The sequence below is a fragment of the Fringilla coelebs genome (assembly GCF_963513975.1).
Source record: "Fringilla coelebs genome assembly, chromosome: 1".
NCBI classification, from domain to species: domain Eukaryota; kingdom Metazoa; phylum Chordata; class Aves; order Passeriformes; family Fringillidae; genus Fringilla; species Fringilla coelebs.
The window spans coordinates 59,193,622-59,262,759 of NC_140028.1; the positions used below are offsets into that span (position 1 = coordinate 59,193,622).

Below are 69,138 nucleotides of genomic sequence, written 5' to 3' on the forward strand. Positions count from 1 at the left end.
ATCACCCTCTAAAAATCCTACAGTTCTGTCTGTTGCAGAGTACTTAAACATACGCATTGAGAAGTTGGTAGGGGCTGCTCTATTTTTAACTGGATGAGCTGGTACCTGAAATGCACAAATACACGTAAAATCTTTAACTTACAAGTGTTTATACTTCTTCTCACAGAAACTGTCTTACAACTTGTATAAAGCATAAAATTACAACAAACACATTGTTCTGTCTTCAGCATGTAACACAAAATTATTAAAAACAGCTGCAAGAAAAATCTTGAGGCATTAAAGGAAAAATGTGCTGTAAGGCTTATTGTCACAACCAGTTGTGACATGATGAGATTTCAACTGGTGCCTCCATCTTTCCTGTTTGTTCTAATAATTGTCTTTTATACAACAAGAATCTTTTACTGTAGAATGGTACATGCAACTCACTCTACCACCGTTTGCACCAGGTATATAAAAGGGGTCTAAGAAGACGATTTTATCAACGCATCAGTTTTTGGAACAGATGCATTCTTTCATTAAATGGGCTGGTGCAGTTTACCTAATGTAATCCCTTTCCTTCCTGGAAGCTCAGTCTATGTCCTTACTTATATAAAGAAAAGAAGATGCAAGTTGAAGAAATGGAAGCTTGAGTTACAGCATATGAAACTTACCAGGTTTGATCATACAGCTGGTAGCTACTGAATTTACTTCTGTTGCGCAAGTTAAAAGCGACTGTCGGCTGAAATCAAAGGAATGGCATAAACACAAAATCAAATTTAGGTCCATCTGAGGCCTGCTTCAGGACACATCCTTCACATCTTCAGAAAGAACACAATTATAGCCAGTGAAGATACAGGAGAAGAGCTCTGCAACACTTTCTAAGATCTTGGAACAGTTTGCTTGGGTTTGCTGAATACACACACAGGTTTATGCACAGCAGAAGTAAGCCAGCAATAACCTGACAAAACTGCTCTGCCTTGTATCAGCTTTTAGGTTGACAGTGCTGCTAAAGATTTACTCTCATCCTAATCAATTCAGTTAGTAAACTTTCAGGCTACTAGATTAGCTTGTCAGGGTAGGGACAGTATATTCTCTTGTTCCACTTCCAACAGTGATGCCAGCATTTTCTATAAAACATTCAATTGTATAAAATAATCAAATAAAATAAATGTATAAAATAATCAAATTTAAATTTCAAAATTGAAATTGCTTATAAAAGGAAGTATTTTACTTTTATTAAAAAACACTAAACCCAGAAATATTGGAAATACAATAAAAATTCAGCTGGAATGAACAGTGACAGACCTTTCACCATTTGATGGCTGCTGGGTGCCCATTGTCTTTGGTAGCTTCACAGCAGGAAAGAGAACATACTCAGAGATTTCAGAGGAACAATGTATCCAGAATAATTCTACATTTTTGTTTACAAACTTAGCAGTAAGGCCAATGACTAAGAAAGCTTTGGGACTGAGCTTCTATTTCCTTGCTAAAGCTGGTATCTCAAAGACTAAATTTAGGCAAAACAAAAAATTTAGACTGGCCATTTGTCTGCACAGATCACTTTCAGTGTCTGTCATTCTGGCATTCATCACACCCACTCCACATGTTAAAACCTTTGTATCACTTCAAGGGATCCCTGTCCCCAACAGCAGTCAGTGAGAAAGAAGACAAAAATGCAGCTGATCACTCTTGTTAGTCTGGCTAATGACCAAATGCAGAAACATTTCTGCTGCTTCTTTAGGTAAGGTTAACAAGGTGAACTAGAACTGTATCAGCCTCAGCTTATTGTCTTCAAAAGTTAAATTAAGAAGCAAGTCTCTGGCTGTGATATCTATCTACCTCTGTAGCATAGAAGACAAGTGCTTGTATATGAACATTGTTTGCACAAACCAATTAATGTATATAAACAAACAAGTGATAATTTATTTTTAAGGAAATCACTACCATAACAAAGAGCAGTCAACAATATAATCGTCCTTGCTAGGTAATGACACTGGACTCAAAATACCATGTAATTTTAATTTATTTCTTTTTTTAATACAGGAAGTAGAAAATTTGATTCTAAAGTTACTCCATGGAACTGGAAAGACCAGGCACATATATTCAATTTTTACATGGATTCATATTGTTAGATAAACAGTATCAGATATGCACTGTTTCCAAAACAACTGAATGTTACATGCATTCAATAAGAATAGATATCAGCTCAGGTTGGCTGATAATTGGGACACTTATTCATAGGCCAATATGTGAGGCAAGTATCTAGTCTCAATCAGACAAGGTTAGAACATGGGAAAACAGAACAAACAGGAATTTAAAGAAACATCATAAACAGATTTTACACTACTTTCTTAACAAATGCCTTGACTGACACATTTTTCAGATCTGACTTCCCATCTAGCCTTTCAATCTTTTATTAAAATATATTTCAGTGAAGTTTTTCTGGAAAAAGTGCTTAAAATGTGTTTAACAAAACTTTTCATTTACCAATTACACTCCAACAAACCTAGAGGGAACAGCACACATGCTGTTTTATTACTAAGCATAAAAGTCAATGTTCTCAAAACCAGTGTAGCTTATCTAAGGTAAGGCATCTTCACAGCATGGCTCTCAAAAGAAGCAATTCCTTAACCATAGTAACATGTGTCTATAAAGAAAAATCTTTCTAAAAATAATTTCAATATAGCCAGTGAGAAACAGACTAACCATATAATGTTCAACAGAGAAGAAAACCTCTCACTTATATCAATAGGTCTCTTCGATTCCTCAATTGCCTATTAAAAAAATTTAGGCAATTGCACTTGTTACTGGAAAACTTGCAGGAACAGTCTTGCTTGTTGGTGTCAATCTTAAGCATCAATGCTTTACTGTGGTTTTTGTTGTAGCAGGGTTGTTTGTTTGGTTCTTAAAGCAAGGAAATTAGTAACCTAATTAAGTCAGTAGTTTGTTCCATACCAGCTATTTACCTTTTTGGTGCTTACATAAAGCACCAAACTGACTATAATATATTCCTTGGTTTCTTCCAGCCATACAAACTCAACACAGACTTTACCCTCTGAATCTGCATAGTCTGCAGTATAGATATGACCCATGTAGTCATAAAGGCCAGATGACTTGGTAGACAATTCCATGCGGACTGGAGCACTAAAACACCAGAAGGGCTTTCCAGTTTCATCCAAGAGAGTCAGATCCATCACAAAGCAGTCCTACAAACACAAGCAGAAGAGATTATTTCCCTATGTCATGGCACAGTAAGTAGATCTGTCCCTGATTTTAGAAGACATATCAGTGGTTCAGAGAGTTTTGTACAAAGGCTAAAACCTCAAAATAAACTTGATAGTGCTTCACTGACCTACTGCAACAAATACTTACTTGGAGGTTTCCTACAGAAATCAAAACTGCAACCTAAATACATCAAACGCTGTGCTACAGAAGGTACCTGCCAAACCAAATCAGACATTACTTCTTGAACCTTTTTAAGCCTTTAACATCTGTTTCTCTCAACTATTACTTACTTTACCATTCAAATAATGATGGTCCCTTCAGTATGAGAAAGCAACCTAAGTCTAAAGTCAGCTGCTAAACCTGTGTGAATGCAGCAATGTTTGCAAAGATACTCAGGGACCACCCAAGGCAGTGCACACACAATTACCCTTCCAAGCCAGCTGTATACAGTACTCTTTAAAAGGCTCACAGCTTCAGTTCCCAAAAAGGTAATATTAATAATCGCGATGTAATTCCTCCTCTTACAAATTCTTGAAAATAGTTCTTTATGAGATTACACAACTAGATAATTTAAAAATGTTAATGCAAATTCCTTGGGTCTTGGCAAACTGATAGTTTGACATAACCCTTGGAAGCATAGGAGTAATGTGTCATTGTTAGCATCAGCTGTTCCTTATTCTCATGAGTTCTGAATCATTAAATGAATCAAATTATCTTAATTATGTTGTATCTGTGCTCCAAAAGCATAAACAAACCAACACCACATATTCCATGCCAAAAAAAATCATTTGGAATGTTTTATTTCTCTGTACTACATAGCTGGGCTTCTGTTGCTCTAACATTGCTTTCACTATTACTTTACTTCAATCAAACAACACAAGGGCAGATGGCACAAACATGAGGCAATATGATGCACACAGTTTCCCTAAGCTTTTTACTGTAGACTATGCTGAAAATACAAAATTCAAACCGAACCTGATGATAGTGTAATAAACTTACATGAGCTACAGAATCACTGGAAACAAGAAAGAATCACTATTTTCTGGTCTGACAATTTGCACATATAAGGCCAATTATGAAAAGTAAAGTGGGGTGGTACTGGGTGGTGGGATGGTGGGGTCTTCCCATGCATTTCTGTCCTGGTTCTGGTCAGGATCAGGTTAATTTTTGCAGTAGCCAGGGAGGGAGCAGGGCTAAGACAGGGAGGTTGTTCTATACCACCTCACCTCATTTCCAGGGGCAAGGAAAGGGCTTTCTTCTCCTTGGGGGTATTGTGCCATGGTCAGGTTGTGCTCCATGGTGAGCATTTGCACGTGAATCACTCCCCTCTCTTGTACGTTCTTGTTATTAATATTGTCACTGCTCTCCATTTTCTTATCTCATTGCTGCTTCCAGTAAACTTCTCTTATCTCAACCTTGATCTTTACCTTTTGTGCCTCCAGCTCACCTCTCCAGCCCAACACAGGGGAGAAGAAGGGGAAAGCAAGCCAGTGGAGTGTGATTTGGAGTGGTTACAGTGAGAATACTAAACTGGACATACCATTCCTAAGCCATGACCGTTTCCAACTATCTGTGTATCAGCAATTAATTTTTTATTAAAAAACCCAGAAGTGCCAAGAAAGTTTTTGGGTTTTTTGGTTTTCCTTAGAGTATTAACCAAAATTCAAATAAATTCAAAGTAATGGAATGTCCTACTTCCGTGGCTGATGTTATCTGGCCTTGACATGCTTTAAGAATTTTAGAGACTTACGGTAAAAACCACACCGAATTCAACCCACAGCTATATGCTGACATGTTCCATCTGTCATTACAAAATGAGGTTTAAAAAAAATACTGTATTCTTTATTTTGTCCTAGAAACAAATATTAAATATAATTTGTGCTGTAAGCACATAGGAGAATGATTAAAACTGAAAAAAGTAAAGATTACAGCCATAGCTGTTTCCTCTGACAGATAACTTCCTAAATTCTTATGTACTACTCAGGATTTTTTTCATTAAAAAAAAAAAAAAAAAAAGATTCTACCAAGCAGCTGTTAATCCTATAGAATCATAGAATGATTTGGGTTAGAAGGGACCTTTATAAGTCACCTAAATCCAACTCCCCTGCCTCACCATGCTAAGCATGGAGAAAGAATTTTTTAGCTTTTTTTTCCCCCCAATGTCCAGTTTAAATCTACCCTCTTTCAGTTTAAAAACAATGTCCCTTGTTTTGCCACTACATACCTTGGTAAAAAAATTCTCATCTTATCAAAGAGTATTCCACTCCACATTTATACAGGATTGGCAGAAACAGTTTTATTAATTCTGAGGGGCTTTTTTCAAAAGAAGCACCAAAACTGAAATCAAATGTTGATCTAGATTATTTTTCAGTAGTGCTTAAATTATATTCATCAGAATCTTCATGACTTCATGCTGATAAAGTACATTTAAAAACATGCGCCTTCACCACTATTGCAAAAGCTACAGAACTACTCTGAAACTTTGTTTGAAATAATTCTTTTAGGAATTTTATCCAACAGAATGTGTGAGCATTCCTCTAAAAAATAGTTAATCCAGCTGAGTGATGCACCTGACTGGAGCTAGGTGCTGACTGCGTGGATGTGGACTGTAATTTCCTGAGTCCATTGGCATTTTAATATTTCCCAGCAGTTCCTAACTTTCACTGTACATACAGCACAGAACTGCAGAGTATTTCTCCAGAGGTTCAAGGCTTATTGCTCACAAAAAACCCCCAATCAACCAACCAAAAAACCAAACTAAAAGAAACAAAAAACACAAAACAAAAAAAAACTCTCTCACACCAAATTAAAACAAAAATCCTCACAAAAAGTACATATGCAGTACATTTTTTTGTCCAGCATCCCCAAGTGGGCTGGTCAGTCACAGCATCTTTGCTGAGAGGAAAGCACTGGAGTAATTACACACAGATAATGGGTCTATCATGCAAACCAGATTCCATGAGAGAAAGGAGAAAAAACTCTTTTCCTCAAAATTCACTTGTTTTTTTTGAATATTGGAGCAGAGGTTTTGTCTAGTTACAAACAGCTTCTACAAATCAAAAGTGTGTTTAAAAATTAGCCTATTTAGGATGCACAAATATAATTCTGTTTTGAGGTAAGCATTTCCAGAAACAGAGAATATTTCTGACCTTTACATTGCCTTTAAACACATCTGTTTCCCAGCATATGCCAAGTGTCCCAATAATAGGCAAGTGCTTTCTATTATCCTTTAAGTTTACAACTCTGAGCCTCAGGTATCCATTTTCAATGTCACCTGAAAATATAAACCATATACAATATTACAGCAGTATAAAGCAAATTGAGCTCAAGTACATTGTAAATGTTCTCTTATCTTCTTTCCACATCTTTATCTTTCCACTCACCAATAAGAAACCCTGGCATACACCAACAGCTAAATATCAAGCACTATAAAGAGGAATTAAGCTGCAGTTTGGAGCTTTGATTCTGAGATCCACAGTAGAAACTGCAGATAAAAAATTATTTCATATTTTTTAGTATAAAAATAGGAATGCCACCCAAAGAACTTACACAAGGATGCAAGAAGCAAATTTCACATTCAGCGTTTCAATTTCATGCCACCAGTGTCTCCATCACTTCCCATTCCCCAGAAACCAAGCTCAACACTAACACACAAAATAAAACTATGAGATACCTCCCCAACCTTTTTTTTATCAAGTTATTTAAATCTCTCAGCTCTGACTGGAAACTCCAATAACCCAATACAAAGGGTATACAGATAACTATTCCTCCTTAGAAAGGATAATGCATCATTTAAATTGACATGCAGTATGATTTGATTTGAAGTTTTTAAATTATGGATTTTTTCATTTTTTAAATAACTTTCCAAGGCCTCTGGGGTTTTTTTGGCAGAATTACTATGATTTGTGATTTTTTTTTATTACTACATGGAACCATATTTCTTTGGAATCTCTTCCTCTCTTCTCAAAAGAGACTGGCATTTTAAAATTTTTTTTTCCTTTGCTATCAGAGAAGGAAAGTTAACCAGGGAATCCAACAGTCTAATTATAACTTGGGATACATCACAGTGAACATGATCTGACTACCAAGAAAAGTGAAAATAAAAGCATCACATCACGATACAAGCAGATTTCTTGGTAGGACGTCCCTTAAACAAGTCTCCTTGAACAAGAGATACTCTCTCAAAAGAGCAGAACAAAAGCACTAGAGACCTCAGTGCAAAAAAGAAAGTATCTAGCACTCGCAGGAGACAGATACAAAGGGAGAGAAGGATTCCCAGAAATATAATGCTTGTCAGGATCCAGGAGCAGGTCCTGATTGGTAAGGTAATGAGTGAAGGGGCTTGCAGGAATTTAAGATGCAAGTGACAGAAGTGAAAAAAGGCAGAAGTGTTTTGCCTGTGATTCTCCTTCAATCAAGCCCAAGTAGCAGCATGAGGCTACAGACCGAAGAAGCAACATTATAAAGGCTGGCTGTGAGTTCAATGGCTGCATCCAGCATGCAGCAGCAGCAAAACCTCTGCTTGGTGGCTTCTTGAAGCAGATAGTTGGAGGCAACGATGGAGAAAGCAAGCCCACACTTTAACACAGAGGCCAAAAACTTCTCTGAATTGGTACTGTAGAGCCAAGCAACTCCCAATATACAGCTGGCCACAGACCAATGCTGGAAAGGCATCACTCACCAGTGGAGAGTCCAAAGAATACTTATTCCAGAAAGGAAGCAGCCCAGCACATGACAGAGAACAACAGCTGCAGGTTTTTCAGTACAGACACTGTTTGGAATAGGAGTGTGAATACAGTGAAAGCAACATGACTACGCCTAGGAAATATTTTGTAGCAAATGCTTTGTATAGTTGAAGGAAAATGCAATCCTCCAAGCTGTGATACCCACTGTCCTTGCAGTGAAGTGCCAAAGAAATCCATGAGGAAAATGTAAGCAGAATTCATTTCCAGGATCCAGCTCAAAGTAGAAAAAGGCCATAAGTTGACGCCTGTCCAAATGGTTCAGTTTCAAAACCTCAGTAAATCAAATTCAATGACAAAATTTCATTCAAGGCAAAAATATATAATTGAAATAGTTTACTGACTAACCACTGAAAGTCCACATTTAAAGATGAGCTTTTATACAAGAGCCTTGAAAACATCAGTCAAAAGCACTTTTTTCAAAAGGACTACTTTGTTATACAGAATTCCAATATGAATGGAAATGGCTATTTCTCTAACTCATTCAAATCAAATGAAGTTTGAATGGAATAAAAATGGATTGAAAAAAGCATTTTTCTGCTAATAAATTAATGAAACCCAGGACATCACTACTATTGCATGGCATTAATACACTATTGCTAGATCATCTGGCTATGATATGTTGCAGTTATTTCTTAACTTTAGTCAGAATGGAAATAGGCAACAGATCAAGAATCTGAAGGCTAATTATTAATGGGTTGGTTAATCCAGACTTGATATATGGGTTTTTTTAACATAAAAGCTCCATTTCAGCACTCACATTCAGGAGGAAGGAAAAGCCTGCCTAGAAACAAGCAAGAAATTGAAGGCTAAGTACTGAAATCTCCCCTTCCTCACCCCAGACAGATGAGAAAATGAAATTAAAGGGCAGGACAAGCTATGTTAAACATACGAAGAGAAACACAGAAGAAGCAAATTGGACAGGGCCTTCTTCAGGCTGAACCAGACTTTGTTTCATTATCCCCTTATAACATCTCTAGTCCTTGATTCATGCAAGACACACATAGCAACTGCAAGCAAAGCAGCAGAGTAAGTTATAGGGAACAAATACTTTCAAATAAAGGTAATACTAACAAAGAGAACATATACCATGTAGACAAACCTCAGAGGAAAGAAACAAATAGGCTGATAGTTCCAAAGTAGTTATTTTAGCTAAAAGCCGAGGAAGATTGTTTTGCTAACCAAGCCTTTGTTGCATGTTGTCATTTGATGGGTATTTTCAGAGGAAAAGCTGCGTTTAACAATAATTTGGGTGACAACAACCAGCCTTATCATTTTTTAAATTTGCAAATCAATCTTCAAGGTCAAGCAAAACATTTCAAATGTCTGATTTGAAATTTTACACACAAAGCTTAAAAGTTCTCTAAATACACAAAAATCAACCCTTACATTTTGCAAGCACAACACATCAGTTTACACCAACAAGAAATGACTTTGAAAAGCCAAAGCTTAAACTACCACATGGCTACAAAGCTGTGCTTAAAAAGTTGAAAACCTAGGTAAATACATTTCAAAAATATTTATTAAGAACCTGGATTCATAGCTTCTGGGAGTCATATGAAAAGCCTGTCATAACTTCCGGAAAACAAGGAAAGTTTTGTAAATATTTTCAATTCAGTTGCAAAGTATTTAACATATTCACCTACAGTACCTGTCAATGAGACCGTATTACAAATTCTGTTTACATGAAACGGAGCATAAAACAAAGCGCTAAACGCCAACCAAGACAGTGGCTAAACAGCTAGTAACTGCAATGCAAGTGTAATAACAGAAAAAAAAAATCTGTAGCCATATACATTCCATCTGCTTGGTCCAATGAAGTGTGACATAACCTTTTTTGATTTAATATTAAGAATTCCGCAAAACGAATTTAAAATGGAGTAGCAAAATGAAGCACAATATTAATACATACTAACAAAAAGCAGACAAAAATTAATCTTGAACAAATAAATCAGTTATTCTGCAAAATACAAATGAGCGTTCTCACGGTAACCTAAGAATGCCTAAAGCTTCCTAGTGAAAACTAATAAATAAGTAAAACAACAGAACTAGCTGACAACTGGTATGTGCCTCAAGTTGTGGAAATTGCCATGGGTATGTTGCATCTATAATTTAAAATAAAACTGGACTGGGTAGAGAATTTTCAGAAATAGCAAGACTTCTCAGTATGTTGCAGGACTTCCATGCCTCAGAGTCCTCCCAGAGGATGGTCCATTATTAGAATGGACCTTAAAAACAAAACACAAACCATCAAACACAAGCAATTTGGATAAACCTGGCCACATTCAGCAACACCATGTTCAAAAGAATGAGAAAAATTAATAACAAATCACAATGAAAAATGTGACAGCAGACAGCCACATGCTGCCTCACTACACCTTTCTGGAGGAAGTCAAGCATTTTCCAAAAGGAATTATTGTGCAAGCGCATGGAAGGGATTAGATGACAAATGAGCTTATTGTCTGCAGAACCACGGCTTCAGCTGATGTCCTTTGAGACCAGAATCTAGTGGCTGTCACACTGTTGAAGGTCACAAAACCAATGCAATTCAGAAAACACTTGTGAACATAAAACAGATTCTGTAACTTGCAAAGTGAGATAGCATCACAACTGTAGCTCATGGACATTTGCTTCAATTTGCATAAACATCAGCTTAATCTTTTGTGGAAGCAGCTTATAAGCAGCAAGAAAGTGATACCAAGAAAGGAAGTATGCCACATAATCCTTTTTCTTGTGCAACTATATTGCTAGAAGCATAACATTTTCATTTAAGAAAACAAAACATGATATTCAGCTAAACAAGAAAAAACAACACAATCCCAAAAACCCAACCTTCTGGCCAATTTTCAGAAGATTTTTTTTTGGAGAACATAAAGAGGACTCCTGTACTACACAACACTTCAGGTAAGATTTCTTGCTACATGCATAGACTTTTCACTGAAGTTTTATCCTCAGAAGTATTCCTTTAATTCAAGCTTGGCACTTTTCTAGAATCTGAAAACATGTATGTTTCAGGTTCAAGGACTACAACGCTCCACACTGCATAAGGCTGCAGTCTAAATCACAGTTCTTGGGATCACCAAATAAAAATGAGAAAAACCAAACCAAATCACGGGGAAATTCTGCAGCCCTGTAAAAGAACTCACGCCTGACAACAGCGCCCTCTACTGACAGAAAAACATTATGTTCTGAAATCCACACCGCTCAGGAGTGCTGGTATGAAAAAAACTACTGGGCAGCAATAATTAATTCACAGTACTTAATTCTAAATTAAATTAATGGCAGTGTTTCATTTTAAAATTTTAATCTGTCTCTGCTTACAGAAAGACAGCTGTGTAGCTTAGGAAGTTATGCTGAAGTTAAGTCAAAAGAGAGATCATCCATGTATTTTTCAAAACCCCAGCACAATTATGAATCTGGGCTGTATGAGAACAACGGGGATGGCCAATTATGTCTCACAGAAAGAAGTGCTGAGAACAGAATGAAGCAGCAGAAGAAGACTGAAATTGTTTTCCACATAATGAAAGGATGTCAAAACAGGCAACCTTAAACTCACCGAAATAAAAACTAAATCTTAAAGTTCACAGTAACTTCTACAAATGTATCTATATATTTAATCTGCCTGTGTACTTGAGGAGATTTCAACAGAAACAAGATTCCAACATGTATCCATCTCTCCTTCATAAAATACACGTGAAAGAAACATCAACATGCACCAAGAACTGTGTATTATTAATGTCACACAGAACTAAAAGAAAAGACCCTGAAAATCTGCACAATTGTGTGCCAGGCCTGACAGTGTCAATGTAACAGCAGGCAGACTTCTTACAGAGCAAGCTTAGGAAACCACACAAAACACCATGCAGATATAAAGAAACCACACCACAAACAGAAAGATAGCTTACTCTTAAAATTACATTTCCATTTCACCCCTTAAAACAGAGAAACTGGATATAAGAAGGAAAGATGTAACAACAGGGATAATTTTTAAAACAGACATTATTGTTCCATCAACTTTACGTTTTCTGCAGAAGAGGCACTTGAAGGATCCACACAGGTACATGCAGTTTCTGCCATGTAGATCAAGATGCAGGCTGTAGTCATGCAGTCCATATTCTGAGTCAATATCATCCAGTAAAGGTTTATTAGGTGGAGGAGAATATTGACTTGAAAAAAAAAAAAGATAGAATTTAGCAAGGGGGTATGACTTTGTAAAGTTATAACACATAGGCCTATACTGAGACTGTCATCTTAAGTCAGTTTCCAAATCAATCATCTCTAGTTCATCATGCTTCTTTTAAGATAATACAGTGTCTAATACTGCTGATCAGCTGTTCAGCCTAGCCAAAGGCAGAAAATACTGCAGTCAACTTTAAAAGGTACATCTCTTAAACTTCAAAACATGGACTTGTCTATGAAAAAGAAAAAAGCATCAGTTTAATTACAAATCTAAAAATCCACTAGCTCTAGAGACTTTTCTGAAATATCAAATATTGAAATAATTTTGTCTGTGCCTAACAAAATAAGTACTGCACATAAGTGACCTAATGAGACCACATGCCAAAGGCAACTAAGCAACTTCTACATGGGATTCAATTTGGTATCAAGGGAGATGGTGTTAAGTCTTACATTCTGTGGGAAGAGCCACACTAAGTTATAGTGGGCATTTAAGACTATTGGTAGATACAACAGTATCTGACCAGAAAGCTGAGCAGGAAATAAATTCCCCAAATACCATTCTAAAGCTAAAAAAATAATATTTTCAAGCAGTTTATAATATATAAACAGGCATTATATTATACACTGCAATATACACATATAGAAACACTTCATAGGAAACTCAGCTACTTTCTCAAAAGGATTAAAAGATTAATACAGGCAGTTTACCAGAGTTTTCCCCCCTCTTACACAGCCAAAGAATACTTCCCTACTTCCTGAAATGTCTCTCTCTTTTCTTTCTGTTTCAGATAGAAAAAGGAAATAAGAAGATTGCTTGTGGAAAGGGAGAAAGTGTGTGCAGTGTATTTCTAAATTTCTCAATAAGGCAAGTACCAGTACACTTGTATAACTAAATTATCTCCTTCAGAGCATAAGAATGGTCATATTTTAGTATGAAAATGCTTCTACAGTTTTTAATTTAGTTACTGTAACTGTTGTTTATGCTAAACAAGAATAGTTAATACTGCCTAAATATAAACCTCTTACCAGCAGCCAATTTTAACTGTAAAACTCAAAACTTTATTCAAAAGGTTATCTTTATTACCCACAAAGCAAAACCAAACTTACACAGTAGCAGAACCCAAAATGCTTCTCTCAAGAAGTTGATTATAATGAAGATTCGCCATAACAAAAGCGATTTCATTTTTCCCCTGAAAAGTTAATTAAAGTAGATGTATTTTCATCTGGAAATTCTTTTTTTCACAAGGTCTTTCTGAGCATTAAAATTCATAGATAAATGCTGCTGCCTATTACTCTGTCAATTACTATAATAACATTACTAATGGCTTGCTTTAACACTTGGACTCCTAAAACCTTTACTGTTCTTTTCACAAGAGTACAGAATATATTTAAAAGATTGCAGCATTTTTGTATTATAGGGAAAGAGAGAGAAGCTAGCAAAAATTATGAGAGCAATCCAAGAATTGTACTTCCCTAGCTTCTACTTACCACTTTAAAAAAGATACCTAAACAGAATCAAACAGCACTTACTCCCAACTACTGAAGCATCAAGTTTATTTTCACGTGTAAAGAACTATTTCCAAAGAGGGCTAACATCAGTGAGGAATATAGAATTATTCAATAGAAATTGTGAATTTCTAAGTAAAAATCGTGTCTTCACCAGATTATTTACTCATGGGAAAACATTAAAAACATAACCTTCTATAGTCAAAGAAAACATCTATGTGAAAACTAAATAGAGACAGAGGTATGTATTTACTTCAAAAACACAGAATGCTAGGATATCAGGGTTTTTTTCTTTATGTGCATTCTTTAAATTCTACATTTACAAACACCTAAGTCAACAGGAAAATTATTCACTGCCAAAAGTCTACTACTCTCCTGAAATATGGGCAACTACTGTTTTCATCTCTCTGGGTTACCAGAAAATTACATCCTCTATTCAAACTTTTGGCTTTTTAACTACTCCTGTATTTTCATAGTGCAAAATTACTGCTATAAAGGATTTAACAAGGGAGATCTATCAATCACATAATTTCTCAGTCTTTCTCTATCCAAATACCAGGAGGCCCACGTAACCTGCCCTTGGTTTCTGTTATGCAGCTATGTGCAAAAAAACAAGATGTGTGGCATTTACAATTATTACACCCACTGACACTTAACTACCTCATATTGCTCTGCCTACACAGAGAATAAGAACTGCTGTTCAGAAAAGCAAGCAGGGACAATATACTAGAGTGAGGCACTCGATTCTTAACAACTATGTGGAACTTGGTTATGACTGATCCATTTCCAGGTGCTGAAAGAGTTCTTTTTCCAAGCATGGACAGGGCCAATGCATAAGCAAGACCACAGAGCCAACAATACAGGGACACCAGTCTACAAAACTTCTGAAGATATGAGAGAAATCGCTGTTCTTTTAGCAGAGCTTTTCACAGACTGAAACAACCTGTAACAGATTTATGCTGGTCAGGCAGTCTCAAGTTTTCTAGGAAATGGACTTTCACTCTTATCTTTGAGTAAGTGAAAGAAATAGTCCTTCTGCAGTTTCAAACATTGCCTCTGGTGATCGTGCACACTTGAGGCAGCATGTTTGCAGCTGGAAATTGGACACAACTTCGAGGAACTGCTCACAGCCTCCCCAAGGAAAGCTCCTTGCCAGTGCCAAATAACCTAAGTCAACATCAATAGCGTGACTGAGGGGAGGAAAAAAGAGCTGCCACTTCTGAATTCAGATCAAGAGCAGAACACCTGAGATAGGCTTCCATAGCACCCAGCCCTGCTGGGTAGCAACAGGCAGACACAGAGGTCCCAGTGCATTCCATGCAAAGATGCAGACTCCTTCTGTGTAGAAGTCTACTTCAAATGTTCTGCACTGCCCTCTAAAGACATTAATCTCTACACCCACCCTACAGAGGCTAACTGCTTAACTTATACTCTTAATACCAAGAATTTAATACCCCCAAAAGGGCATGATTTACAGCATTCCTGCTGCTGGAGCAGGATACAGCTACCTGGTGATGTAGATTAAAGCTAAGTTGCTATGTAGGAACTCATCACTTTCAGTGATATGGACAGGTAATGGCATGAATCACAGGAAGAAGCACTTCTCAATCCATTCTATTGAAAATTACCCTAGGATATCTAACTTGGGCATGTGAAGACTGCAAAATAAGTAAAACTGAACACAGTATCTAGTATAGAATGATACATAACTGATCTTTTAATTAGAAATGGATTTTTTTATGTATATATACTCCTGCGACAGCTCTTTAGGATACAATAAATCATCCACTTACTGTCCCCACACGTGTTTTGTGGTTACTAGTTTAGACCTTTCAAAATAAAAAGGGAAAAAAAAAAAAAAAAAGAAAGATTTAAAAAAAACCTCTCCCCAAATCCAAGTTACAAGCCAAAAAAAATCTTTTCCTTCAAATAATAATAAAATACTGAAACCAAATGTTTTCTTACCTTCCAAATTCCTACTAACAGTCCTGGACTCAGACTGAAGAGCTGGACAAGCTCATCAGCACCAACCACTACACTATTTTCAGTCAGGTTAGCAAGATGGTATTCAGCAATCAAGGAAAATCGACGAGGTCTTTGAAAAGAACACACAGAATATAGCAAAAAGGTTATGTCTCCTCATTCATGCAAAAGTTCAGCCTAATTACATTTTTACCTCTGAAGTCTGACCAGCAGCACATGATGAAAACGGTTTTGAAAGCATTTGGCATGCCGAGTCATAAACTATACATTTGAACAACTACAGTGTACTAGCAGGATCTGAACCCCTAACAAGATAAAAAACATAAACACTATATGATCTTCTAAAACACTCTTTAAAAAAGAACTTATGTGCTTGCCCAACTTTTCAAAATAGAGAATTCCTTTACAATTTGTTTTTAATACTTCATTGATACTAGATGGAATCACTAAATATTTATCACTGCGAAGCAAAATTCAAAGGAAAGGATCAAACTGTATATATAATGAATTAAAAGTTTGTGTTAAGGGAAGCTTTCCTTTTTTAGATTTTTTTTCTATGTTTTACCTATAATTAAAGCCCTTTAGCTCAAAAACACTATTAAATATAAGTTCATGGGCACTCTTATTAACTAATGACACAGTAAAAAAAAGAGCAGAAAGTAGAGTTTCCATTACCTATTCAGAATGAAGAAAGAAGTCTTTCTAAAATCCTTTTCAGACTTAGGCTCTTATTATATCCAGAACAGTTCCTGGATTTCCACTGGTATCACTGTAGTATCACCTACAACTATACACTGAACACTGCTGGGGATGGGGCATCCACAATCTTACGGGACAACCTGTTCCAGTGTCCCACCACCCTCACAATAAAAAAATTCATCCTAATCAACATCAACCCTTTTCATCTTTAAGTCAGTCAGGCCTGTCCCTGCACTTGCAGTTTTAACAATGACAAACTGAAATTGGTGAATGCACTGCCTTCATCTATAGTCACAATTTGTAAAAAACTGTAACTGTGAAATAAGTACATCAACTGCCTGCAAGCTTTCTTTTTCATTTTCTACATATGAATCATCATCTTGGTAAAACAACTACATTTCCTACATAATTTGACTGCAAGACTTCAGCTAACTTCAGTTCAGCTAATTTTAAACAAAAGCTTCTCTTGATTTGTTTTTTAAGCAAATACTTTTCTTCTGGTTGAGGAACCCAGTGTTTTTTAGGTGAAAAATCCTCCCTTTTTTCAGAGCTCTATGGCTAGGGGCTTTGTGTAAGAAGCACGTAGCTGACACTGCACCTACTATACACATAGACCCAGATGTGTGCTAAACTCCTTGACAGCAAAAAAACACCTCAAATAGACATTTTTCATTTAAATATATTTTTAGACTATAATGACAAAAACCATTGTACCCATTTAAGTTAAAAAATAAGGGACGTGCTGTGGACTGCGTGACTCTATATGCACATACTGAAGATTGCATGCATAGTTAAACACCAAGTTCTCTAAATTCACATACACACCTACCAGACAGAAAATAAATTTTAGCAACATAGATTACCTGATTGTAGTCACATAAATAGGGATGAACTTTTCCAAGCTAAATTTCTCACAATAAATTCTCCTAGATTTACATTTTCCTTTCATGCTCATTTGTGTCTATACCTTAGATTCAGCTTTCCAAGTCAGGACATATGCATATCACATGCCAATAGCTACATTAACCTATGAATTAATATCATAGCTTGTTGGATTATACTATCTCTTGCTAAAAATCTCTACCAAAGAAGAGAAGAACATAGAAAAAATACTGCAGGGAGGCCTGCTAATGAAGACTTAACATATTGGGTCAAACAAATGTCAGATAGGTTGTACAGACACATTATCAAGCAGTTGCACCCGAAAAATCCTCAAAAATCCTATGTGAAAACTCACCCATTCTTGTTGGAAGGTCTGTTTTGGTCAGGAAGCAACGGTGTAACTCCAAACAGTTTTAGGGTTGACAGGATGTCTAAGCATGGCCAGTCTGTACCATGCCAAAGTACAGTAACAGATGTGTCCTTAAATGATAGGTTTGGCTTCTCTACCACATGTTCTTTTCCATTTTTGTCCTTTAGGACAATTATCCAACTCAACCCAGAGACTCTGTTATTTAGGAATTGAGAGGGGAGAGGGGTGTTTAAAAACAAATTCCCAAAGTGATAAAACTTAAACTATGCTTTCAGCAGAATTTTATAATTTCTACTAGCTGCTACTTACGTTCCTCAGTTTCAGTCATTTATAATTATCATTGTATCTTCCCATTATGATATACATTTTTTAGCTCTAATTCTATACCCCCCAAGTCATAAATATTTTGTACATTGTTCTCAAGTAAATCTTTGTGACAAGGCATTGCTTACTTCATAGCTTCTTTGTTTTTACATGGAAGACCTGTATAAGGATCTAGAAATTTAACAAGCCGCATTACTCTAGTTTTGAAGGCAGATGTTTGTTTGAAGATGTACTCTTTTTTCCAGTACCCAGGCTTTTTATCATGTAAAGCAGCACAGCCCAAAGAAACAGTTTCTGTTTGTTTAGACTTCATTTTCCAAATTGTCCATTTTGGGTGCAAAGAGCTGGAATAGAGTTTCAGCCAAATTCCACTGAAAATAAAAACAGAATAAAGAGGAATAAATTTCAAGAATAGTCACTTCATTTTTTATATGCACATCTCAGCTACCACTGAGCATAGTGTTAGCACAAAAACCGCCTTGTCTGTCTTCCCAAAGATATGGGAGCCAGGATGAAGCTCTGCTGACTATGACTGTGCTATCACAAAGTAAGTGAAAACTGATAAAGGTTAAGCAGAAAATCTTGAAAATTCCATCCCAAAACTATGATTCATCTTCCTCATAGAAAATCAGCTAGTGGAAAAAGTGGTTTAATACCTCCTATTCAACAAAGACACTTCAGGTTTCTCGGATCCAGCTGAAAGTGGTGTGGAGGAGGACAATTTAGAATCATCTTTGTTTGGTGGTATCAATGTCATGTCAATCCCTTCAGCACTCTCTTTGGAAAAGCCCAGAGAAGACATGACTTTCTGAAGTCAAAGAAATATGTGACTGTAATGATGGGTTCATCTCTTTCATGCCAGGATAACTATGACATAACATTTCAGCCTCTCACACCTCAGTGTCTCTAGGGCAGTTCACAGAATATTGAGCACAGGAACCTCCAAGAATTCAAGCAATAACCTATGAATACAGGTTGCCAGTAAGTTTTCTCACTCTGAAGTGCTAGACACACAGTGTACATAACTGCACTAAAAAATGAATAGCAAGGGCAACAAATTCTTAAGAGACATTTTCTACCACTTATCAGCAAGATTACCTTTACCAGTTCTCACTTATCCTCAGGCAAACTTACACTAGTGAGTATTGTATGGCATCTTCCCCTCTCCTCAAAGCATTCAAGGACTAGATCCATCCCACACTGCCTCCTACCCATCAAAACTATTCTCAATTCATCAGCCACTGAGAATAAGCCCCCACATGCTGAGAGCCAGGCTCTGGTTATTGATGCAAGCCTATTCAGGAATTTTGCAAAAACCTTCCAGCTCACTGCTCTGCAGATATATACAGAATTGCCCACTGCCATTTTTTGAGACAGAAGTGTCTAAAACACACAGACCAATAAAGCTACTGTGGCTAGTAAAGGTGGGCTCACAGTCAATACGAGTTTTCAACCTTCCTTTCACCAAAAGCAGAGTGGGAAGGATAACATAAAGGACAATCCCATAACTGAAACAAAGTTTTAAGATACTTCTATTTTAAGACTGTAAAAGGCAGCCAAGTTACCAGATAATATATGATGGAGAAGGGAAATTCTTTTTTAACTACAAAGCTGTTTAGAATTGTCCAGTGATGAAAAAAAGGAGAGACGTCCTTAACACAACATCACCAGGGGAATTTGAGCTGTGTATCTTCCAACAGATCTTCATCAACCTAAATAGTCCAGTAAAATAACCTCCTAAAAAACTCTCCGGTTAACTAGAAACCCCTTCCTAAGAGAGACATCCTTTGATGGAAGGAGATACTCTGCATCTTACTGTATGCTGAAAAGACAGGGCTTAGTAGTAGGCATTTCCTGCAGTTTGAAGTTGCAGACTCAAGCAATTTAGTTGACTGAAAACAGACTAATGACAAATACATACCATCCTCATCCTCGCTCTCAGTAACATACTGCTTCTTCCTTTCCCAAAACAGTGTTGTGCAAGCAAAGAAATTAGTTCAAGAAACTCAAAAATTCAGCTAGGGCAGGGAGACAGAGAAGAAGATTAAGGAGGACTTGGAATAACAAGTGTTTAGGAAGGTATCACTGCCCCTTTATCCTCAACTTCTGAAGAATTCAGGACAGATAAATCAAAAAGGCATCCAACAGGGAAGCACAAGTTTGCCTCTTTCACAACAGAATATATGCCCTTTTTGCCTCAAATTGTTAATACTCATCTCAAGGCCTCTTAGTGAACATTACTACAATAAGCCTTTAACTCAAATGCCAGGATCAGGCACATCATCATCAGCCATCACTTGACCACAATGCCAAAAAAGACCCTGTGCTCTCACTTCCTCTCACACAAGCATGTTCTGCTGGTGATCAGACCATATCTGTGAACTTCCCACACTGCATGACAGGAAGCCAGGAATACTCCATGCTGGGGTATGGAGGGTGCAGAAAGGGGGGAGGGTCATAAACATCTCCTTGTCTTCAACAGTTATACTGGAGACATCAGTGCCAAGAACTGCTCAAGCACACTCATTATATGAAAAGCCAAAAGACAAATCACTGCATTAGGCAGCACAGACATACCACAATGAAAGACTGATGGTCCTGTTGCATCAAGGACAGCACCCTGTACATCAAGGACAGCAGAAATATCCTAAAAAAGATACTCAGTCTAAAAACCAAGGTCAGATTTGTCACAGAAATATGCAGGGATTTCAATTAAAACTTCTATTCATACATTGCAAGACTCAGGGTCTTAAGAAGGTCCATTAAAATCCATTGGGAAGAAATTACCTGGTCCCATTGAACCAGTCAGGCTCCTAGATAAGGGAAAGTAAGTCTCCCCCAAGTCCCATTTGTGCACATACACTAATCTCTGTTGAGATTAGAAATGGAAACAGAGATCATCGAGATGGAGACAGATGAATCATCTTCCCCTGGACAGCCACAGTGATTTTATCCTGCCTTAGCACCCTGAAGTGGAAAACACATGCCAAGACTGGTAATTTGTGTCAACTATGCAATTTTTATCTACCCTTACCTGCTGACAGCCTCAAAACCTAAATCTGGATTACAGATCTTTCCTTTAAATTCATCAGTTCCAAAGGTATCAATGCCAAGGTAAACCAACTGATCCCCATACAAGTTTTAGTAAGTCATGGAGAAATAGATTCATACCAAGTACAGCAACTTCCTATAGAGGAAGACATTTTCTCATTCAAACAACACTAATGCAGTAGAATCCTAGAAAGAAAAGGATGCCCAGATCCTAGTTATCACATACCAACCCAGGTCTCTCCTCTTTACCCTTTGACAAAATTATCATCATATTGGTAGGAGCAATTTATGAACTCAGTATAAGCAATCCTTATTAAAAAAATGTGTCAGTATTTATCTCCATCTCATTTGCTCTCATTTAGAAATCACCAAAACTTCACCAACAGAGCAACAGATAAAACCACTAGTGGATTACTTAATTGAATCAATTCCTCTGCAAAAACCTGATGAAAGAATTCAGTAAGTATTCAAAATTCAAAATTGTGAAAGCTTTGACAATTTCGTAAAACTGCTGGAGACACACCATTAAGGATCATCTGAACTGAGAAATTTGTGCAGGTCCATGTGAAAACAAACAGAAATTTTAAAACGAAAAATAAGTGATAGCAGCAACATTTCAAAGCACTGGATTTAGTTTTTGCCTCATAACTCCCATTAAACAGCAGGCCCTACACAGCTAGAATTCCATGCAACACATGCTGTGGGCCTATTCAGGGCAATTTTAGCAGAGTAACTGCCCACAGGTACATGCATCAGTGCTCTGGCATCAGAGAGACTAAATTAGAAGGACTCATAATTCAGGCAAACACATCCACTGCACAACTGAGACCTTTCCTCTTCCTTACTTATCATTGGCCAGCTCATGGAAGCGCTTATTCACACAGCCAACAGCCAACAAGGACACAGCATCCAAATAGGAAAATATCTTCAGCAGCATTTCTGATGGCATGCTGGAAAAGAAAAGAAAAATGAATACTGTTAGACATGCCTGGAAACTCCAGAAATGACAATGGCAGAGAATTTTAATTTCAAACCAGACAAAAACAGAAGACGTGAAAACCAGCAGGTTGTAAACAGATGAATCAAAAATCACCTGAAGAGTTAAACTGTGGAGTTTGGGTTCTGATTTCACTCTCTGGTATGTGGCATTTACCTGAAATAATTCATCACAACTTATTCAAGTGGCATAGCACAATTACCTGAAAAGTTATGGGTTTGCACTTCATTAAACTTTGTTAACTTTAACTATGTTTGACATGAAACTACCTAGTTTTGCTTCAGTTTCTTACTGCTTGTACCATGATTTTAACATTTAGTCCATAACCACCAGCATTTGCAAAACTGCAGATATATTTACTATCCCTTTTGACTGTGGTGTCAGGAAGCACCAGGACAGAAATGTCCTAGTCTAACAGCAAGATCATGCTCTACCTCTTCATAATCTTCAAACTGTACATGCTCATGGGTCTTAGGCTGCCTGAAATGTAGGTGCCAGTCGCAGCATGGCAAGGAGAACATACCCTGGAGATGAGCCAATGTGATTTCTGCATTAACAGACAGGAGCCTTCCATTTGAGCAGTACCTCATAACTCCAGAGAGTTTAAAATACGTGCATTTTGTACTCTAATTTCCTTAAGCATTGAGTATGGTCACATCAAAATCACCACTGAAAATAAAAGGTGCTTTGAAAGTCAGTACCCCAGCTGTGCCTCTTGTCCTTTTACTACTGGGTTATTTGCTACACTTGTTGATTTATAACACTATTTCAGAAGCAGAGCCTTTAAAGGGTAGCATGATAATGCCAATACCTCAGTGTTGGTATCAAACTCAGAATCTTAGTTGCATTGACATAGAAGCAACATGCCAAAACTGGCACTGTTATTATGTGAAATAACTCATACACTGGAAGCCCAAAGCAGTTAGCGCACTCATTCCACAGATAATTTAGAAGTGATACCTTAAAAAGCTGCAGATTAGCTAAAATAATACATTTGATCCAGAATTTTCAACTGATTGCTTTTTCCTTTGAAGGAAGCTGAAAGGATTTTTTTTTCTTTTTTCTCTCACCATTACACCCGTCTGACAGCACTGAGGTACTAAATTGGCCATCCAATGCAAAACAGAGAAATCAATACACAGGAAGCTATCAAATGTATAAAACAAGGAAACCTAATTACTTTTTCAGGTAACATATTCTTAGATTTTTTTTTGTGTGAAAATGTAACTAATTTTCAAAAAGAAAACAACTCACAATTATATTGAAAGCGCCTTTTCACCATCAAACAGGAAGAGAAACATTTACCTTGTAGCAAATACGAAGCAGCCACTTATTCCTCCCCTCACATCCAATCCACCATTCTCAGCCCCTCTATACACTAAGATCCACTTGATGGCAACCAATAACCAAGAGAAACAGAAGTTTAATTCCAAAGCAGATTTCATTGAAGGAATAAAATAACAATTTTTATTCTCAAGGAACAACATTGCCCATGACTTGCAAAGGAGCTGCTGAAGGCTTCACATGGCTTGGAAAAGGTACATATTCCTTATGAACTTAGAAAAGAACACAAAGGAGAACCATGCCAGAAAACATTAGAAGGTAAACACAGGATCCTAAAGTAGGCCAGGAAAGCAAATCTTTTCAACTCAGAGTATCTTACCTAGAAATCTCCAAGACATGAATATAATTACTGCAAGGAGTCAAAAGACAGTTTACAGGGGGATTTCCACTCTTACTCCTGACATAAAGACATACTCACCTCTCAAAGCGCACATTTGGTTTTGGTTTTGGTTTTATGGGAGGTGTCAAGTACAGACTTTTAATTCCAGCATTTACAGTTTCAGAACATTCCCCAGGCCTGGCAGCAAAGGTCCTTAACCTACTTGTAAGAAGGAAAAGGAGTTAAGAGTCACAAATTCACAAAATGAAGAAATACACATACTGTACACACCTAGACACAACATTTCAAACAATGCAGGATGCAGGGAATACATCACACGGCAAACATTATTACTTGAACAGTTACACCCAAGTTAAAATACCTGGCATCAGGAAGATTCAGATTTAAACCCACATCTGTCAATCCTGTGATAGATCTCTCATAGCAGGGAGAATAACAGTGTTCCCCCAAATCAGTTTGAATCCAGTAGAGATCTATTATCCTTAGACGGCAGCACCACTGCTTGGCCACCACAACCAAGCTCCACTGAGGCCCCTGCAGCAAGTCAAACTCACTGATTAATCTGCTGTCTCACAACATTAATCCAGAGACATTTCTGAGCCACCTAACTCTACTAAGTTATTAAGAGATACCAGATAAAAACAATACCTTGAAACTTCCTCAGAAACTGTTGTGGTTAAAAAGAATTTGTATACTTTCATACTACACTATGCTGTCTACCTATATGGACAGCAAGAAAGGAGATTTAATCCATGAAACAGAGGGCAGCCAACAAGCTCTAAGAGATGTCCAGATGTTAGACAGAGAAATTACTTGTTGGTAAAATTGCTTTGTTAAGGTTTAGGGCTTAACATGCTTCACTGATTTCAGACCTAGGGGGAGGTTAACAAAGCTTGGGAAGAAGGATGGCCACTGCTAGTGGACACAAAGAATGCAGAATTTACAGACCACAAGGATACCTGGAACAACTCCCAAGATAAGGAAAAATTATTAAAGCCTACTCAGCAATTGTGCTGAAATCAGCTCCAGCTTCCAGAAATATGAGATCACGATCACTGACCCAAAAAACTCACTGACTCAGAAAAGATAAAGACTGAACATACAAAGTAATTAGCATAAGAAGCAAGAGAATCATTATCCAATAGAAGATAGAAAACTAATTAATAAGAGAATGATGTACCTTGTAGCCAATGGAAACTAATTCCTTCCTTAGCTAAAATGTATAAAATAGTAAAACATTTTAATGGTTGGTGTGCTGGCTTTGTAGATTTGCCACCCAGCATCCCCTTTTGTGCAGAACTGTAAATATATCAAATACCTTAACCCTGTGTCTGGATTGGCCTCTTGCACCTCACAGTTAAAGAACCTATTTTGGCAACACTTCCACATCACAATTTGGATAGAAAAGAAAGGAACTTTGCATATTTCTAACACAAATTCTTACAATCCAACCACTTATACATTTTTCCAAGTTTTCTGATAGGAAGGACTTCGTAAGCTGTAATTGCAAACAAATACTATCATTAATCCACAGAGAAATATGGAGACAGAGTTTCAATCTTAAACCAAATCCTTACACTTCATACCCACAGATGCCACCAAGCAGGCAGAGCTTCCCATTCACTGCATTACTGATGTTTTAAATTGCCAGCAGATTTCCAACACCTGGCCAAACCAGCTCTGAGTTTCTAGGTAGGCAACCAATTAACGGGCGGGGGCGGGGGGGCGGATAGCTAATTTTAAACTATATGGGTACCATATACATTTAATGCCTACTGGTTTTGATTTAAGATTGATTTATGCTCAAAGAAAAATAAAATCAAAAGAAATTAACAACTCTGGTCTACATTGCCAAGTGGGCTATGTAAAAGAAAAAAAAAAGGCAATCTACGATATTTTACTGAGAATTGTTATAAGCTTAACAAAAAGATATGCACATTTCAGCTTGGGTGCCAATCACCGATAGACCAACAAAATTAACAACTACAAAAAAGTAGTCTTACAACCTGGAGATCAAACAAGCGTTTTACTCATATATCATTATCAAGAACTCCTAGATGATGAGGCACTAACAAACAGCCATTAAAGGGATGGAGACACAAGTTGAGTTCAACAGCAGCAGAGCTATCGCTTCTGTACGTTTCAGGGCAGCACATGCCAGGCTATTCTGCCCTAAGTCCATGCTGAAAGCAGAGAGTTTGGGCACATTCTATAGGGACACAACTCCAGCCACAGGACTAATTCAGATAAGAACCTGGATTCTGGATTTTAAAACACACTACCTGGGACAAGCATAACCTGCATAGCCTGTATTCAGTCCTTTCACTCATTTAAACCACCCCCCCCCCCTTTCTTCACCTCAGGGAGAAATATCTGAGGAAAGAAACATTTTGCCCACACATGCCTTGAAAACTTTAATGTAATTAATAGCTATTGTTTTTGTAAGCTTCAATTAAAAAAAACTGCAGAACTTTTGCAACTTCCAAAACAAAAATATTCTCAAGGTGTGAAGAAACAAACAGCGAACCCAATCCATAAATTACTTTTCAAGTACTGTGTGTGCTAAGATTTTAAATTAGCATTAACAGAATGCTTTTACATTGCATTGACACAGCTTGGGCAGATAAGCCTAAGATAAAAATCAATGACAGCTGTTACACCCCCTCTTTAGAAACTTCTAGAACCACTAAGATGATCTTATGTAAGAAGTACAACAACTTCAACTGCTTTTTCATTAGCTTTCAACCTATGTGGCTCAGTTTTGTACCAGTATTTTCACTTTCACACCCGATAATACTTGCAATGTGCCGTGGTTTTTTGATGGTCAGCAAACGATTGTCTTTCAGTAACATTTCAAATAACATAAACAAAGTTTTAAGTAGTGATAACACCTGTCTCCTCCACCTGTTAAAGTGTATCTGGGGATAAACAAAAATAACAATAATGTTTTGACACGGGTTGTTTGGGTTGTGTTCCCTCAGCGAACAATTTCAGTCTTTTTAAAAGATGGGTATTACCCCAATCCATCTGCAGGTTAAAACCAAACAAACAAACAAATAAACAAAAAAAAAAAAAAACCAAAAAAAAAAAAAACTGCCCTGAAACCCAAAGTTGAAGAAATAGGTTAGCAGAAAATTCTGCTTTCTCAACTTTGCCTCTCGGACGGATGCTTTTGAAAATTTTGAAAGCTAAACCAGTTAGGGTAATCCCACCTTCCACAGTGAAACACTCATATTTATTACAAAGGCCTAACCACCCCGAACACACATAAAGTAGCCATTAAACTGACTTTGTGTATTCTCATAATAACACCTCCTCCAAGGTGAAGGACATACCGAAGCTCCCCACCCCAGGCAGAAAAAGAAGTGTTAAACCCAGGCCTCCGTGCACCTGCAACACCAGCGTTTTCCCGCTGCAAGGTGTCCATAGGGCATGGGGAAGGGAGAGGAGAGCACTACGGCCACAGCCCTCGCCGTGAAGAGTCACGAGCTAGAAACCAGAGCCGTGGAGCAGGCGATCTAAGCTTCCCAGAGGAGCAACGGGAGCTGAGGGAAAACAGCAAACCACCCTCCCCGGAGAAGGTGAAGGCCGAGCAGGCAGCCCCGGGCCGGCAGAGCCCCGCTCGGCGCGCCCGCAGTTACCTGCCACGGCCCGTCGCCATGGCCGCTGGGCCGCGGGACGGCGGCGGCCTCGCACCCCCAGCGGGGAGGGCAGGGGAGGAACAAGCGCTGCCACCTCCCGTGGGGCGGGGAGGGACGGCGGCAGCCCGAGGAGGCGGTGCCCGGGGGCGTGGGATCGGGAAGGCGGGGCGGGAGCACGGCCGTGCGCGGCGCTCGGGAAGCGTTAACGGCCCGGGAGCGGCAGTGCTGCCGCCATGAGCGTCCTGGCGTCATCCCCGCCCCACAGGGAGCTCGGAGCTCTCGGGCACTGTGTTCTCGCGTCTCAGAATCACAGAACTAATTAAACTGAAAAGTACCTCTGAGATTACTTAGTCCAACCTGTGACCGAACACCAGCATGTCAATTAGACCACAGCACTAAGCGCCAATTCCAATCTTTCCTTAAAAATCTCCAGGGTCGGTGGCTCCACCACCTCCCTGAGCAGTCCATTCCAATGTCTAATCATCTTTTCTGTTAACAAATTCTTCTTAATGTCCAAACTAAACCTCCCCTGGAAAAACTTGAGGCCATTTTCTCTTGTCGTAGAAGAGGCCGACTCCCACCTGGCCACAGCCTGCTTTTAGGGACTCGTACTGACTGATAAAGTCTCCCTGAGCCTCCTTTTCACCAAGCTAAACATCCCCAGCTCCCTCAGCCACTCCTCATAGGACTTGTGCTCCAGCTTCACTAGTTCCATTGCCCTTCTCTGGGCCTGCTTCAGCAGCTCAATGTCCTTAAATCGAGGGCTTCAAAACTCAACACAGTACTCAAGGTGTGGCCTCAACAGTGCCAAGTGCAGTGGGACAATCTCCTCCCTAGTCCTGCTCACAACCCTGGTTTTGATACAGGCCAGGAGGCCATTGCCTTTGGCCACCTGGGCACACACTGGCTCACGTTCAGCAGCCGTCAATCGGCCCCCGCAGGTCTTTTCCACCAGCACCTTTCCAGCCACTTTGTCCCCAGCGCTGCCTGGGGTTGTTGCGAGCAGGACCCGACACTTGGCCTTGTTGAACGTCATGCCGTCGATCTCAGCCCATCGATTTAGCCTGTCCAAATCCCTCTAGCCACGGAAACCTTAACTCCATCGCTTTAACACATATACGTGAAAAACACCGAGAAAAACATGTATGAAAACACTTCTTTAAAACGGCGACCGGCACCGCATGCGCGGCGAGCAGCCCCCCGCCTTCCCACCCCCTGACTCGAGCCGGGGGTCCCGCCCGCGGAGGGCGGGCTGTGGCGGTGGCGGTGGCGGCGCTGGGCATGGCGGGCGCTGTAGTGACCTCGCTGGGAGCCGCTCCCGGCGGCGGGCGGGAGAGGGAGCCCGCTCAAACTACCGCTCCCAGGGCCCGCCGCCGCCGCTCGCTGCTCCGCCGTCCCAAACATTTCCGCCGGGGCAGCGGCCAGCGGCGGCCGCCGGCGGCAAAGGTTCAGGTGGGCTCCCGACCTGGAGCAGCGGCCATCGGGGCGTGAGGCTGCCCGGGCACTTCCCCGAGGGCTCCCCGGGAGAGCGGTGCCGAGCGGCACAAACTCTCCGTTCGGCTGGCCTGCCCCGGCCGTGCCTCGGAGAGTGGCGGGGGCCATGCCCGGCGTGCTGCCCCGGACACTGCCCGCCTCCCTCGGGCGGGGCTGCCTGGGCCGCTGGCTGCTCGCCGCTCGCGGGTGGGCGCTCCTGGGGGCCGGCACCCGCTCCTGCTCCTGCCTGGGGTGGCGGCACCCGCCCCCGCTGCTGCTCGGGGCCGCCCGTCAGAGCTTCGGGACGCAGGCGGGAGGGCTGAAAGCTGCAAAACCTGGCGGTAATAGCAAAGATGTGTCCGTGCAAAGGGCGCTGAACGAGGAAACGCTGGTGTCGGCGGCTCAGAAAGGTAAGGTGGAGGATGTTGTGTGCTGCTCCGAAGAGCTGGAGACGGGTCCTCCTGCAGCTAAAGTTTTGTAGTTCCGAACATCAAGTATCTAGAAAAAATACAATCTCAGCACACCAAGCTGGTTTCTTTTCCCGTTGTATTGTTTGGAGCAGATGTTACATTTCTGTGTATGCATTGCACAATCAGAATAAATTGTATGACTTCTAAACAGCCTGTTGATCTAAGTAATTATCAGGCACAAGATGTAATAGCCTCTCATTTTCCTTTTCAGAAGGAAAACCTATCACATGCGGCCTGTCTGTACGGCTGTTGAAACACCTCCAACAAAATTGTCAAAGCTCTACATGTGATGGTAGTTTCTTTATGGACTGCCTTCACTTTAGTTGGTCTCGTTCACTTCAGTGAAAAGTGGTTACTACATAATTAGCCTCAGAAAATTTGGGTACTTTGAAATTACTTACGAAAAACACCTTCAACTGATTAGAAGACTGCAGGAGAAATAGTTATTAATGTTTCCTCCATAACTTTTATTCCGCTGAAGTACACTTTATCACAAAAAGATAGTCTCTTTCCAAGTACTCCAATATTTTGAAACAGAGAAACTCCTATGACTTATTTTGCATTATATACTGAAACTTGTATTTTAGATCAAAATTGAAAGATAAAAACTAATCAGACAAACAGCAGTTAATTATGTTAAATTATTTTGGTCTAATATTCCCCTTTTTATTGTTCTGTTGATTGCAAATTCATAAAATCAGTTATTTTCAGTGTGTGCAACTTATAAGCTTTTACTTTTTTATTTCTACTTTTCTTTGCATAAGGATTTCAGTGGTTGTGGGTTTAGGTGGTAACATGAATATTGCAGTGCTAAATACCTCATTAGTTCCTGAAAAATCTAGCTCTCATGCACCCAAAAAGTAGCAGTAATTGCTACTTTGGGTCTTGAAAACATCTGGCAAACAAAGTTATAAGGCTTGACAGAGATATAAAGATGGCCTGTACAATATAAGAGATGTTCCATGGTCTCTTTTACATCAATGATGCATTATGGAAACCATTACTGGAATTTTTCCTTCTGCTAAAATGTCATTTGAGCTACAGACTAACAGAAGAGCATTCATGTAAGAAGGTCATACAAGTGGTTTTTTCCAAGGTTGTAATTTATGTGTTGTTTTCTGTTTAATTTCAGTGAAAGAAGCTGGAAGAGACTTTACCTATTTTATTGTGGTGCTTGTTGGAATTGGTGTTACAGGTTATTTTTTTTAAATTACATTCTTTATCAGAAGACACTTTTCATTAATTCCATCTGGTTTGATAAGTTTTCATTGCATCTGATGTTGTTTCTGTTACAGGTGGTTTGTTCTATGTGATTTTTAAAGAGCTATTCTCTTCTTCTAGTCCAAATAAGATCTATGGAGATGCCTTGGAGAAATGCAGATCTCACCCTGAGGTTGGTTTTTGAACTTTAGTCCTAAGTTTGTTATTCTCAGTAGTTACTGGCTCTCTTCAAGTCAAAACTTTGTGGAAGGAATCTCACAAGCTACATGAAGACCCAAGTGGTGCTTTAGCAGTTCTGCCAGTGCTTTTAGCTGGCATGGGGACATTAGGACAAGTCAGTGCAAGCATTGAGCTTGTGTGAACTAGCCTGCTAGAAGCCAAGTCAGTGTGCCACAGCACAACAACTGATTGAAGTACAGTCTGCCCTTCAGAGCCTGTGTTTGTGTCACCAGAAAGTCTTGGGGACTTTTCTGAGTGCCTCCTAAATGTAGCACTTGAATTCTGCGGGTCAGAGAGGCAACTGGTCCCACTAAGTTCTGTAGATCTTACCTGCTGCCTTTTCTCACCACACTTACTCTGTTGTGACACTTCACTATGGTTCTGTCATTCTGTGAGGCACTGCACTGATACCAGGAATTTAAATTTTTCATTTGGAGCACAATTAGCATTCTTTTGGCTAACAGGAAAACAGGTGGAGAACAGTCATGGGATCACACAGTTGTCATAGCTAGGTGTAAACAAAAATCAAAATGAAACTAGATTTTTAAAAAAAAAAACAACTACTTCACACAAAACATCCTTCAAACAAGGTTGCCACAGATGCCTTTGAGGATAACCTAGAAATTAAGTGACAAGTTGTTGCTCAAATCAAAATGAAGACTACTTTGGAAAGAGTTTGTAGAATTAAAACTTCTTTCCAGTACTTGCAGAGTAAAATTTAAACCTCCCCTTCTAACCAGATTTAAAGTAAGTTTAAGACTAAGTTGATCTACTCTGACTCTATAGATCTGAAAAAAGATTACTAAATTTCTTATCCAGTAGTGGTGTTTAGATAATATGAAGGGGAGTGCATTTGCATTTTAAACTTCAAAAGATATTCTCTTGGAGGAGACGTGAGCAAATATTTTGCGTTTTTTTTTCTTTTTACACAAAATGTCAGTATACATGTCTTCATGTCAGAGAACAGTACAAATGGAGGATATCAATAGGATTTACTTTAGACATTTAATACAGGACTGTAAAGAATAAAAAGGACTGGAATACAGAGGAGTTTTCCTTAAACTGTTTTCTTTCATAAACACTTCTGTTCTTGACACATTAAATTCTCCAGGGGCATTTTGTTAAAAGAAGATGCATTCACAGCAGAGGCAGGAGCTGATACTGGAATACCTGCTTGTATGTGATCCTTTCTGACAGCTCAAACCTCTTTTCTCTTGTAGATAATTGGTGTTTTTGGTGACTCTATCAAAGGTTATGGAGAGGCAACAAGAAGAGGAAGACGACAGCATGTCAGGTACCCCTTAGTGTTTGCCCCATAAAGACATATTTTTGGATCACAAGTTAGTTCTAGAGTGATTAACTGGTGTGACATATCCTGTCACTTTTGATTGAACGTAGAAGTTTTTTGCAGTACCTCTTGTGTGCCATACACCACTAAGTACAGTGTACATAGAATATAAAATGCCAATTCTGAGTGCCTCAAAACAAGCAATGGTCATCATGGTAGACATAGAGCTCTCCAAAAAATAGGATGAGTCTGAAAAGAGTAGTACAGAGGCCTAGGCTTGCATGGGGGGAGCAGTAATCTGACATAAGTTTACAGTCTGAAACTTTACTGAGCTTATTCACAGAATGCTTTTTGGTACTTGAGGCAACACCTCTACTGTGTATTTAACAGAACGTCTATCACCTAAACCTTTCAGGAGTGTGTCTATTACTTTCCTTTTGAAAGAAACAACAGAATTATTTCTTACAAAACATAAGTCCTTCCTGCTTTATTGGGTTATTTGGCAGGAATATATTCAATGAGGTTTCATATCGGATGAAACACATAAGCCCGAACACAGGTTGAAGCATGAAATTGAGATGTTTTATTTTGTCTGAGGAAAGTGACTTTTACTGGTTGAAGCTTTATCTCTTCACCAGACTCTGTAAAATAATGTTTAAAGTGAAGCTGCTAAATGAAATTGATGTGCACAAACATTCTGAGCATGTGTCTGTAAATAAGTAAATTTACTATGAATCAGCTTTCCTAGTATCTAGTTTCCATAATTTTAACTAAATTTTTGAGCTGAGAACTAGGTAAGATTGTAGAGTTTGCATCTGCAGTATAAGAATGATTTTAAATATTTGTCTCAAAAATCTACAGGGTTTTTTGTGTATGAACGCCTTGAATGTAAATTTATTGCAGTAAGGCTCTTTGTTCGTATTTGTCTCTATCGCATCATTTTACTTTAAACTGTAGTGGAAGTTTATTTCACAGTGTGTACCAAGGCATGCCTTATAGAAATAAAGATTGGTGCTAAACAGCAGTTTTCAGTAGGAAACATAAACTGGCACTAGAACTCTCATGGGATCATTAGTTCCCCAAAGTGGTCACTTTGAAAGTGATGTGCTATTTATTTAATACTTGACCATAACCCAACTCCAGTCTAAATACCAGCATTTAGGTTGGAGATCTCAAACAGTGCCAAAGTTACACAATTTCAGCAGAACATAATTACTGCCAAAGTAAGTAAAGCCCATAGTAAACTGTTTGTTTTGATGTGGTTTAACCAACCTGATAAATAATTTGGAAAAACATGTTCCGTATGTTTTTGGTTTGATGACTTAGTTTAAGTGCCTAAAAAAACTCTGGAAGTCTTGGCGATGTGGGGTCCCTTTCTAGATGTCGGGCTCCAAATATCCAAGTCGGGGTTTTTTTAGAATAAATACAATGAATTTCCATAGTCTTCAGCAGTGGATTGCTTTTCAGCTTTGAGGGGAGGACTGGGGTGAGGACATTTAAGCATTTAATCTCTTAATGCTCTGCAGCTAATTAGCTCTTCTAACTCCACTAGTCCTTAGGCACTCACAGTAAAGCTTGAGAGGAGCAGTAGAGAAGGAACCCAAGGTAGCATAAGGACACCACCGGAATACACTTTCTTACAAAATAAGTAAGCAACTCCTCTAAGTAAGTTTAAATTTGAAGTCTTAACTAGCATATAATCTGTATTCTTGCTGGGTGGTTGGGTTTTTTGTTTTGTGTTGCTGTTTTTAGTCACATTGAATACGTAAAGGATGGACTGAAACACATGCGTTTGAAGTTCTATATTGAGGGCACTGAATCAGGGAAACAGGGAACAGTCCATGTGGAAGTCAAAGAGGTATGTAAAATCACTCCTGACAAGCTTAGTCTTGAATTTAAACTACCAAAGAGAAAAAAACACTCTGACTTTTTTTTCTTTCCAGAATCTTGAAACAGGAAGATTCGAGGTTCGCTACATATTTGTGGATGTTGAGACCTATCCAAGAAGAACCATTGTCATAGAGGACAACAGATAGCCAAGGATCAAAGCTGCTGCCTTAGCTCACATTGGAAAATGTTGTAGACAGCCTACATATGGATTGTGTGGTGTTGCCAATTGTGTCTCGCAGCTTCAGGGCTGTGTTAAGGGAAGTAGCCTCTCAGGGCCTCCACAAAGGACTTTTGATAATAACAGATATGTGATTTAAAATTAAACCAATGAAATATACCCAAACTATCATGGTAGATATTCTTGACATAGGAAAATAATGCCTCCTAATAAACAGTTGAATGCTGGATAATACTTCTACACACCCAAAACCCGAGTTTTCCAAGGTTTCAGGTTTGGATGGGGGTTTTTTTGTCTTCCTTGGCTTAGATTTCTGACTACCACTGCAATAAAGAAAGGGGTGGTTTAACTGTAGACAGAATTCTACTGTTTTCATTTTGGATACCTTCGTAGGTAAGAATGTAAAATGTTGGTGATGCAAAAGAGATCTGTAAGGGTAGGAATGGTGGAGGCACACACCCATAACAAACAACTGAAGATAAAGACTTCAATATTGGTGTCTTCTAAATAAATTTCTGGAAAGCAGAACATCACTACCATCTGCCCTTTCCAGTGTTTGCCATTCTGCTCTGCATCATTGTAGCAATATGGGGGTTGGCTATTTCTCCAAGCAGGTAGTGACAGGACAAGAGGACATGGCCTTGAGCTGTATCAGAGGCATTTGAATTGGACATTACCTTCAAAATATTTTGAAAACCACAATATTCCATTTCAACTTTGCTCTTTCCCACGTTGTCTGTTTATCAGGGCACATATTTTGTCCATAAAGTGTTCCACATTATTTTCTTTTACTGCCTGCATCACCTTTCTAGCTAAGATTTACTAGGATGCTTCTGTGTATTTCATGAAAGGGGGATACAGCTGCGAAGGACATCACTTCTCCTGTGTTGTGAAGTAGCTGAGAATATGCTTGATAAAATGAAGACAAAAAGTAGCAGAAGAAATCCACCTTTATCTGACCTTAGATGTATTAGTGTTCTTAATTTGAACAAATGATAAATACAAGGCTCAAATGCTTCCCAATCTCAGTGGAGGAAGGCTTTTTGGAATTGTTTTTCTAGGAACATCTCATCAGTGAAGAAAAAAAAAGAACTTCATAGCTTGATTTATCAAATTTGTACTAGCTAGATATCTATCACCACCAAGATTATTTAAGCTCCTTGAAACTTCTGGAGTATTAAAGCTTTGGGAACTGATAACTTCTTTCCATATTCCTCCGGAGGCTGAAGTTCTCCTGGTCTTTATGGACACAGCTGGCACCCATGCTTAAAAAATTTTCTTAAATTCTGTTTTATGTAAACACATACAGAGTTACCTTAATCAAAATTAGGTGAAGATTAGTTGAACAAGACATCTGGAATAGAGAACATTGATCTCTTGTGCAGGATCACCTTTCCTGGTGGCAGTTTGCACTGGAGGGGAACAGCTGCATTCACTGAGTTAAACATATTTTAGAACACCCTCTTGGTAATTCTGAAGTGTGTTAGCCTCAGTTTTCCTTATGAAGCTGCCCCTGCTTCACTGGATCACTGCAGTAGCTGTAAGTCATGCAGGGATCCTTCTCCATGGCAGGGAGCTCAGTGTTCCATCTTCTCACTGGAGGATGTTAGGCTGGGGAGACAGCAAAATAACTGAAAGGTTCACCTTCAGTTGTTGGTAAACACAAGCAGTAACCATTTCACTGTTAGTTCTTTAAAGCCCTTGATTCATTTTCACTTGGGAAAACACAAAATTTACGGCATGTGCCAGCTACTTTCTCAAGTAAAAGTGTCATGTTAATAAAATGTTGGGAAAGAAATCACTGCTAGGAAGTCAGAGCCAAAGGAATGACTTTTCATAGAAATGAAATTTCATAGAAATGAATTTTCATAGAAATGAAACACATTTTCCAGAGTTCAGTTTTGATTGTTGCAGAATAAACAAAAGTAGATGTTCTCAAAACCCCCTCTCTCCTTTAGGAAATTAAAATATGTCACTCACCAGTGAAAGGTTGTTTTTCCAGAAACACTGTGTGGCAGACTATTCAAAACATGTTTTGGGTAGGTGTAGAACGTGGTCTTAACTTTCCCATGTCTACATTAATTTTTGTGGATGCCAAAACCTGTGTGTGCAGCATAGGTAGCCAATATCCTTAGAGGTGGTTTGTGGGAATAGTTACTGTGTCATGTCCTGTGTTTGATTCTAGGTCCTGTGTATACTTGCTGTGACAAAAAGAAATATCCTTCCAGGAAATGAACTCAGTGGAAACTTAAAAATATTAAAAAAAAAAAAAAAAAAAAGAAATCATTACTCTTTCAATAAGCTTCAATAAACAGAAGCTCTTGCAAAGAAAAAGTAGTTGTAGACAAGGAAGCAAAGGTGTTGTGCATGACTGAGTTTACAAATAACCTCGATACCTAAATATTTTCTGCACGGAATTCAAGTTTCAACGACTGATTTAGGCAATAGGGTCATGATCTTAGAAATGGTTGCAAATAAATGCATGTCTGGTACAAGAAACTTCAACAAACTCACTTAACAAGCAGAGAAGACAGGAATGTGGGTAAGACAATTACTGTTTTACATGCTAGCTGCAGAGATAAAAAAGCCAAAGAAACCATGCTGGGAGTTTCCACAAGTAATTTCAATTCACTTTGCTCTCAGTCTCATTCACTGACAGGTGCTATCCACCCTACTACTTGTGGGATTATTCCATTACATATATTGTCAGCAACCTAAAGTGTTGCAGATTATGCCCAAAAAACATTGAGGACACATTTTGAGTCCAAGCCTGCTTTTAGGGTTCACTGCAGCTTATAAGCCAAGAGAAGTATGTAAGGTAAGCACAGAGACTGGGGAGAAAATTTCAGGGGAAAAAAGTTTGAAGGAGCAAGCAAGCTTAAAGGTGACAGTAAGGGCTCATAACTGGTCTCTGTATGTGGGGTTGTGAAGTCTGCTTGAAGATCTGGAAGTTGGCACTGGAAAAAACAAAAATTTGAAAGCAAAAAAATCTTTCCCTCCTTTTTTTGAGAGGGGAAATTTGCTTAGTCCCTAGAGAGATGTTCACTTGCTCTGAGTAGGGAATAATAGAACTCCGGTAGAAATTTTCCTTAGGCATCTAGGAATGTTTATCATCATGATATGCAGTGATTCCAAACAGTGCTATAAATAATAGAACAGCAGAAGTATTTGATAGTTTTTCTTAGTAAATTCTCAGGGTTTTTTTATTCTGTACGTGTTATGTAAAATAATGTGTAAGAATTATAGAAAAATGTGAATTAATACCTGTATTCAAATTCAGTACATTTATATTTTTAATGATATATAGTTAAAAGTTGGAAATATAGCAAAAATGTTTTGCAATTTAAAGGAAACATAAACAAAATAGCTATTTGGACTTCTTCTGGTTGTCCTGGGAGGAATGTGCTGTATTTGATTCCCTTCATCTCATATAGGTTATTGTGAAACCTTGGTAACTCAACAAATAAAAATATTAAGCACAGATACCCATTTCAGTAAAACAGATCACTGTGGAAAGCCTCTGTTTGTCTGTCAGGGTTCAGTATCAAAGTGCTGCACTTCATTTTAATATCTGTGTAAATAAATTCTATTCTGAAAAAAACATCGTGTGGGAGGGATGCCCTCACCTGCTCCAGCCCACAGCCATCCTGCAGCAGATCAACCTTGGCCAGCACCCAGAGCTGCTCCCCCCACAGCAGGATGGGGGTGGAAGGGGGCACCAGCAGAAATGAGAAGAGCAAGACAGGAAGATCACTTGCCAGTTGGTGTTGCAGGTGAGCTAAACTTCAAAATGAGCTCAATTTATTGCCTTTTGCTGGCCAGAGCAGCAGCGTGGGCAGCGTGCTGCAGTGGTGAGCACCCAGCAAGGCTGGCAGCAGCGGTGTCTCTACTTCCAGATCACGTACAGGCGTCTGCCTCCACATCTTAAAACCTCCTGCTACTGTGCTGGGAAACCTTTTCAGGATAATCATGTTTATCCAACCTCTATTTAATTACAATTTCCCTTTATCAGAATCACAATTACCTCCTCTAGCATGAGTTGCTGTCTCATATTACTCCCCACAATTAACTCTATTAACCTTTTATCCAAGCGCATTTTTACCTTTTATGGGAACTGGGTTGTTTTTCAATTTCAATCCAAATTCTTCTTTTTTACATAAAAACATAACAATCTGAGCCATAACAACATTTTATTACAGTTATATACGCACTAAATCAGGGCTATATTCCCTGAGATGCGATTTGCTTCATTAGTGCTACAACTTTCATGGAGGAGCTGGAAGTGAATTGTTACTTTGTCTGGGGCCATGCATTATCTATCCCATGTTTTAATAAAATGGAGACAAATCCCACTGTTGCAGTGAAGGTTTGCAAAATGCCACCAGTTGCTTTTTGGCGTGATAACTGGTGAGGTACAGATGCCCTCCGCTCCTCTGTGTGGCTGCAAAAACACCACATTCAAGGGTCTGACACTGTTGTATGGATAATAGTGGTGGAAAGAAATAACTGAGACATCTCAAGATTTAAAACAGCAGCTTTCTATCAACTGCCTTGAGCATAAAAGCCTCATAAAAAGCCACAACTATTTTTCCCTGAAAACATCAATGAAAAATGTCCTGCTGTGCTAATTTTTTTTTCATCTTGTTTTCCTTGAATTTCTCTTTTAACACCTTTTTTGTCAGGAGTCCTGCCTGCCTTCGTATATATTTCTCTTATCCTTCAAAATACTATGCTTAGCTTCTGTGTCTGCATGTCTTTTCTTTACCTATACTTAATTTAGCAGAATAAAAGCTAATCTCCCTCAACTTCTCATCATAAGACATTTTCTAGACCCTTCAGCAGCTTCATTGCCCTTATACATATATAGCCCTATGCTATAGAATATATATTATGTAGACAAAATAATGTCCATCTACATATATGTATATATTTGTGTTCTTGACTTCATCTTGAAAGCTTTTCAGGTAACATCAAAATAAACCAGCTTCTAGGGCCATTCCAGAACAGACACCTCCCATTACTGTCCAAGTCATGCTGCAGAGCTGGTCTCCAGGGATGTTCCTAGAACACTGTGATCCTTGTAAGCCACATGGAACAAACAAGTCTTGTATTCTGGGTGGTGGGTCTGATTGACACCTTCATTTTTAACTGATATCCAGCACCCCAACCAAACCTTTGCTGACTGACAGGTACAAAATCTCCAGACATCTCTCAGTGGCAAATACTTCAAGGTGAATTATGAAGAAATCAGATAAGCAAAAGGATGTGACTTGAGCCAAGATTAGAGCCAGTCAATTCTAATCTCTTCTGTACTGAGTGAATCATGATGGCAGTTCCTTCTTGATAAGCCATCCTGCATTACAGTGGTAAAGTACAATAGTCCTGCTTTGCTGCTGGTTGTCAGCCTTTGGGATGGAATTAGAAGTGGAAGTATGTGAGCAAGGCTTTTGTGCTTTTGTAACAACATGCGTTTTTCACGTGGGAAATATTAGTCCTAAAGCAACCCTCAATGCCACAGTCAGCCCCATCTACCCACTAGGCCTGTAGCCATCATGCTGTACTGCTCACACAAGGGATGTGACATAGAGACTTCCTTTCCACGGGGGACAAGCTCCGTGCTTCCTAAACAAAGTGTTCCTGCATAATGTCTCCAAAATAGCTATCCACCACAGCATAAATATCAATGCATACACAAAATCAAGGGAAAACTAACACTCCAAAAAATGAAGCATCAAGAAAACGGTATGTATTCCGTGGACTAAAATCAATGTTTTCAGATTTAGCACACTTCTATGAACAGTACCAGGTAAAGCTGTAACCAGTGAGCAGTCTTGCTGTGTGAGAGCATTAATTACACTGCTGTGTGCCCATTTGGATGTGGTTACATTGCTGTCCCTTGCCACAGAGTTCAGGAGCAGCCAGCAGGTACATATCCTTGTTGAGGTCATTGTGATGACTTTTATAAAGGGTTCTGCTGCTGTGCCAGCTGCTGTCCTGCTCGTGGGAGTCTCCAGCTTTCAAATGGCAGACATCTGATGGCTTTCTAAAAATACAGTCTTCTCAGTTTTGGAGCCCTGGGGATGGTTCTTGTCTCTAATTCATCTCTTCTCAGGGAATAGGAGGCCTTTTGCTGGAGGACAACTGCAGGCTGGTCTTTTAGACCTCTGCATACCACACATGTCCCTCAGGCCATGCTTTCTCAGCAACTCCGTGCAGATCTCCCTAGGATTTTAAAGTCAAGAAATAACAGGTATTTTTGGAACTGTACATTACGTTACCACTGCTTCATACAGGGTTATGTGCAAATCACACTTTCGCACTATAATTTACTTAGTAGAAATAATTTACTTAGTAGAAAGAAGGACATGTTAGCAATGGTATATTTTTTTTCATCACAAAAATAGGTAATGAGCACAGAGCTGGCACTCAGAAAATACTGATTCTATGACAGATTCTATCACCCTCCTTTCCTGGACCAGGAGTGAGTATTTTTGTCTTTCTCTTTGCTATAATAATTACCTGTTACAAATGTCGTGAGAATCAGGTAAGGAACTGAAACTACAGACAGTCTGGGCAGGTGAGCAGGAGCGCTCAGAACAAAACAAAGAGTTTGAGGAATCTATTTTCACAAATCCTTCATATTTAAACACATTTCAAGTCAGTACTTGAAACCATTTTTCCAGGAGGATCTCATCACTTTTGCCTGTTAAAGTGATGAGTAAAGAAATTGTTTGATAATATGTCACAACACTAAGGAAACAAACACTCTTAACCTTTCTCTCAGGCCATTCCTCAAAAAATACGTTATCATATAGGAAGTTTCATAGGAAACTGATAATTATTAGCACTGATAATAAAAAGTCAAAGCATCCAGTAGCCCAAGCCTGGACATCCCACATGTCTGCACTGCAATTAATCTCTGGGTTTAGTGAAAAAGTCTTCAGATTTGAAAAAGAACATGACCAGAAGCAGAAGCTCACTTTTAAACTCAGGCTAAAAAACAGCAAACCAAAGAATTTTATGCATAGCAGAACAAAGCCGATCACTTGAGGACAGTATAAAATTCTTTATGCATATGAAGAATAAAATATATTTCTCTGAGCTGGATGCATGTTTCTTATGAGGCAAACACTGTCTGTTTTGGGTGGGAGCACATACATCAGTCTACAATATAACTGGCCTAAAAGCCACAAAGCTGAGAGCAGATCTTGATTCTCCCGTGACAAAAGTAAGAGATGCTACAGAAAGGATTGAGCTTCCCTAACACTGAACTGGGAACTCCATCAGGAGATGATAAATAATAGTATCCTAAGCCTATTCACCCTTTTGTTTACTTCCTACAGCTTTTCTTCTACAGTCTTTCTGGATTTTGAGAAACGGCAACAACCATCAGTAAGTCCTTTAGCTGCAGGGCGGCGTGCGGCTCCAGCAGCTTTTTCCATAATTTGTAGTTTAGCACCACCTTCCTAGACACCAGAGAATGGCAGCTTTGCACTGCCAGAACATTTGGCTTGAAAGCCTTAGAACAAAATGGAAAGTGCAAAGAAAGGTGGTTATTTCCCTATCTGTTTTAATTACTAGACATTTTTTAACAAGATAGCTCTGTCCTCAGCAATTTTTGCAGCTCATCGGTTATCAGAAACCATCCCACAGACTAATGCCCCTGTAGCTCTTCATTTATGGCCCTATAGCTGTGGCTCTGTGCTGACACAATTTCAGGGCCCATCGCTTTTGTTTCCAAGTCATGAAAACTGAAGTTTCTATTGTAAACTGTATTTTCTGCTCAATATAATGTATTTTAATGTTTAAAAATGAGCTTGTGAATGCTTGATATAAACATGGTACTTTCACTCAACATTCAAAGGCAACAAATTCCAACCTCTTTTCTGCACTTCATGATAAATAGCTGTTAAGGAGAGTGTTTTGATGTTTCACTAAAAAAAAAACAGAATTAACAATGGTAGCCTGTAGCCTCATAGTCCAAAATATAAATATTTTCTTCCATAATCCAAGGAGTTGGTAAGAAAAATTGTAAAGGTGACAGACACATGGGTAACTGACCTGCATTGGTGTCAAAGACAAGCCCATACCTCAAAGAAAATTCATGCAAAGCATGTAGATTATTTTTTTAATTCATTCTTAAATTTTCCCTTTTTGTGTGTTCCCCAGCATGCCCTCATTTGCATGGGATATGTCCAGGATCAGCTACCCAAGAATAAGCTTAATCACAAAATTACCTTACAGTCACCCCCTGCAAAACCTCCTTCTAGGCTGATCTCCTTATCTTGTGACCCAGAAGCTGAAAATACCCCCCATGACATGACCTGTTTTGGAAAGTTCTCACATATTGATCCCTAAAAACAATCCAGAGTTCTGTGCACTTGGTGCTTGGCTTGGCGCTTCCCATCAGCACTGTGTGAGGAAGTCCCAGGAGGTGCTCCCCAAGACGAGGTCACAAAATTCTGGGTGACACATCTCCATTCTCCCCATGTTTCTCAGGGCAGTCAGGGGGCTAAGCTGCTCACTGCCATGTTGGATACTGAACCTCCATCCCCTCTTAAGCCTTTGCTTCCCTCTTTATTCACCAACTAGAAAACGCTTTTATTGTTGGGGAGACCTCTTGGGCATTTTGTTCCTTCATTTCTTTGCTTACACAATCACTCAAGTGTAATTTGGCTGTGAATAAAAAACAACCCCTCATTTTTGTGTCTTTGAGGGAAGAAAAAACCCCATGATATTGCATATTAAGCAACATTTTCCCTGCTAGGTATCCATCCTTCTATCACACTCTTACTTTCCCAAAATCGGTACCTCAGTGGCAAATGATGGCAGTTTTAATTAAGGTAATGAGTTGAGAAATGGACACTCATTGAATATCTGCTGACTGTGGGCAACAACACAGACAAAAAAGTAAATTAAGAAAGGAGCTGCAGGTGTTAGCCTTTAAAAATCTTCCCTGACCTCCACATGTGAATTGGGTAAGGTTTCTGGAGGCTACCTCAAGAAAATGCATGTGAATGAATCTTTTAAGGTGTATTAGTTTAATTCCTTATCTGGATATTCTCATTCAGAATAAAAAAAAAAAATCCTGAAGTGGCCTTAATTTAATTTATTTAATTTCCAAGGAGAACTAAAGCAGATTGAATTAAGGAAACCGAAATTCTGGCTAGAAGTGTCCATGTAATACTTTTAATGCAGTTTAATTCTTGACTTTTCAAATTCACATCTTTAATTTGTTGGGGGTGCTTTTCCAGTGCAGCCCTGAGAAGCCAAACACCAAATTCATTACTGAGAAGAATGTCATGATAGTCTGCAATGCTAAACAAATATATATTAATTTTTATCCCAGTTAATGGAGTCTACAAATATTTCCACAGAGATTTCTACTCAGTAGAGGCAACTGCATCAATGCATGCAACTGTGGGCTCAGATGGCCCATATTTTTGATGCTTCTGTTAAAATTTGAATATTACTGTAACTGCACCTGGAGTTTGCATAGAAAATGTGTTATATAAGAGTATTCTTTCAACTGTATATGATATTTACCTATGCAGGAACTACTCATTTTTATGCAAACTTGCCCAGTGTCAACAGATTAGCTCCTATTCAGAAGAGAAACTGTTTTTAGTTGTCTGTAATTCCCTGGCTGTGCAGACCTTTTCAGACAGCAGTCATTTATCTCTAAAACCCCTCTGAGGTTCTCCAGTATCAGATGCAGACCAGCCACAGTGTAGGACAGATAGCTTAGCTGAAAAAGCTGTGAGGAGGACTTGAGCATCGTGGCATTTTCCAGTCATAATATTTATATCCCCAGTTCCTGAAGTTGATTTTGGTAGGCTCTGGCTTCTCTTTGTAAAACATTAGTTCTGTAAGTGAGCCAGCAGGTATCTCAGAGGTGTTGGCACTGGTTGAAAAAGCCCTTTACAGCTGTGGTCCATCAAAAGTCACGGTCCTGACAAGCGCACAGCCAGAGCAGTAGGCAGCCATCCTGGGCTGGTAGTAAGTACTTCATCTTCCTCCCCATCTTCCTTCACACATAGCACTGCTGGCAGTGCCAGGGGTCACACCACAGCAGCACCTAGGGACTCTAGGGTACTGTGAAAGAGGAGCCTGGAGAAGGATCTGTGAGCTGCCCATGAGCAGGAGTTATGGACTTCAGTCACTTTGATTTAATGCTTTTCTTCAGTGTAGTCCATCTCTTCTCATGAATGGCAGATGAGGAAGTCAAACTATTGTGAGCAGTGAGATATGCCTGCCTTAAATGTACTGGCCTAGTGAAGACATTTGTTTGCCAAGCAGTTTTCCATCTTTCAGGTAAGTGAACTTCCAATTAGCTCCTGAGCATGGTATTTGCATGGAAATCATTCCATTAATGATGCTCTCTTTGTCTCCAGCTGCTGCACTTCAAATTTGATGGCATTGTGTGTTGTTAGAACTTTGAACAGAACAAAAAGCATACAGAGAGAACAGAAGGCACACAGAATTAGCAATTATTGTTTGATGAATACAAAGTGATAGCACCAGCTATAAAAGCTGAAAAAGTTGTGCTTACAGTTCTTTAACAACTTGGAATTAAATTTTACACAATGAGCATCTGTTATCAGTTGATTTTCCCCCACACTCCAAAAGCTTCAGTCAAGATGGTTTGCCCATTTCTGGGGCCAAGGCTGTCACTGTTTTTCTTCAGCCTAATGTAAAGTACCAAGACCTTCTACCAGCTCCAGCAACCTCAGATTTGAAGTAGGGATTTGGATTTTCCTGCATACAGTTTGTGCAGCAGAAATCTGTGCTTTTATTCCCATGAAAATCTAGGCAAATGTTTCCAATAAATAAAAAAGTGATGATTGTACACATCTGCTTTGCACAGACTGAGGCCAAAGCCTCCTGCCTGTGGTTATTCCCCAGCACCCCCAGGACAGGGCAGCTACCAAATGCCTTGGGGCACTCAAGCCCAAGCATCTCAGGGTGACCATGCCCCATGCTGCTGGGTCATATCCATGTAGATGTCCTGCTGGGCAGCAGGAGATCCCCTGGAGCTTTGTAAATGGCCTTTCTCCAGCATCTCACCCTTTCCTACAGCATTTATAGCCAGGAGCAGGGAATAACTTTTCTGTGAATTGAAGGGCAATAAAAGTGCTGCACAGCTATAAAACAAGTGTCAGAAAACAACATCAGAGAAGAGCCAGGTGCAGTAAGATGCTGGAGACATGCTCTTTGTCTCTCCTGGTCTGTCACAACAAAATTTAAATGTGGCTTTGGGTCATTCCTTCAAGCTGTAAAAAGCATTATAGACATCTGACTTATGGTGAGTGGTGGGAGAAAGAGGGGTTATACTGTGACTGCTTTGGAATACACATTCATTTCAGAGTGATTCTAGGGATAGAATTAAAATGATATAGTATTTCTGGGATAGCTGAGTAAACCTGATTCTTGTCTCAGTGTCTGTTTTAGCTGCATGGCATTCTGTGTCCACAGCTATTAGACACAACATTAAAATACTGCAAGATACAAGATAGTGGAGCTAAACAAAGGAATGAAGAGCCCAATGGAATGCTATATCTTTTTGGATGCAGTTAAGGGAATGACACCTTTAAGGCATTCAAGGAGCCAGATAAGTTCAGTTGGAACCATGCACTGTGCTCTCCCCAGTATGTGTCTACTGGTGGCAGACAGAGGAGCACCCTCCATGCTCCTAATGCTCGTTCTCAGTTTGAAAAATACCCAGCCTGGGGCAGCTTGCTGCCACACAGTGTTGGAAAACATTGCCTAGAGTAGGTGGTTGAAAATATAAAAAACCAACCCTTGGAAAGCATCAGAATGTTTATTGAGGGCAAGAGCCAGCAAAAGGCCAAGCTGGCCGATGTGCTCTGCCAGCGCAGCTTCCAGCTGGGCACTGTGCCTCCCCTCTGGCCTGGTGCAGTGGCAGTGGGGCTGTGAGGGACCGTGGACTCTTTATGGTGGCTGTCTGCTGGCACCGAGCACGGGAGCAGCTGGAATGGCTGCCTGCAGAGCGAGCACATGGCAGTCTGTCTGTCCCAGCGCTGGATGCCGGCAGAGCAGAACCCATGGAGGCAGAAGGACACTCGGGCTGAGTCCTCAACATCTTCCCGGGAGAGGGGGCATTGATGGCTCCTCCAGGACTGCCTGTGGCTCATGCTGCAGCTCCTTGCCCCTGCAGGTCTGGCTCAATGGTGCCCAAAGCCGTGTCCTGCCGAGAGAGTCCTGCAGAGTGCTGGAGCTTTGCTGGTGCTGAGAAAAGAGGAGGAGAGAAAAGCCCAGAGAGCTGTGGGGGGAGCCCACATGGATCTCCTCAGCAAATCCCCAGCTTTCAAGCCACCTGGGGCAAGATGCCTGGGGCAAACTGTGGTGAGCTCTCTGGGGGGACCCGAGAGGAGAGATGGAGCCTCCAAGCCCCCAAAGCACCGTGCTCTTCACCAGACACCAGCTGGATTAGCACAGGGCATGTGCCTTCAGGAGGCGTCAGAAAATCTGGGCAATGTTCAGCACTACTGAAATCCCTGGCACTCTTCCTGGTATGTCTGGTCCCAGGGTGGGCACCAAGGACTCTACACAGCCCTGCACAGCTGAGTAGAGGAGCTAGAAGTGCTGAAAGTGGGTTTGAACCTCAAGGTCAATGTGTGATATGAGGCCAGTGTACTAAAGATTGAGACCTGGAAAACAAACAGCCCCACACTACAGTGGGAGAGCCCTGGTGAGCTCCGGAGTGCCAATGGAGCAACTCAGCTCTTCCAAGGGCTTCACCAGGGGCAGAAGTTCCTGACTCTTTTCACTGAAGGGAAAGGCTCTGAGATAGCAGTTGAGGTTGGAAGGGACCTCTGGAGGTCATCATGTCTGAGCTCCCCACTCAAGCTAGGTCAAGGTGTGAAAATGCAGGTATTAGAGAGAATTTACTTGAGTAAAGAATTAGAGTTTTTATCTCATAAAATTTTTTATCATATTCTGCCAGGTTCTGTCTTTTTGGTCCTCCTGGTGCCAGTCTGCAATTGAGTGTTCAACAAAAGTACAATTATTTGTTTTACTGGAAACAGCTCCTGCCATATTCAGCACATCCTTCATGAGCAGCAGCAGTTGTATGTGTTGATGAATTCTTCATCCACCAATGCTGAAGGCTATGAACATTCTCAGTCTAAATTTGAAATAGACTAACACATACCCTGAGTAACTGGTTTTCCCACTTTTCTCTGTCTCCTGCTCTGTTACTACTTGCCCTGTTACTACTTCCATGCAGAACTGATAAGAGCCAGCCTTCCCTGCCTGGGTAACTGATGGCAATGCTCAGCATCTGATGTCCTCACTCATCTATAAAAATATATGTTCATTAATTGTTTCAGTGATACAACTATTTGTCTTTCTGTTACTACCTGAACTTCCATGGCCTGTGAAACTCATTTTCAGGCTTCTGTAAATAATATTCTTAGTAGCTAATAAAATTATTAATATTTACATTATTATTTTAAAAGTTACTACCTCTGATTAGCATTTCAGAACTTAGTAAAGAACTGTGAAATACAAAACTTCTAAATTTTTGTATTTTCTATCTACTCTAGAAGACCAGTAATTCACTAAACGTTTTAATGAATATGAATGGATCTCTCATTATCTGTTCTCCTGAGACTTTGAAAGTGTTAGTAGAATTCTTAGGTCCAACCTTATCTATTCCAAAAATCCTTGTGTCTCTAGATGTCTTTCTGTCTTCTCTGGGTCCCTGATGACTCTCTGAGACATGATGCATATAAGAACTCTTCTTGTCTTCAGTGTTTTCAAGGAAAACTCCAAGGAAGATTTTTCATAAGGAATAAATGCTACATTTCAAAGGACATTTCAAGATTTTACAACCCCAGATTTTAAGACTTTGAAAAAGCATTTTACTTTTAGGAAAATGGGGCTTTATCAACCACATCTTTTATGAAGCGGTTGTTTTGTTGTATCACAACCAAACACTGCCTATTCACTAATCATGGCTTAAGGCTCTTAAAAAAACGTTTTTAATCCTTTTCCTTATTGATCTATTTAGGTTTTGAATTATGTGCCAATATGCTCTGATTTTCATCACAGTCACAAAGCCTACAAACTCATAAACTGAGAATCTTGGATAAATCACTTGACTCTAGAAATTGAAGATTTATATGCAGCTGTTTAAAAAAAAGTAGCACTGCAAGTAAAAGCCTATAAACTAAAGGGAAAGAAAATTTTATTACCTGTTTCTAATCAAATTCAAGGAGTAGACAAGAAAATAAAGGAAGAAAACTAGATTAGATACTTTAAGCCTTTTTTCTGTCAGAACTCTCGGTAGAAAAGATGAGGATTATTTACATCTGAAAGTATAATTTAATTGTTTAATCTTCACTGTTGTGGTTCCACTAAGAGTTCCTAGTCACACGTGTTGGCCATGAAACATACATCTTGGGAGGACACTGGAAAATGGTATGGCAATTCTTAAAAAAAAGTAAAGCAAGGCTTCTTACTTCAGGTAGAAGTACAGAAAACCTAAGCTCACTTCACTAGAAATGGAAAGGTCTCTTCCCTTTGGTTGTTTCTTTAGAATTTATAACATTCAGAAGAAGGCTTGAGTTTAATGACAGCAGAAGGGATCATAACAACCCAACACAGTGATGTCTGCTGCCTCAGATCTGCTGATGCTCCATTTTGAGGGGGATTGATCACCACATAAAAATCAGTCCTGTGAATTATGACTTTGCTTCAAAACTGTTTTGTGGTAATCTAATGCTTCCCACTACAGTATTGCAGTGTTGCAACGACAGACATTTTACCCCGAATGAAAAATAGATGAAAAGTAGCTGGAAATGCAGTTTCTTTGGTTTTTTTTTTCCTGAACAATATCTTTTTTTTTTCTCTATTCATATCCTAAGTTGTTCAGCTGATCTTTACAAAGAGTGGGTATAAGTTTTCATAGTGCTCATGCATCACTTTTTACATAGCTTCAGTGACATACTATAAATGGGAAGATAACTTCCAAACCATGCTTACAAGTTTACCAACTCTCCCTGATAACCAGCAAATTTGCCTAGGTGTTTAGTGATTTTTTTTTCCAGTGCCATATGTCAACAAACTATGACTCATACCAAATTCACATAGCCCCTAAGAGGATAATATTAACTCTGGCTGAAGCCAAATAACTCAAAGTCTTTGTGTGTGAGCAGGAAAGAGATTCAACACAAATTTTTGTTAGATTAACATAGCAATGAAGTGATTACAGCAGGCAGAGGAATGAGCTGTTGGGTCGGATATGCCTCGTGGTTTCTGAGAACTGACAAAACGTCCTTCAGAGCCTATGGGTATTACCACAGAATCAGTAGGTCATGGCAAAAATCCTACTGAATTAACTGAGCTATTGCTGATTGGATGGATGTTCCCAGATATTCAACTGCTGACTTGCCTGGAATTCATCCTGACAGGTCAGCCTGAAGGCACTGATCCTGAATAACACAGAAGAATTTATGATAGCTACATTGGCTATGCATTGTGTGTTGTGTACTGCAAACATAATAATAAAATTGTGTTACACTGCACAATAACCATAAAGAACATACACATGAAACCATAGTAACTATTGAGAGTTAACAACTTTTAATCTTTCTCCATTGTGCCAGTAAAGCAGAAGTAACCTATTAGTTCAGGACACACACCTTTTTTCTAGTGTAGCTGCAAAATATTTTAGTATATCATCATAAAATTCAAAAGTGTATACTGGTTTAAATGACCATATACTGAATATACAAGCTATGCAATAGTTCTTAATACAATTCTTATCCAGTAAGGAGAAAATGTTAAGACTATTAAAGGAAATCACAGTAGCTTTTAGCTCTTGTACAGTCACCTGCTAATTTCCTGAAATATAGTCATCCATCTTTTCAATTAGTAAATACTTTACAAAAACCAACATCATTCTTTTTTACACCCACAGCTTTAACTGCTGTTGGTTTCCACAATGAAGCCACACAGCCAGCAGTCACTTGCCCTTGTCTGTGATGCTGTGTGCCTCTGCGAGGCAGAGGGAAAGGGGAGTGTGCCGGAAAATGAAGTGTTTGGTCTCCTGCTGGCTCCAGGATCCTTGGAAGCCACCAGAAAAAGATTAAATTCAATCTCCTCCTCTGAGTATCTAGATAAGCATTGTATAAATACACAGAGATTGAAGCTTATTAGGTTACAGCATTATAAAAAAGAATATTGTAATGGGATTCATTACTATGGGGCTCACTCAGATTAACTTTTTCACCACAACTTCCACCTGGCAGTATAGTAAATGAAAACTCTACACTACCAATTACTGAACAGGCATCTGATTAGTTTTATACCATACATTTCAATATTTTATTTACAATTGTGGCTGATGTGTTATGACTATTTTCCAAAGTAGTACCTGGGAATACCCTACCCCTCTATGATTAAACACTTGTAAGAATTGCTTAGCTTTGCTGCTAGAGCACAGGAGCAGAGTGTTTAGCAAATGTAAATTGGTGTTTCACTGAAACATGTTCATGCAGAAAGTTGCAGCAAACAGGTATTGAAACTAGTCAGCCCCACTTCTGTGCACTCAAATGGGAGTTAGAAAGAACACAAGACACATATATGGTGAAGGCATATCCTTCCAGGATTATTGTGACAGCAGGAAAAACTAAGGATATATCTTTACAGCATGGTAATGGGGAGGTATCTGCAATAGCTGAGATATTTGAAGCAGCATGTTCTGGATCAGGCCAGATATCATGCGCCCTCAGCCCACAAACACTTCATACTATATAGACAAAAGCTCTGTTTAAAAAAATAATTGACTTCAGTTTAAGAGGGATCAGCACCCACAGAAACTGTGCTCAACTACTTCGCTTCAGCTTTGCCCAAAAGCCCATGCTGACCCTGTGTAGGACCTGTCACTTTTGCACAGTGCAGGGAGGACAGCCTACAGTGTTTCCTAAATTCATAAGCCAGACTACTTGAATGTCTGTGATTCAAACCACCATTGCTGCAACCTGTCCTAGTTTCATTGCTGACTTTTGCTCTCTTGCTCACACTGCCTTTGACCTCAGTGCCTAGACCTCCATTTGCTAAACTCACATTTATGGGTAAAGCACCCACAGGACAGCACAAGGTCAGTGCAACAGAACTCTGTCAGAGATACATATGCAAAGCTATCCAACACATCTGTGCACTCACCGGGATGCGTAGCTCCATCTGGAAATCTGGAAATGCGTGGGACTTGCCCACGCACACCTCAGGTTATCTCCATACTCCACTTCTCCTCTGCTTTGCAGGCACCAGCCACAGCAATTACTCAGTCTCTCCTGAGCATCTGTTCTCCGTGTGTATTTCGCTGCACAGGTTGCCAAGAATTTTAAACCCAGAGACCTTTTGCTACGCTTGCACAACAGAAGGTTTGTTATGGAAAGCCAGTGCGTGCACACCCACCCTTTCAGCTTCCACTGTATACTGATACTGCAAACTGCTTCTGCACCTGAGAAGTCATGGGAGAGACTACTCTTATGAAAGTAATCTGAAGCTAACACATCCCACACCCGCAGCCAGCACCGCCAATACCAAACAAATGGTAAATGAAAATAAATTAAAAGGAAGCATGTTGTAAGTGAAATATTTGCAGATTGTTTATAAACAACAGTTAGGGATTTCCAAGACATGTAAAAAAATCTTTTTCCTGAAGAAACTAATAAACAAGGGCAGAGAAATGCTAGAGGATTCTTATGTACAAGATACAGTAGAAAGTTGTTGGAAATTATTAATTCGAATGCAAAGAAAAATATTTTTTATCATCAGAGGGAAAGTTGCTAAACAGCCTCTGAATGCAGGCGAATTATCTCTCACCCAAAATTACCCTTACAAAATTTGTCATCACATACCATATTATTAACTGCCATGTTTAATAGGGAAAGAACATCTTGCTTTTAAATTCTACTATTTTAAAATTAATCAGTAGATCATCAGCTGCAATAGCAAAGGCCACGGCAATGTTGAAAAATAAGTACTTCCAAGGCTGCAAGAGAGATTACCTGCAGAAACCTGAAGGGAACTGCCCAACAACAGTGCTGTTCTGTACCTTCTCTAGGACATACACAGTGTGGAACAGATGTCAGAATCTGTCTTCTGCAAATGTCAGCAACCTCTCTGCTTGCCTTGATTTCATCTAGGATATCAACTTCTGATATGGTAAAAAATGTTTACAGAAATGCTTTACGTGTATGAAAATGAGGTACCAGTATTAAAGGCAACTCATTTTTGCTACAAAACCCATGTATTTTTATCGCAGTTACTTTAAACATTTTTCATCTGCAGGTACAGACTGTTTTTCTGCCGGGTTTTAGAGGAAACACTCTCCCAAAATCACCATTAGCTCATATTGATCAGCAGCTTATAAACAGGCCAATTGTGGGACTGAACTGCTGCAGTATCTGCTGCCATACTGCAAAGAAAGTTTGATGATATTTTTCTCATCCCTGTCCCTGGGAGGTGATGGCTTGTCTTAGTCCACGCTGAGCTCCTGCCAAGGCCTGGGATGACAGTTTCAGAAGAGAATAAATCCCAAATAAGAAGAATTGCTGGCCTCTTTTTGCACATGATTGATTTGATAGTTTGGAGCGGGGAAACATATTTCTTTGTGTATTACTAGAAGAAAATTAATAGCTCCTTTCTTTTGCCATAAGAGCTTTAGGTGCTTGCTTCATGGATTCTGCTCACTTTCTCAGCTTATATAGCAGGAATGAGTTGAGTTGAGAATCACTTTGGATCCTAAACCTTAGCTGATGATTAATGCTTTGGGGAAATTTCAGCATGGTAGTGTTTTAGACTCTCCTCCAAAACACACGTGATGTGTTCACCCATCTCCAAAACACCTCAGATTCCGTGACATGCAGTGACACGCTACTCATCTACTGGAGCTGCTGGCTTCTGCAGTTGTGTGTGCCTTGCCTTGTAGTACTCTGACACCAGTAAATAAACATCCACTGAACACATTTAACAGCTTTCTTCTTGTATATATCTAAAGCTTTTGTGGTCTGATCTTGTTCCCTGACACGGGAGTTAATCAATGTGCCAAGCAAAGCTGCTTTGACATCTTGCTGCTGAAATGTAAAGCTGTAAAGTACTTAGGAGTTGATCCAACTTTCCTGGTTTAAGGAGCCTTAAGTCAAAATGTCTATAGGAGAACAATTCTTGGCTTAAAGAGACTGAAATCAGGCAGCATTGCATAGATGCAGTTACAGAAAGGTAACTACAAAATACCAAAATAGGTATTTTGGGTACCATTCAGTTAAAAATGTTAATTTGGCAAAAATCCACTTAAATTCTTTTTATTTTTTTTAACGAGGGTTTATATGTACTTGAAGATGTAAGTTTGAACAGATAGGTTTTAAGTAAGTGTGAGAATGAAGCTTGGTACCTACCCTGTCTCTCAGATGCATTTTGGGTCTGCTGAGTTTACAGCAGGTCAGACAGTTCTTACATAGCCAGCCCTGCCAGAGAGCTGTTAGATTAGGGGGAGGTTGTTGTTGTTTGCTTTTATTTTAATTTTTTTTTTTAATTAAGTTCCCACAGGAGAAAAGGTTTCCCTTTTTCAGCACCAGCAATTGTATCCTACTCTTTATTAAGCCATTGAAACTATACTGAAAACTGTGAAGTGGCTTGAGTGTTTCTGACTGGCTTCCTGATCACAAATAACATGGATACTTGTCCCAAATGCAATTGCAGTAGAAAAATAATTTGTTGTGAGCACCTTAGTTTATGGGTCTCGCCTATAGTAGGGACTTTTTAAGACAAAAATCTGCAGTCACTTCAAGTAAAACTGAGAAGATACATAGTTAATGTGCTGTTGAAAAAAAGGGAGGTGCACTTAAGTTTTGTATTGGCAATATATCCAAAATTAACATTTAAAGATGTGATCTCATTAGAGGGAAGGTAAAAGATCTAATTATAGGTGGGTTTTTTTACATCAGTATTGTGATGCTAATAACTCTAAAACAAAGAAATAATTTATTTTCATTTCTAAAATATGCATAATTGATTTCAAATATAGCCTAGATGCAAGTTTACCGGCACAGGAGACACCAGTCTTGTTGTCATGTGCAAAAGAATAATTGCTCTTTAAATATAATTAAAATCCTCAGGGAAACTTGCTCAAATATTTAGTGATTTGCAGGTCTTGCTAAACTGATGCTGATTATTTTTCAGATTCTACTGCCTTCCAGCTTTGGGAGACATTTTTGCTGTGTTATGTGTTCACGTAGATATATCATGACCACTGAGACTGAAATTTAAAATTAACAGGAGGGTGGGGGTTTCTTGCAATTGTGATGACCGCAGTACACAGGATATACAGAGTATCTGGCAACTATAATGTCCTCCCTTCCTCCACCTCTTCAAATATTTGTTAACACTGTCTTTCTGCACATGCTGAATATTCTGTGAAGAAAGCCACATTAAATAATAAGAATAACATGTGTGAGGAGGAAGATGGGGGCAGAGGGAGAGGCAGATGGCTTAAGGAGCAAGCTGGAGGGAAGAAATGAGGTGCTTTCTAATGGCTGCAGGTAGACAGCAGGTCCCTGGCCCGAGCTGATGCCATCTCTCTCAGCAGGACATGGAGAAATTGCTGCTGCTGACAGAGGACAGTGGACAAGCTGGGTTTCACAGGGGACTGAGGCCAAGGAGAAGACATGACAGCTGAAGGTTGTGCTGGGACTTTCAGGCACATTGAACCTCCCAAGACTGGGGACCCACTTTGGTAATGCCCTCCAAGGCTGAGGATGTTACCAGTAGCAAAGTTGAGGGGGATGCAGAAAACTGGGAGCAGCGAGGAAAAAGAGATTTGGGGCAGGGTGTTTATCTGAGTGGAGATAGGGGGAGGTAGGGAAAGAGACATAAGAGGGAAGTTAAAAAGGTGATCAGGAAAGCAAAACCAAAAGGATAAGAGAGGGGAAGACAAGGTGTAGAAGCAATGTTACCTGGAGGTAGTTGCAGAGCAGCCCAGCACTTGGCCGCAGGCTCGCAGCACATTCAGGGGGTCTCAGCCCAACCTCCCGCTCACAGCCCCGAGGTCAGACTTAGCTGCTGCTGGCTTTGTCCAGTTGGATCTTGAAAAACTGGGGATCATAAACACCAGAATGCCTAAATTATTATTGGTCATCTCACACCCACCAAATTTCATCTGTGCATCCACAGCCCGGGTGGCTGGAGGCAGTGCCATGCTTTCCTCCTCCAAGAAGCTGGACACACTGGGTATGAACCTCCCTGACCAAAGTTGCACATTATGGCAATGCAACCCTCCAGGACTGTGTTTGGCATAACCCCAATGACTATTTGAAAGCATCTTATCCTGTCTGCCCCTCCTTGTCCCCATATCTCTAGGTCATCTGATGGACACAGACACAGGGCAGGGGTTGTCAGAGGTAAGTGACTGTACAAGTCAGGATCAACCAAAAATTTGCCACCTCACTTTAGCACTTTGCATCAAGCCTGTCCTGCAAAACTAAGGGAAACATATAAGAAAGTGGTTTTCACCAGGATATGAGTCATTTATGCAAACCAGGCTGTCTATCCAGTGTTTCAACTTTAATAAATTGTGATCAATTCATAACTCATCAAAAATTTTGGTACCTAACCATTTAATGACCCAGGTCTCTGCATTTGTCAGATTAACCAGGATCAGAGAGGCCCCATCTCCTTACATTTCATTTTTGATTAACAGTTTACACAAAAAACCTCTGTGATCCCAATACCATCACCTCATCCTCAGGCAGTAAACTTTGTGATGCAACCCCAGGAAATATAATTTGGGCAGCCATAAGGCAGTAAAAGAACTAAAGAGGCCAGTGAGTCTAGGTCATGCATCAAGGCCAGGGAAAATGACATGCAAAAATGAACCACCTAACCTGAAGACCTTTGGGTGTTTAAGCTGCACAATCACCCACGCAGGCTCTTCCACTGCTTCATATCCTTGGGCTGTTACTGCAGCACAGTTGGACCTACAGTCCCCAAATATCCTCTGACCCTCACCTGTGCAGTGACAGTACACAGTGACTCCTGCCCAGCTGTACCACTTTTTTTTAATCATTGTGATAAAAGTCATCCCCATCTCAAATTTCTCAACACTTTTTAATTCTAACCTGCGGTCAGCTTATTGCAAAAGTTCTATACCTTCTCGGTGATGTCTCATAGGCAGTTCCTCACAGCACTGACTCCTTCTTCACAACCAACAAACCCCATCACCCTCCCCAACCAGCTAACCCACTCTTTTGTACCATTTGTCTTCTTATTGGACACAGCTGTGGCCCATTAAGGGCAGGCCTTTTCCTAATCTTTGGGGATTAGTACAGCTGCAACTCCTCAGGTGTGAGACTGCCTTCTGCACTATCTTTATTTTCTTACATTCTATCCCTCCACACTAACCTTGTTCCCCTCTGCTCACATCTTCTTGTCGCCAAGAAAATCACCCTGAGCTAGGTGTAAATTACCTGCTCTCTAATCTGGTCTGAGACACCAGTGAAAGTGTGGCTGGGTTCTCTTCATGTCAGCCTCCCACAGGCAATCTGTGTCCACACAGACTCTATAGTGCTCTGATGCCCTTCAGGGCATTCTTTAAATAATTTTCCTTTGTATCTATCTAGTTGTTTTTACAAATAGCATCAAACTTAATATTTCCAAAACCTTTTTTCCCACAGCCAAATTCATTTGACAATAGCCAATAATTTCATAATTATTCAGGGGGAATAATACAGACTTCTGATGCCAAATGTGGCAGTTCTTTAGCAAATAATAAAAGGTTGGTTAAGGCATTTTGTGCCTAAGTATGATACTCAATGTAAGAGGTAGCCATTTTCTATCCAGAATACCAAACTAAATGTAGAGGTGTATTTAGTGCAAAACTTTGTTTCTGATTTTAAAGAGTTACTTTGAGGGTAGATTTTTTGATGTTTGATGTGTGGGTTTGTTTTGTTTTGGGGTTGGGGTGTTTTCTGTGTTTGTTTTTGGTTGGTTTTGTTTTGTTGGGGTGGTTTTGGGGGTTTTTTGCTTGATTGGTTGGTTTGGTTTGTTTGATTGCTGGGATTTTTTTTCATGGCAGAGAGTGCTGTTATTTTTACTTTGACTTCATGGAGTTCTAGACAACAATAAGCTTCTGATTCTCTTTTCTTCCCCTCCCAAAGTGCCTGTTCAAAAGAAGGAAGAAACAACTACTTGTACAGTGCCAACCCTTTAGGTATGTAGAATAATCTGTAGTTGACATATTTCATCACTAGAGGGAAATCATTACAGGGCTCCTCTCAGCAATGCTGGTAGGCACGCTGTTCTCTAGAATTGCAAAATGTGCAACAGCTTTCAGTTGGGGTGCAAAAGTCAGCACCTGCCCCAGGCCCTGCTCCAGCCCTCACATCCCTGAGGGTGATCTACATTCCTATGACATAGGGAGAAATGAAAGAGAAATGCTAACAAGGGAGCAAACCTGATTTTCAGTGCTGTCTCTTTGGGATTTATAGTACATTTTGCCTTTGACTTAATTTGGTAGAAGTCAAAGTGAGTCAAGGAGAGAATTTCTAGTGTAAATGTTTCATTTCAAGATAATTTTGACTTCTGTCTCCAGAAACACCATTTACACTGTTTTTTCAGTGACCTTTTGAGATGAACCATTACAGAAATAAGTATTGCATATGTATCTGGCATTAATTAGGTATTCGGTCAAATACTCATTTTTGATTAGAGAGTTGCCACAAATCAATTTTTACTTTTTTTTTCCTTTTTAAATAGTTCTGTGTTCCTTAACCTTCAAATATTTAATCAAATTATCAAGATATTTCAAATCCTGAACTTGATGCTATGAATGAAAGAAATAATAAAGAGATTTCAGAGTGATTTCTTGACAGACAAATCCTTACTTTTCCATCCATACTTTCAGGATTTTTGTTTTGCTTTGCTTTCCTCTCTGTTGCAGTACTACACACCAGTAACTACTTTGCTGCTCTGGCATCCTACTCACAGATGCTGAAAGATGGAATAAATCTTTGGATTGACACAGGGTTACATTGACTTATACTGGGATCACCCTAACTTCTGATCAGGCTTCTATGTAATTTCCCAATTATATTGTTCCTTTAACCCACTGCAAAGTCATTTTCACCTTCTTACACAACTTTCTTTGAATGCAGTTGAGGATTAGATTACAAAATTTGCAGGCTTCACAGATGACTGCCTGAACCTAAGCCTCATTAAACCCTCAGACTGAAGAAACCCTTGCTGTAATTCTAGTTTCCAACAACTGTCGAAATCCATCCAACTTTCAAAGTTTCTTATTCTGTTCCAAACAAACTGGAGTAGCTCTGTGTTTGCATGTTGAAAACCCAACATGCAGCAATGTATCATGTGTCCTGGGGGGCTTTTTCTCCTTATGGCATTTCATCTCCTATGAACAAATACTTCAGCAGAGATATTATGGCTGTTTAAAAATGGCTGAGATGGGTTTTAGGTTCTATTCCTAGATAACAGCCACTAGCAGAGAGAAGAACAAGATGAAGGAGAACAGGAATAGAGGGAAGAACATAAAAACAAAAAAAGAGGGAGATTGTAATCAGGTAACCAGCAACAGTTGATGAAGTCACAGAACACACCAACAACCTGCCTCCACCCTGTCTCAGCCCATCACCTCTGTCTTGTTGCTGCAGGTCACTTTTTGCTGTGCATGCAGGCAGAACTTCTAAATTTACCTGTACTGGAGTGAGAAATACAAAAAACAAAAAAAGAATTCAGGACTGTTTCTAGATTTTTCCTCCAAAAAATAAGTATCTTGGGAAAAAGAAATTTAACTTGCAGAAATCTTAGAATTGTGGCCCTTTATTCACATGGGTTGGCTGCTCTGTATCTGATTTAATTGCTTTCAATGCTTTAGAATTGAATTCAGAATTTAAAATTTAAAGAATAGCAAGATAAATAATTTTCTCTACTCACTGATTTAGCCAAAGTGCCCTCTGACAAATTTCATAGTGATGCTTTCGGTATGAAACTTATATCCTTAGCCTGGAGCCAAGGAGTAAGCTCTTTCAGTATTTTTTGCATACACATGTACAGAAACCCACAGAGAACCCTCAGTCAGAAGGATCCTCCTGATCTCATCTAGTCTGATCCCTGCTCAAAGCAGGGCCAACCTTGAAGTTAGAGTCAATGTTAAAATTAGATCGGATCGCTCAGGGTCATCTCTAGTCAAGTTCTGATTATCTCCAAGGATGGAGATATATGCTCTTTCCATAACAAACAAGTGGCTTACATCTAGAACAAAGACAGCTCAAGGACTTAATTTTTGGGGTTTATCTGCAAAATAAATTAAGGACACTAGTGGAAAGGATCATGTAAAAGCATAAGCACTTCATTCCATTCACTAGACCCAGACTGCTCTGATGATTAACTTTGCTTTTTCAATTCCAGTGTTTTATTCTCGCCCTAATATCATAAAAATCGTAGGTATTTTTCCCCTTGGAGGAAAAATTAATTATATGGCAATTTAAGGGTTAAATTTAAAATTGCATCAAGACCTTTCCTTTTAGGTTCTCTCTCACCCACAGACGCTAAAACACTTCTTTTACTGATTAATAGATTCTGGCAATCAAACAGTCCAAAGTTTTATTGGCAGGACTGAACTCTTTTGCACTTTTTCAATGATGAAACCTTTTCAGAGAGCTATAAATGTAATTAGTTAGGCTTTTTAATAAATTACCTGGGGAAAAAAGTCTTTTTCACCACCTCAGAGTTATCAGTAAGCAAACTAATAAAATCAATTGGTGAAAATATATGTTTGTTTCAAGGTAAATTTCAAAATGAGGGATTTGATCAGTTCCACATTTATTTTGGAAAGCTATGCAAAATGTTGATACTGTACATTAAAAAATATAATTACTTAACAATATAATAGTTTTGAGAAAAAAACTAGCACAGACAATGTTTTAAACACACAAAATATTGAATAGTTATGCTAATTTTTTCAGATAGGTAGGATCCAAGTGAAATATAGGATGAGACTGGAACACAAAGTCTGCTGTAAATTATGTCAAACTAATTTCAGATGTTCTTTATCCTGCTAAAGGTCTTTCTGTTCACCAGTGAAGATTGCTGGAGACATTGTCCTGTCTGTTCTTCATCCATCACAGTCATGGCCACTGCAAAATTCTCACCTATGAAGATGGTCTTGTACTAACATGCTGATTAGTAAACTGGGTTGTATACCAACATGGCACAAAGCTGGCACCTCCAGCAGAATGGAGCTAAATCCACCAGTCCCTGTCTTTCAGAGCTATTAGGATCAGCAGTATGCTTTAGAGCAATTTTCCCCAAATGAGGCATTCCCTCAGATTTCTCCTCCCTTTACCTGCCTCTCATCTCTTAGAAGTAAAGTTCAGTCAAGTTTATACCAAGTTCAGTCAAGTTTATACCAATTTCAGTCAAGTTTATACCAAGTTCAGCCAATTTTATGCCAAGGCCATTCCAGATCATGCCCTCAGGGACTTTATGCAGAGGAACATCTATTTTATGGTTTTTATAACCAAGGTGTCAATCTGCTCAGCCTGGTTAATTCCTGGGAATTCTCTGGAAACGCATATAGATGGTACTGCAGTCATTCAGAAAACTGAAGTCAGATGGGAAAGGTTTTTTGTGAATACTTAGAGGCAGCACCTAGGCATGGGTTTTAGGACCTTTAGTTTTGGACACTGGGCAATACTTTTGTCTAGCTTCTAATACCTCAGCAACAGCACATCAGCAGCAGGAAATAAAACAGGATCAAGGCCCAGGCCCCCTCTGCACAGACCTAGTCCAGGCAGCTCTGTTCAGCTCAGGGGTTGTGGGTGGCACCAGCACAGCCAGACTACCTGCAGAGAATGAGCATATCCACGGAGGTCACCTCCCAGTGACACAGCACTCCATGGAGTGCTCACTCCATGGAGCAGTGGTCAAGTGGGACACCTACATGGTGAGATGGCCACAAACCAGGGAAGTCCCTCCTGTAACCCCAGCTCTGCTAGCCTGGGCACTGGAATTGCAGTCAGCTCCTCCTGTCCTGCCTTCCGGACAGAACATCAGCACATCAACACATCACTGCACGGAGAAGCCTGATCCTAAATCCGTGCTTTAACAAGGCCTCATTCCTTATTTACCTGAATAAAGGCAGCCCTTCATCTGAACCTAAGCCTAGCCTTAGCTCAGGCTGTGCCATACTGTCCTCAAGCTGTTTGCATTCCATTTTCCTCTTGGGACATCAGAATTCAGCTATGACCCACCAAAGCATTTGTCCTGTGCTCAGTCTCTAGCTTCCTAAAGCTAAAACCACAAATGCAGCATCAGTCACAATCTTACCAAAATATCCCCCACTTAGAAATTGGGTCCATCAAGAAATGGAATGGGATAAAGTTAAAAATACAAGTTACTGAAACAATAGCTAAGATTGTTATGAAATTAATGAATTTTTCCCTCTTGCCCAACCATATAAAAATTTACTGTCTGCAAAAACTTGGTCATCAAATCTTGAAAGGATTGCATGCTTCTTTACAAAGTCAACATGGCAAGGGGATCCTGGCACGTGATCCATGCTGAACTTAGACCAAAACAGAGAGAAAAGAGCATTATCTGGTATTGCCAGAGAAAAATTCATCTTACGACCTCTGACAGAGGCCAGCAAAACAGCTCCAGCCCACTCTGCCTCTCTTTGAGGACACCATGATTTGGTGGGTCCTGACACAGGAGAGCCCAAAGGGTTGGGGCTTTAAGGGAGGACCTGAGGCTACAGTGAAGGTCTGGCTTCAGGCAGAGAGCACTGCCCCAGTGCCAAGGACAGGACGAGGGACGAGCTGACAGAGCCACAGCTCGAGGCTGTTGAGATGGCATCGGGGGCTGGCCAGCAGGCTGGCACCTACAGGGGTCTCTGGACCAGCCTGGACTCACTCTCTTGGGAGGGCTCCCACACCAGCCATCCCATGGGGGATGGTTTGCTGGGTCAGGGGCTCATCCCAAGAGTATGGTGGAGCTCCAGGAAGAACCTGAAAACACCTGCATGTGGAGCCATGTGGAGAACACCTGCATGTGGAGCTTAAGCTGGGTATCAGACCCTGCAAAGCCCAGGGCAGGAAGGTGACTGAGCTGGGCAGGGTTCACTGGTACACAGGGTTCACAGGGTACACAGAGCAGCTGTGGGCTGCTCTCTGTAATCAGTATCAAAATATTTCACCACTTAAGGCTGCACAGGATGCCTAGACCAGGATTAGGTTTGGGATATTTTTTCAGGACAGCAAGAGTACCCAGGTTTAAAAAATGGGTTGTCCAGCACACCCTGCAGGCTGCAGCCCCTTAAAGCCAGCACAGCTCCTGCAGGTAACGGGACACGAGTCTTTGCCTTGGCTCTGCAGAGCTTTGGGATGGAAGTTTTGCTTTGCCTGAATTTGCCTAGACCTGCATGAGGCTTTCCTTTCACTTGGTTTGGTTTGTTGCTTCTACAGCCATTTTTCTGATGACCAAGTAGCTACACTGAGCTCGTATTGCTCGCCTTCCAAGGGTAAAACCATGGCTTTTATACGCAGAATAGCAACATGCAGCTCTTGTGTGGAGAGTGAAACTTTTACAGTCTTAGCAGAATGATGCAATGCAGGCCTGGTATGAAAGAAAAGGTGGGCTCCTAAGAGGTGCTGTAGAGGAGTACAGGCACAGGATGACAGGGCGTGGGCTGATGCTGAGCAGTGCAGTGCTATAACCAGCACACCAGTGATGAACAACAGAAGTGCTGACCTGTAAGCTGAACAAAACCCATCTTAGGAGTAATGAAAAAATAAAAAAAAAACAACCAAACAAACAAAAAGGCAAGAAAAAAACCAAAAAAACAAAACCAAAAAAAGAAAACCAAGGAAAAAAAGAGAAAATAACAAGTCTCTAACATAGCTGAAATGTACCATATAGAGTAAATTCAGATGTAACATCAAACTTCAGACCAACAAAGGAAGAAAAAAAGCAGAAAAGGTGTTGGGAAATATGAGTATGACCTTAAGTGGAACCTAGAGGAGGAGGAAGAAACCACCACCACCCTCACCATACATATCCCATTGAAGAATTCTGAATGCTGTTGCCTGGCCATACCCACTCCCCCTGGCTGAAGCCACTGGCCCAGAGGAGCAGTGGAAGAGTGAGTGGGACATCAGAGGAAAGGGGGAGAGCCTACACCATGTGTGCATAATAGTTTTGACTGTACTATTATTGCTGAGGCTTTCCATAAACAACTTTGAAAAACAAAGAAACAAACTAACCTGCAGAATAACAACTTTACTATTAGTCTGATAAGACTTCAGTTACACTAATGCTAAATTCTTGGCTAAAGCTGGAGTCAGAGACTTGGTTTAAGGCTGGATTCATAGCTCAGGTTTGGAGAGTTTTTCCAGAAGATCTTGGGCTGCAAAAGGGCTGTCAGGTGTGGCTGAGCTAAACTCATGTCATTCACTGTAATCCCTCCACATCTGTAGCTATGTTTTTGCATCCCTAACTCCAACAGAAGCATTGATCCCTGTTCAATGATCCTGTGCAGAGGCAAAGCTCAGTGACCCTTGCAGGCACCTGCTGACAACTTAACCTACCACCACCTATTTTAACATATCAGATGCCTTGGTATACCCCAAATTCCAGCCATAAGGATGATGGCCCAGGCTTGCAGCCACCTGTGAGTCCAACTGGTACCACCAGCACTCCCACAGCTTCCCAGCTGCTCCACTGCTTCTGCCCAAATCTGGAGGCTTGGAGGCTTGGTAAAGGCTGATGCTGGGCCAGCAGGCAGGGAAATGGAGAGAGGCTTCCTGTGGAGACCCCAAAACAGCTCACTGTCCCCAAAGCAGTCTCAGTGCTCCTTTAGGCTTCCTGCTCTCTGGTGTCTCTGAACTTGGCTTGGGTCTGAAGCAATACATAGCTCTGAACATTTTTCCTTCCAGTTTGGGTACTGGAGCTTGACAATGGCTCTTAGGCAACAGAAATAGTTAATTAAGCTGCGAGCTTCTGAACAGGGCTGTCATGCAGAAGGGTCAATTTAACTCTTTTGCCTTGGACTCTGTCCCGAGACTGTTGCCTTCACATAGTCCAGAAGGACTCAAAGTTCAAGTAAACAAAAGATTATTGGTCTGCTTGGGCAACTGGGAAGGACAGGAAAGATAAATTAAACTGCCTGGATAACCATAAAAAGATTGATTGTTGCTACTAGTGCAGGGATAGAGAAAGGATAAGAGGTTTATCCAAGTTTTGTGGTGACAAAAGATAGAAAAGACAACAAGAACAAAGCCTTTTCCACTTGTATTTATATGAAAATTATTCAGCACATAGACACTGAGTTAAAAACTTTACTGAACATGTAGGAGGGGAAAATTTCTTATAATTTCTTCTCTTTTTAAAAAGAAATCAAAACCAAATGTAAAGACCATGCTTACTTAAAAAAAGATCAATCACTTTATATTTCATTTTTGTTTATACTCTCCAGGTTTAAAAATAATTTTCTAAGATTAAAACATTTTTTGACCCATCATTACACTGAAAAAACCAGATCTTAAGGGGTTTTCCCACTTTTTTTAATTATTAAATGTTTTAGTAAATAGGAATTTTTTACAGAAGAAAAGACAACACTACTGCAATTCAAAGTGTTAGTTTCATTATGTCTCTCCAGTTTAGCCCACAGCCTGATATAACTATATTCCTCATCCCCACAGAAAGCCTTTCAGACTGTTAATCAACTTAACAAGACTCCTGCAAGGATCCCAGCATATGGTCCCTTAGCACAACTCAGTGATGCCCTGCTCATAGGGTCACCGAATTTCTCCTCATTAACATCTACTTGCGTGACACAGCTGATCCTGGCTCATCTTCAAAAGAACCCCTCAAAGCCCTCAGGGAACTGTTTGCTCTGAGAGCTTAGCAGCTTTCAGAGGTGCCTGTGGAACGAGTCTTGTGAATAAAACAAGGAGAGGAAGAGTTAGGGACACACAGGAGGCAGCCCTGAGCCATCACCCTTGTGACCCAACCCACGACAGCCAGGTGTGTTTAAAAACCTTCAGCTGTAGCCTCCAAACCCTCAGCCACAGGGGAGTCAGTGAATGCCTTCAGCCAGCACACCAGGGCTGGCAAGCCTTGTGAAAACACACAATATGTGATATGAATCTTCTGTGGTGGCTGTGCAGCACTTTTTCCTCCTATGAACCGCCACTACTTAAAAACAGCCAAATCCACTAGGAATGTAAGCGTCTTCCAAAACCTCCCCTGGACACAGACCAAGGTCCTCCATGGCACAGAGCCCTGTTATTTCAGTGAGGTCAGAGGGAATTAGCCTGAACTTATGGTCAAGAAGCATTTGGACCAACATATGTTAATGGCAGATTCCTTCTGCCTCTGCCTTTCCAGCAAAACTGGGACTGAGCAGGGTGTTTATACAGATCTCCCAGCTGCCTCTGCCCAGGGCATGCTCTGCATCACCCTGCTGGGGACAGAAAAGCTTTGAAAGAAGAAAACACTGCAGCAGAACTCACAAAAGCTATGTAATCCCATATGGTATAGATGGGAAGGAAAAATTTAATGAATCAGCTCAACCTCTTAGAAAACCTTTTGTTTCTTACTGCTTACATTGTCTGGCAACAGAACAATGCTATGATTGGGCTGAGTTCTTTGTCTTGACTGCATTTTGGCACAGCTACAAAACCCAGACGCAGGTTTTTGCTCCACAGGAGAAGGCATTAAGGACTCAAAAGAATGTGGGAGAGAGCTAATCATTCTTAAGTAAAAGTGTGACCAGAAGTTTTTGAAAAGAAAAGAACTGTTCAGTTCTCAGTGCCGAGAGATGAGCAGCCAAGTCTGAGAATTTGATTTATAATGAGAGCCTATTTCAGTTGTTTACATAGATCTCCATATAGGCAGCAAGATTTCAGCAGCACAGAATCATAATCCAGCTAGGCTTTGGCATTAGGTAACCTTAGGACTGACTGTAGCTCAGTGAATCTGTTCCCTTTGCTCAAGTGTTTCTAATAAATACCACCTCTCTTTTATGTCTGTGCCTCCAAGAAGTGCAGCTCCCTTGGCACTAGGTTTCAAGAAGGTTGGAGTATTAATGGAAGAAGGAGGTGAAGGTGATCTTGTTTTACCAGCACAAGGCATCTCATGAATGCAGCTTCACTGGTACAAAATATCTTTAAACTGAGCCAGTGGTGCCCATTTCAGAGGGACCAGCCTGGTCAATGCAAAAAGCTCTGCTCAGCGTGAGGATGTACTGCGGTGTCTGAGGAGGCTGCAGCAGCCCCAGCGCGGGGGCTTAGCTCCGTACAGGAGCAACACGGGAGGGAGCAGTCAGACAGCAGGACTGACACTGCCCAAAGGTAACTTCAGAGACCCTCTGCATCTGGAAATCAGCACCAGTGAAATGTTGCAGGACACTCAGAAAGTGGCATAAGGAAAGCAACTCCTATTTATTGAGAAGAGTTTCTAGGAGTTTTCAAATCCATGATATTTGTCTTTGATACCCATTGCCTGGAGCAAAACTTACTTTCATTTTACCATTAAAAACTGTTAAAATTGCACTTACCTTCCTTATTTTTTTTCTATTGCCAGCAATTTAAAGAGCCCTGGTGAGTCCCATGCACTTTTCTATTTTGCCATCATAATTCTAATTGCTGAACTGCCTGGCAACATGTTAACTCATAATATAATTAAAAACTAGAGGACCTTTTGGATGCAAACCTCAGTATCTGAAGTGTTGGCAAACCTTCCTTTAGTCTTTAGAGCGGAAATCAAATCAAATTCTCACCTTGCAAAGTCATAGAATGTACCCCATGAAATTTTTGTTACTAGGGCAGAGATATAAAATGCATATACTCTGACTTGGGCACATTAAATTGTAAAAAGAAGGCTCACACTATTTCATTAAAGGGAGGTGGATGATAACCAGGGTATGTGGTGTATATATTGTGTGTGTGTGTGTGTGTATATATATATATATATATATATCCACTAAGGTCTGAGCCACCTAAACAAAAGCCACCAAAACTTGGTTCGATATTTTTTTCTGTTTATGCTGCTGATAGTGTAACACATTGACAAAGATAGGCTAATTTTGTTGTACACATAAGAGACAAAATTTGTCCTATCCTGAGCAGCTGCTTGGGGCCTACACAGGACTGATTTATGCAACAAGATGCTTAAAGTACATATACCTAAGCAAAAGTGTTTCTGGAAAAAGACTGTTCTTTTTCAGGGCATTTTGGTAGCACTTTGTTGCATGGATGGGATTGATCTCTCTAAGATGAACACTGTTGCCTGAGTTTAAAGTTTCTTTGAAGTTTTAAATTAAAAATAGAGAAAATATACTTATGATATACTTTGGATATATCTTTGTGGAAATCCTGTTTCCTTCATGATATTCCTAGTCATTCATCTCCAGAGTTAACATCTGAGCCAGGATACAACCAATGAATAATAGAAATAATGATATTTGTATGACATTTTCAAAATCTGTAAGTCCTTTTTCATTGTGTTAATAAAAGAAGTACTAAAGTAAATTTAGCCTTTTTCTTCTAATAGCATTGTACTAGTGGATTCAAAATTAGAGTATTAAGGGAAGATTTCCCAGAAGACATTTCCCAGAATTACCAGTGTTGTGTGCCAGAAGAAATAGGATGCTGACAGACAGTCCCTGGCTTGCTTTTCAATAACACAGCACAGCACACAGCTGCAGTGCCTCGCAGCGCTCACTCCCTGCTTCGCTTCAAGACAAAGCTTCTTGTCTTAATTCATTCCATACTTCCGATTTTTAATTGTGCTGGTAGTTTACTTAGTAAACAGAAGAAAACAGATGTATACATTTGTATTTATGAGGGAATTTACACTCATCTGTTTGCTTGCAAGCTGCATTACTGACACCCTTTTCAACAGTGCTACTGGAACTCCTGAGCATTCTAAACAAAATCAGAATCTGTTTGCCCAGATTAAGAAAGAAAACTCTTTCCCACACGAGAGTGACGTCCCTGCAACAATGGATTTAAAATATGTGGATTTTTAAAGTACAAAAGGAACATAGTTTGGTGACTTGGTTTTTTAACCCTATGCTCCTTTTTGTTTTTTTTTTAATTGCATAACAGTAGTTGTAAGTAGGAAGGCCATCTGTTTTTAAAGGATTCATAATGAGCTTGTGATGACTTCAAGAACAAAGTGAAAGGTTCCCACATGAAAGTGTGTGACAAGTCTGGAGCTGCATTCTCATGCTTCATGCAAACCAGAAGCGAGGCCCAGCAGAAACCAGTGAGGTTACGCCTACAGGAATGATGCAGACGTATCCAAACTCACTCTAAACTAGGCCAGAGTCTGCCCAGGCTGCAAAACTTTGTCCAAGAACCAGGATAAATATGCAATCAGCCCATCCGTTCCAGTAGAAACAACAATGCTGGATTCATAGCAGAGAGGAGAGAGTAAAAATCTCTGCACTTAGCAGTTAGGGCACAGAGCTTGGAAAGAAAATTGTGGACAACAGTCCGTGTTTCACAGGCTGTTTCTCTTTTCTTCAGCCACCCTTCCTGCTCTTCCTCACCTGCTGACACTTATTTGAAGACACCAATTTACTAAATGATAAAGCATAATTTGTTTTGAGGAGTCTGATCCTGTAGATGTGTGTTATATGTGATCTGAGACAAAATCCCAGATCAAGACTCTCCTGGGACCTTGGGGCAGGATAATCTTGTCTGCCCAGGTTGGCACATCCAATAGATGCTGAGATTCTCAAGGCTGTGATTGTCTTGCCTTCAACTACGGTGCAATAAATTGTCTTGCATGCAACCAAGACTAAGAGCAGCCCACCACCAGGAGCTAACTGAGAGCAGCTAGTTAGCTCTAAGTTGCACACCCCAGCTTGAACTCTTGTAACTCTGAAGTTGTACTCTAGTAACTTGTTGATCCATATCCTCATGCCTGAAGATCACACCATGACCACAAAATATATTAAAAACTAGCATTCTCAAATGTCTTTGTGACTTCCACTGGGTCAAAAAGTAGTTCTACAGAATCACCTAAAAATAAAACAAGTTTTTCTCAAAGAAGCCATGACTGCTCAAATACAAACTTGCCCTGA

At 39.9% G+C, this 69,138-nt stretch overlaps 2 protein-coding genes across 3 annotated transcripts; one reads left to right on the forward strand and one right to left on the reverse strand.

Annotated features, from left to right (window-relative positions):
• Positions 1-2,857: 2,857 nt before the first annotated feature.
• On the reverse strand, positions 2,858-27,323 carry FBXO15 (F-box protein 15). Of its 2 annotated transcripts, XM_084206170.1 has the most exons (10): positions 27,263-27,323; positions 23,700-23,819; positions 21,786-21,890; positions 18,018-18,260; positions 17,551-17,760; positions 15,597-15,726; positions 13,233-13,315; positions 11,967-12,112; positions 6,354-6,478; positions 2,858-3,185 (listed from the first exon to the last, which is right to left on the reverse strand). In XM_084206170.1, exons 1-10 carry the CDS (start codon positions 27,280-27,282, stop codon positions 2,916-2,918), a joined length of 1,452 nt encoding a protein of 483 aa, XP_084062296.1. In that variant the 5' UTR covers positions 27,283-27,323; the 3' UTR covers positions 2,858-2,915. The 2 variants fall into 2 exon arrangements, with proteins under 2 accessions (XP_084062296.1, XP_084062297.1); XM_084206171.1 differs by lacking the exon at positions 18,018-18,260.
• A 1,342-nt stretch (positions 27,324-28,665) lies between these two features.
• TIMM21 (translocase of inner mitochondrial membrane 21) lies at positions 28,666-34,355 on the forward strand. Its single transcript, XM_084221698.1, has 6 exons — positions 28,666-29,145; positions 30,338-30,400; positions 30,501-30,598; positions 31,866-31,939; positions 33,686-33,791; positions 33,877-34,355. Exons 1-6 carry the CDS (start codon positions 28,863-28,865, stop codon positions 33,967-33,969), a joined length of 717 nt encoding a protein of 238 aa, XP_084077824.1. The 5' UTR covers positions 28,666-28,862; the 3' UTR covers positions 33,970-34,355.
• Positions 34,356-69,138: the final 34,783 nt, after the last annotated feature.

Coding starts and splice junctions, on each gene's coding strand:
- FBXO15 (XM_084206170.1), bottom strand. CDS start 27,282: ATGGCGACGGGCCGTGGCAG. Junction 23,820..27,262: donor ATGGCGACGGGCCGTGGCAG/GTAACTGCGGGC, acceptor TCTTACAAGTAG/GTTAAGGACCTTTGCTGCCA. Junction 3,186..6,353: donor TGTTTAAAGGCAATGTAAAG/GTCAGAAATATT, acceptor TTGTGTTTGTAG/GACTGCTTTGTGATGGATCT.
- TIMM21 (XM_084221698.1), top strand. CDS start 28,863: ATGCCCGGCGTGCTGCCCCGGACACTGCCCGCCTCCCTCGGGCGGGGC. Junction 29,146..30,337: donor GGTGTCGGCGGCTCAGAAAG/GTAAGGTGGAGG, acceptor GTTTAATTTCAG/TGAAAGAAGCTGGAAGAGAC. Junction 30,401..30,500: donor TGTTGGAATTGGTGTTACAG/GTTATTTTTTTT, acceptor TTTCTGTTACAG/GTGGTTTGTTCTATGTGATT.